This window comes from Schistocerca cancellata, chromosome 4, assembly GCF_023864275.1.
Source record: "Schistocerca cancellata isolate TAMUIC-IGC-003103 chromosome 4, iqSchCanc2.1, whole genome shotgun sequence".
Classification (NCBI taxonomy): Eukaryota; Metazoa; Arthropoda; class Insecta; order Orthoptera; family Acrididae; genus Schistocerca; species Schistocerca cancellata.
The window spans coordinates 24,352,295-24,424,383 of NC_064629.1; positions in this window are offsets into that span (position 1 = coordinate 24,352,295).

Below are 72,089 nucleotides of genomic sequence, written 5' to 3' on the forward strand. Positions count from 1 at the left end.
GAGTATTCATGACATCTTCACACCAACATTCACTGGCAGGTGGCAGATTGAATTAAAATTCCGGTGCAAGTTATATCTCATCAACAACTGGCACTTTTTGAGGTATGCCAAGCCAGGCACGTTGCAATATTGAGTACTCCAGACAACTGATTACTGCTATTATTTCTTAGGAAATCACAATTGTTGTCCGACTTCCGCTCCCAGGAGAGCAAAGAGATGTGTCGTAATTTCACCGCAATTGAGCATCGTACTCTGTCGTAGCATTCTCGTAGAAGAGCCTTCACAAGTATCACCATTGCCAATGAAATTGTTTCTGTTTACTTTCCTGGTTCCTTGTACACTGCCCAAGGGACGGATGTATGTCACTTTATGTTTTCCGTGGTATCAAGACGGTAAATCGTGCCATAGAGCATGTGTGTCTTGATTTTCGGATGTGTTTCGTATGGTGTTAGCGGCCCACACTTTGGGCGCGTGTCGACGCTTAGGCTCGGTGTGTTATGAGCCATCGCCTGTCGTGCAGTGTAGCCCGTCTTGTGGTAGAATTATGCCAGCGCCATGTGAGCGCCAGTAGTAGGGCAACGGGGCCGTCACCCCACTCTCCATTGTTGCCAAATTTATTCAAGATGGTGGCGATGACGTCATCCAAGATGGCGGCATGTAGACTTGGCAACAGTGCATGACATCATCCAAGACGGCGACTTTTGGCGGGAAAATAGGCCAATTTTGGGTGATGGACCACAACTTCTGGGGAAACTTTTTGAGAGGTTGCTAGCAGACAGACTGGCAGCACACTGCGTGCTGTGTGGAATGGGTGACAAGCAGTTCGGTTATCAGTCAGGAAGACTGGCATCTGACACCATCGCCCTGGCTGCGGAGGTCTATGACTCAGCCCCGCACTAATACGTTGTTGGCATCATGGTGGATATCAGTGGCACCTTTGACAGCCTGTGGTGGCCTTCGCTCTTCTCCTGGCTGCAGGAGGAGGAGTGTCCAGGGCCACTATATGGCTGTCTTAGGAGCTATTGTGTGGATAGGGAGGTCTGGCTATCGTCCCCCAGTGGGAGAATCAGTAAAAAGATCACAAAGGGGTGTCCACAGCACTCTGTCCTGGGGTCACTTTTTGGGACATTAACATGGAACCCCTCTTGGATAACCTGCAGAACAGCGATGATGTGCTAGAGTGCACAGCCTATGCAGACAATCTCCTCCTGCTGGCTGGCGGTCGTAGCTGCGAAGACTTGGAACCAAAAATTGCAAGGGCCATATCTATCCTGGGTACATGGTGCCATACGACCAAAATGAAAATTTCACCAAGCAAGTCCACGTATTTACTACTAAAGGGACAACTTGTCAGGAACCCAACAGTAAGAATAGATGGCTCACCAGTTCTTTGGCGCCATGAGACCTGCTACTTAGGTGTAGTCGTCGATGAGAGGTGGAACTATACATCACATTTTGACACCATGACGCAAAGATCTCCAGAAACGCTCAATAATGTGATTGGGATTGCTCACAAACGATTCCACCTGCCACCAGAGTTAATAAAACTCTACCACAATAGCATTCTGACATCAATTGTAGGATACGGGTCAGGAGTCTGGTCCCACAGGCTTACGAGGGTCATGCCTGCCATTGCCATAAGAAGAGTGCAGTGAAATATGCTCCTGCGCTCTGTAGGGGCATATAGGACAACTCCAGGGCGAGCATTATCAGTATTGATGGGGCTTTGTCCTCTTGATATAAAGATTAGGGAACAGGCGGCGTGGTATTGGGTAAGAAAGCAGGAGAGGGACAAAATAATCGAATTAATGGGGATTCACGTGGGGAACAAATCAGAAATTAAACGTAGAGGGTAGGAGCTATCGCAGGAACAGTGGGACGACGACGAAACGGATCGTAGAACATACAAATTGAGTGAATTGAGCGATTAGAGCTACAATACTTTAAACCATCAAGAAGACTGCTGCACTTCCTTACTGGACATGGACCCTAGCCGACATACTTATGCCGGTTTGGGAAGTGGGCTACACCAACGTGTGACTGTGGGGCAACACCAGGCACCCCAGACCATGTGGTGTATGAGTGCCACCTCTTCGACGATGTAGCCGCACATTTAAGACACCAGCTACGTAATTACGACACGTACCACCTGCTTAGGCAAGAGGACCACTTCCAGATCTTGAATAAACTTGTAAATGAAATATCAAGCAAAGTTATAAAGGATTTCCTAAGGAACAACGATTAATAGATCTAGGCTACGTACACATATCCTGTTCCGCCGAGGCGTGGACGTGGCCAGCCGCTTCACAGCTGGGATCCGCCACGTCTAGGATTAGGGGGGGGGAGGGTGCACATTCTAACCAATTCAGACACTCACCGAATATGACTGTAGATTTATTTTTAGGTTAGATGTAGGATAAGACAGGATAACTCTATTAGTATAGTACTGGAGCGATTCACTATTCTGGGCCAGCCTGGTGCCAGGGGCATGCCCACTGGGACTAACTAGGTGGGCACAGCCAAAAATGCGGGTTTATAAACGCTGGCACACCTGTAACGCTGCAGGTAGAGTAGATTAGCGATAAATAGTAGATAAGTAAAGCACTGGTAACCCAAAGACATAGCAAGTAATGCCCATAGTGGAAACAGGAACAACACCACATTCTAGAACTAGATAAGCTACAGTAAGTGTAATTGCAATAAGCATAAATTAGCACCCACCAATGTATTAGGTAGTGGGTTATTTTGTATCATGTATTTGAAGAATAAAGATTAAAAAAAAAAAACAGGGTAACGTTTGTGACGAGAAATGCATCCGCTTCCCTGGAGTGCGGGGTGTACTTGCCAAGGAGCGCTAAGTGAAATCAGTGATGACGGGAGCACTGAGGGGGTCCAGTACGTTTGCGACAGCATGCTGAACACGGCAGCTTGGAAGTGCCCTTGTCCTAGGGGTGACGCCAGTGGGCGAGCTGCATCTGTCCCCCTCCCGTGCCAGATGAGCTGGTCAAGTGCAAGTCAAGGGCTCCCACCTTTTCATCACTTGTTAATACATGACGGCTGACACAGAAACGAGCGATGTGAGTGTGCCTTCACAGGCATCTATGATGTCTGATCCCTCTCCACAGGACGAGCTGGGACAGGTGACAGACGAGAGTGTGTTAAATGGGCATGCTAGGATCACGCTGCTCTTGGAGCAGAACATCAGAAACTACAAAATTAGTGAAGTGGCTCTAACGACCATTAAAACGAGTTGGCAGCTTGGGCTATTGCCAATGCCAAACTCGAAGGCCGCGTTGAAGAACTCGAAAAAGAGAATGAGAGATTACGTAAACAACTGTCAAAGAACTGGGCGGGGCGCCACCTAAGCCGCAAACCACAAAGGACATGATTGAAAAAGTGACCAAACGACCAGACACGGCGGTCTTCCTTAGGCCCCTGCCTGGTCAGGACATTAAAGAAGTACAAGAAATATTCATAACAATCGTAAATCCAGTAAAAGATAAAATTAAATTTAATAAGGTCAAACCTGGAAAGAACGTTGTAATCGTAGATGTAGCAACTGAGTAGGACAAAGAAAAATTACCGAATAACCAAAAGTTATGCAAGGTGGTCAAATACGAACCACCCAAGAAACGAAATCCTATAGTTATTGTGTATGACATACCCACAGTAATGAAAGATGAGGAATTATATGAAACAATAAAAATACACAATTTTGAAGATATAGAGGACGTGAAGTTTGAAAGGAGCTTTAACCTGCGATTTAAGGTGGGGCCTCTGGAATGTAATGTCGTCCATCACGTTGCTGAGTTCACCGGAGCTATGTGGAAGAAAGTAATGTCAATGGGCAAACTCTACATTGGTTTTCACGCGGTCAACGTAAGGGACTATCTCGTGGAACCTCGTTGCCATACCTGTGGGGACCTGGACCACATTCTCAAGCAAGTGCAGTGAGGAAAATTACACACACAAAGACTGCAAGGCGGCCGGGGTATGCAGAATGAGACGAGATACTGGCAGAAGTAAGGCTGTGAGGACGGGGCGTGAGTCGTGCTTGGGTAGCTCAGTTGGTAGAGCACTTGCCCGTGAAAGGCAAAGGTCCCGAGTTCGAGGCTCGGTCCGGCACACAGTTTTAATCTGCGAGGAAGTTTCATAGCAGGGGTATGCATTCCACGTAAAAGGTGAGGTAAGAGATCATGTGGTGTTACTAGTCGAAATTGTCCTACATACAGGATGCTTGAACTGAGGGTCATTTCAAGGGTAGATTATGGCTCAAAACATAAATGGGAACAGGATGCCAAAGAGAAAATCCCCGAGCAAAAGGAGGAGGGACGCTATGAGGGCAAGCAAATTGAGAGAATTCTTGAGGTCGCTTTCAGGCACCCAAAAAATAGAAATGGATGGCATCGGGATACAGACGGAGCTTCCCCCGATGGTTGTAGCTCCCTCCTCCCAAAGTCGGGGATATAGGCCGATAAAAGACCTTGAGTGGCAGGTCATACTGTGGTAGTGGCCCGACCAGTGGCCATGCAGAAAAACGAACTGCACAGGTTGGAACAATATCCAATTCAAGAAAATACAATAACAAGCAACAGTGTGCTCCCAGCTACACAAGACTCCACTCCTGTCAGAATACCGTCTGCAGACTCTGTCAGAGTGCATCCTAACATAGAACACGCCATGCAATTGGCAAGGCTGGAGCAACCGACTACCCTGACCACTGCGTTGCGACATGTGGTCCGGGTTGGGAATACATATGGTAGGAAAGCCACCTTCTCGGTGATGGAGGCTGTTGACAGAACACAGCTCAAGTCGATGAATCTCCCCATCGACTTTGGAGCCCTGCGGGATCTGGTCAAGAAAGTGTTTGAAAGACGAGGCAAAACATTTGATCTTGATGATATCTACACACAATCAGTCTTGGCAAACGGACGGACGCATTGGCTAAAGAACTGGCCAGATGGTCACAGACACACATACTTCCCATAATGACAACAATAACTATTGGTCAACTAAACAGTCACAATAGCAGACTCGTGATGCAGGAGCTACGCAAGGTGGTGGAGGAAAAGAGACTAGATGTGCTCTGCCTGCAGAAGCCGTACTCCAAAGCTGGGCAGATAGCTTTCACAGCCGCAACATGACAACTAATCAGCAGCGGGGACGATCCGACAGCGGCAATAATAATTACAAACAAATCATTGTGGGTAACAATTCTCTCGCAGTTAACAGTCACTGTAACGTTTTGGAAATGCAATCTCCCGCGGGAGTATTAACTCTCGTAAGTATGTATTTCCAGTACGGAGATAATATTGAGCAACATCTGGACCACCACACTAGAGTAATCAGGGAATTGCGGGGACGCAAAGTGATTGTAAATGCTGATATAAATGCAAAATCTCCCCACCCCACCCAATGGTACAGTGGTACAAGAGACACAAATGGAGGACAGGTGGAAGAAACGATTATGGACTTGCAACTTGTGGTGGCCAACAAGCCCACTAACCCTCCCATCTGTACAGTGGGAGGGGGACAAGGCACAAACATTTACGTGGCACTAGCCACACCAAACGCCGTCAATATTGTAAAAAATTGGAAGGGTGAAGACAATGCCACCGCAAGTGACCACAATCTTATCACATTCACGATAGGCGACAGAGAGTGTCACTAGACCATGGGGTGGGAGGTCCAGCTGAACTATAATAGAGCAGATTGGGAACGCCTAGCGAGGGAGTACGACATTCCTGCATTACGAGGAGGTGACCAACGTCAAGACATAGACGTGAACAAGTATGCTGGAGAGCTGGTGAGCGCGATTACCAGACCGGTGAAAGCAGCCGTACCAACTAGGAGGGAGGCCATGGCGGCCTCTCCATCACCACGGTCAGCCGAACTAGAATATAAGAGCATATGCATCAGTCTGTTAGAAGACTAAGGTGGCACTGCCAGCGCAGTGTCATCTGGTGGGAAAGGCAACAATGGTTGCAACAGTACAGGGAAGCAAAGGAGATATTCCAAAAGGAAATTCGGGTGGTTAGGGGACAAAGTTGGGAAAGCTACGTGATAAACCAATTATCTATAGACCCATGGGGAGTACCCTACAAACTGGTCAGAGAGAAGATCCGCTCTCCAATGGTGATATCGACAGTCTGACATGGGGGCAAGATGATGGAATATTGGCAGGAAACTGCTGAGGTCTTCCTCCGGGCCCTGCTGCCTGACGACAGTGTGGATGGGGAAACCGAGGACCAGCGCCAAATGAGAAATGACGACCTGGTTAGCTACACCAATGACAGGAGGAGGTGGCTGCCCAAATAAAATTGCTAAAGAGAGAGAAAGCCCCAGGTCCAGACAGCGTTGTTGCGGAAGTAAAGCATTTCTTAGTTCCTCAGCTGGTAATACCCCTTACCCAGCTATACAATGATTGCCTCGGGCAGCAAAAATTTCCGAACACCTGCAAAGTTGCAAACGTGGTAATCGTAAAGAAAAGACCCGAAAAGAACCTGGTCGAAACCGAATCATACAGACCTATTTGTTTATTAGACCTTTTTGGAAAACTACTCGAGAAATTGTTGGCTGACAGTCTGGCTGCACATCAAGTGCTGTGTGGTATTAGTGACAGGCAGTTCGGCCTTCAGGCCAGGGCGATCGGCGGCTGACGCAATCGCCCTGGCGGCCGAGGTTTGTGACTCAGCCCTGTACAAGTACATAGTTGGCATCATCTTGGACATCAGTAGCGTCTTTGACCATCTGTGATGGCCTTCGCACTTCTCCTGTTTACAGGAGAAAGAGTATCCAGGGCCACAACATGGTTGTCTCAGGAGCTATTGCGAGGATCGGGAGGCTGACTATCATCCCCTAGTGGGAAAGTTGGAAAAACGATAACAAAGGGATGGTCCCAGGGTTCTGTGTTAGAACCCTTGTTGTGGGACATCCACATGGAACTATTATTGGATAGCCTACAACAGAGCGAAGAGGTGCTAGAGGTGATAGCCTACGCAGATGATCTCTTGTTGGTTGGCGTCCGTAGCCGCGAAGACATCTACATCTACATCTATATTTATACTCCGCAAGCCACCCAACGGTGTGTGGCGGAGGGCACTTTACGTGCCACTGTCATTATCTCCCTTTCCTGTTCCAGTCGCGTATGGTTCGCGGGAAGAACGACTGTCTGAAAGCCTCTGTGCGCGCTCTAATCTCTCTAATTTTACATTCGTGATCTCCTCGGGAGGTATAAGTAGGGGGAAGCAATATATTCGATACCTCATCCAGAAACGCACCCTCTCGAAACCTGGCGAGCAAGCTACACCGCGATGCAGAGCGCCTCTCTTGCAGAGTCTGCCACTTGAGTTTGTTAAACATCTCCGTAACGCTATCACGGTTACCAAATAACCCTGTGACGAAACGCGCCGCTCTTCTTTGGATCTTCTCTATCTCCTCCGTCAACCCGATCTGGTACGGATCCCACACTGATGAGCAATACTCAAGTATAGGTCGAACGAGTGTTTTGTAAGCCACCTCCTTTGTTGATGGACTACATTTTCTAAGGACTCTCCCAATGAATCTCAACCTGGTACCCGCCTTACCAACAATTAATTTTATATGATCATTCCACTTCAAATCGTTCCGCACGCATACTCCCAGATATTTTACAGAAGTAACTGCTACCAGTGTTTGTTCCGCTATCATATAATCATACAATAAAGGATCCTTCTTTCTATGTATTCGCAATACATTACATTTGTCTATGTTAAGGGTCAGTTGCCACTCCCTGCACCAAGTGCCTATCCGCTGCAGATCTTCCTGCATTTCGCTACAATTTTCTAATGCTGCAACTTCTCTGTATACTACAGCATCATCCGCGAAAAGCCGCATGGAACTTCCGACACTATCTACTAGGTCATTTATATATATTGTGAAAAGCAATGGTCCCATAACACTCCCCTGTGGCACGCCAGAGGTTACTTTAACGTCTGTAGATGTCTCTCCATTGAGAACAACATGCTGTGTTCTATCGAGACAAAGATAGAAAAGGCTATGGGAAAACTACAACTGTGGTGCCGAAATACAAAAATGACAATTTCACCAAATAAGTCAACATGTCTGTTACTAAAAGGACAACTTGTAAGGAACCCAACAGTGGGAACTGAGGATTCGCCAGTTTTTCGGCGACGAGAGGCATGCTACTTCGGAGTCGTCATTGACGAAAGGTGGAACTTTGCAAACCACATCGAAACCATAACCCAAAGAGCTCTAGAAGAACTCAATAACCTCATTTCCATGGTCACAAAAGATTCCATCTTCCCCCTCATTTAATAAAATTTTGTCATAACAGCAAATTAACATCAATAGTGGGTTATGGCTCGGGAGTCTGGGCACACATGCTCACAAGGGTGGTGCCCGCCATGACATTGAGAAGGGTGCAAAGGAACATGATATTAAGGTATGTGGGGGCCTACAGGACATCTCTAGGTAGTGCCCTATTGGTAATAATAGGGCTCTGTCCTCTTGACATTAAAATCAGAGATCAGGCAGCATGGTTCTGGGCCAAGAAGTGGGAAATCGAAAAAACAGAGGACGTTCTGGGCGTTTGGGATGGGGATAAGAGTGCGATCAGGAGAAGAGGCGAAGAGCTGTGGCAGGAGTCATGGGCAGCCGATGACACTGGCAGAAGAACATTCCAACTTCTACCAGATGTGAAAGAACGGTTAGGTACGAGATGTATGTATATATGTATTGAACTGGGGACCTAGAAACGACAGAGGGACTTCGTCTCCGCCGTAACCCTCAGTGTTACACAACCCCACAACACGCTACAGCAGTCCACTCACCCCACCCCTGTCCCACACCGAATCCAGTGTTATTGTGTGGTTCGGCCCCCAGTGGACCCCCCAGGGAACGTCTCATTCCAGACGAGTATAACCCCAATGTTTGCGTGGTAGAATAATGATGGTGTACGCATACGTGGAGAGAGTGTTTGCGCAACTATCGCCGACATAGTGTAACTGAGGCGGAATAAGGTGAACCAGCCCGCATTCGCCGAGGTAGATGGAAAGCCGCCTTAAAAACCATCCAGAGGCTGGCCGGCACACCGGACCTCGACACTAATCCGCCAGCTGGATTCGTGCCGGGGACCGGCATGCCTTCGTGTGACTGTGATGCACTGGAGAGTACTCCCGACCATGTGGTTTACGAGTGCCCCCTTTACAATGATGTAGCAGCTGCACTACGACTTCAGCTACCGAGCAACGACACGTACACACTGCTGAGAAGAGGATACATTTCGAACATTAAACAACCTAGCAAACGAGGTGTCACGAAAAGTTCTATCGGACTATCTGAAGGACAATCGAGAGTAGTAACAAATAACTATATGTGTCCCAGTAGCCCAATCCCATACTGCTTGTGCGTAGATAGGTGGACTACCATTACAGTTGGAAACCGCCACGTGCAGGACTAGGGGAAGTGGAGTACAACAATACTGACCCAAGACAAGCACCGGAATTGACGCAGGTTAGAATCTTAGTTAGTAGGACTTAGAATTAGGAAACAAAACAAAAAAAAACAAAAACAAAAAACAGGAACCTGCAGCGATATTCAAGTTATCCTTGGCCTGCCTAGTGTCAGGGTCCCGCTCATCGGGATTAGCTCGGTGGGCAAGGCCGTGCAATGTGTATAAACACTTCACTGACACACCTGTGACGCTGCAGGCAGTATAGAGGTTTAGTCATTAAGTACACCATTAGAATAAGTAGAGTAATGTTAATGGTAAATAAACTGCCATTGTAACACTACGGTAGCTCGCCTGTAAACTTTGTAAATTAGCTGCTAACAATATAGTAACAATTGAGGACTCACTAATTATATGAGGTGGTGAGATGAATATATAATACAAAGATCAAGAATAAAGAATTCTTTTGTTAAAAAAAAAAAAAGACAGGGTAACGTACTGCCGATCCGGCAATATCACGGCGTACAGATCTCAATCGCCATTTTCTCTCAGCTACACCTATGTGGAGAAACTCCAGTAGATTTGGTCAAAGTCTGCTCAATGTCAGATCAATGCACCTTGCGTTATCCACACTTTTAGGGGCAGAGTACTTGACTCACTTATCACCTAGTTAAACTGACTTTGCCAACCAGGATCCACCCAGTGGAATATTAAATCACCTGATAGTTGTTTAGGGTATTCAATCTATAACTCGTATAGTATAATTTATGTCTTTTTTGGGAAAATAAATGTTGTTGGTACACTAAATTTTGCCAAAATTCTCAATCAATGAAATACTCCAAACAAGTTACCTTTCAAGTTCCTCCTTTTCGTGACTTTCGCCCCTGTTATGGCCCAACCTAAATCGGCTCTGCCCCAGTTGGTAGCGTAGGGGTACTATATTTAATCGTGTTCTGAATTTCCAAGTGTGGCAGGCAGCTTGAACTAACTGGCGCCGAATCCTGATCGACTCACACGCACCACCACAAGCAATACTCGATAAAACCGGAAAATATTACGAAGTATTCGTGTTGTGTACAAGTTCCCAGGTATGGCATCGCACTGACATACAGCGGTCTCCCTTTCTTTATTCAGTGTTACATTCACTGTAGTTGATAGTTTCCTCTCTGTTTTCAAAGACGTTGAAGGTTGTTTAAGTACTATGCTTCAGAAACTATCCTGATCGACTCACACGCACCACCACAAGCAATACTCGATAAAACCGGAAAATATTACGAATTATTCGTGTTGTGTACAAGTTCCCAGGTATGGCATCGCACTGACATACAGCGGTCTCCCTTTCTTTATTCTGTGTTACATTCACTGTAGTTGATAGTTTCCTCTCTGTTTTCAAAGACGTTGAAGGTTGTTTAAGTACTATGCTTCAGAAACGTCGCGAAACTACAAAAGAAGAGAGAGAAATCTGAAGCAGGTTGTTTCGGAAAGGAAAATCTTTTCAAGAAATCGGAGATACCATCGGCACAACTACCAGTACAGTGAAGACTATTACATATAGCTTAATCAGAAGGAAAACGTACGAAAACCAGTCACGAAGTGGTCGTCCTTTATACGATATGGAAAAACGATCGGTACTTAGAGAAGTTGAGAAAAATTCGAAACTAAGCGCTCGAAAACTTGCTGCGGCAGTTCAAGTGCATAAAGGAAAATATGTTTCAGCACAGAGTGTAAGAAATGTGCTTTATGGAGCTTGATAAGGAAGGTCGAACAGCCAATCCAATACCATGTGTGAGTAAAATCAATGGAAGGAATGTAGTTGCCCTTGCAAGAGAACATGAACTCGATGGATTTGATTTCTAAAAGAAGGTTTTACTTACTAAAGAGAGTCGATTTGAGCTGTTTCAGTCGAATGGGGAATTAATAGTCTGGAGAAAAAGAACTGTGAACTTGAAGAGGGAAATATGACAGCTATAAAAATGGAGGAAGTTCAGTACTTGTCTGGGGCCGCATGAGTGCAAAGTGTGTACGGGATCTTTGTTTTGTAGATGGAATCGCGGACCACAAGATTTACATAAACATTCTAAAAACATATACATCCAGAAGTATGAATAATATGGGTCATTCTGAGAATTATATTTTCACACAAGATAGTGATCCAAAACATGCAGCTCTGGATGCAAGGCTATGACACTACCAGCTTGATGCCGATATCACTGCGTTAATGCGATACGGAATTTGTGGAATGTACTCCACAAAAATAAGAGAAACAATCTGAAGACGCTCTAGTAGAGGAATGGCGTAAAATAACATTGAAAACTACAGAATCTCTGGTGAAATCGATGCCTAGGAGAATGCAAGAGATCATAAAGAGGAAAGGAAGGCGTAGTAAGTACAAACCACAATATTGTATATTCATAGTATAATTTTCATTGTTGCACATGACTACTTATTCTGCATCCTAAATTGCATATCTTTACTATTCTCTTTTTAACTGATTAATAAATAAGTCCATGTCCTTGCTGTATTTCATTTTGACAATTTCCCACTACCTATATACGGTTAAACGTAAAATCATGTAGTAGATGAATACTTTTTAGAGTAATTGTACAGCTACGAGGTGGCACACCATTCGTCCACAGTCGGAAGTCTTCGCCAAGCCCCGGTTTTACAGAATCGTCTTCTCTCTCTCTCTCTATCCCGTCTCTAAACAGCGTTGAAAGCTACCGTCTCGACTGCGACTAAATTCGCGTGGGCGACCACACGGCAACACACCACACACGCACACAGACACACACACACACACACACACACACACACACACACACACACATACACACACACACACAAACACACCACAAACGATGTCTGCGTACACGTAAGGTTAAGTAGGGACTCATTGATACCGATTGCACGAACCTTCACTAAGATTACTTTTTTTTAAGTACTCAGAGTTCCACGTGGTATGGAGCACCATCCAACTTTTGCTGTTATAATGCCAATGTTTCGGTCTCTTTGTAACTACATACTTTTATCGAAAAGGTATCAGATAGTTGGGAAATGTGAAGAAAGACAAGGCCTCGCACTGGTACCTCTATTGGCACGTGAACATAACATAATGGAGATACAAAGGAATTAATAACATTGACTGCCAGTGGGCTCAGATTTAAATCAATGATGATTTGAACTGGGTCTCCTGATTACCAGCCAGTTACGCTGACTGCGGGGCCATCCAGACACAGTAGTCAGCCCAACTGCTCAGACTACCCTAGCACGCCACCTGCCAGACCCAAATTCTCAACTGATCCACACATTACTGACGTGCCCATTGCCCATTATACTCATTTTTCGAGGCATTTTGCTAATTCCCACAAGAGTTCGAACAGGGTGTGCATCCGCACTGAAGACATCAGTGTTCGCCCTCGCCTTATATGTGGTGGCTGTTCTTTAGGACGTGTCAAGATGCCGCAGTGGTTAGCACATTTGTCTAGTCCGGTTTGAATTTCAGTCCAGCACAAATTTTCAGTTTTACCCACTGATTTATTGTATAAGTGCCCTCTGGCAGCCAATGACATTGATATGTTTGTATCTTGATTCATAGTGACTGCAGGATCAAAGTGGTAACTGTTCTTTCGGACAAATGCAAAGGAACAGGCACCAGATATAGAAATAACATAATGGAGCTGAAACAGAGAAGGAAAGTTAAAGTACTAGAATTATTTATGTAATCTGGTTCAGAGCGACGTAGTTAGGTCGTAATCAATAAACCGACATAACTCTGCGGTTTTGAGAACATAAAGAGACACAACAAATTAGTTACAGGCGCATGTATGTAACAGCTAGCGTTATATAAAAAAGTTTTTAATCAAAAACGTCTTTAACGTTTCATAGTTAACTACATCCACAACGATATGAACTGGTCCATATCAGTAATTCTGGTATTTCACTCTGTCTTACGCTTCAGTTATATATATCCTTACAAAATATTTGATACAGATGGAACTGAGTGCGAGAAATACAACACGTACCATGTGATAAAGGAAATAATGAATTTCGACCTGTATCCAATACTCGTAAAACAAAATATTTCAGAACATATCATGATGAAAAAAACGTACCACATCTACAATACAATTAGTGAGTACTTTCTTGTAAAGTACGTATAGCCGAAACAGAGCAAAAATCGTAAATTATATAAGCGTTATGGTGAATGGAAGTGAGGTATTAGGTTCAAAAGCTCTTTACATAAAAGATAACGCTTCGTGTTCTTCTTTTCCGCGTGAATCATTCAACAGAACGTGTACAAGAGAATACTGTGACGAAGTTTCACATCTCTCGCAGCCTGTATGTTGTGGAACAGCCTCGATTAAATGTCCGGACTGCAGATGATGTTCCAAGAGCCATCCTCCCCCCCCCCCTCCCCTACCCAAACCTGTGGTCCCGTCAGCAGCAACGGAAAATTCCGCATTCCAGGGCGGCGTCGGGAGCTGAGACGAATGGGCGCAGCAGGAATGTGGCTGCACGTGCAGTGACACTGTCTACACAGGCTAGTATGGGCTGTTCTAAACACATTTTCATGAATGTCTGTTATCGAATTGAGGAAGTTCGACTGATGTAAATGAACCGAATTACATCACGTCTTCAGTGCACTGATACTTCTGAAATAATGCTCGCCAAATTGTCTTTATGGTATCAATAATTTACTAATATTAGTACTGTGTATGCGAGTTCTGAAATTTACATTTCCGTTACGATACATGTTTCGTTTTATTCACTTAAAACATGTGGATATGATATATAGTCTATCCACCTTGAGTTCAATTTTGCTCTTTGTCAGCGGAGGTGTAAAAAAGAAGAAGAAAAAAAAAAAGAAAGGACCTCTGAGGCCATAACAGGTGAACAATGACACACATCAGGGCTGATAATCAAGTCTACTGATAAGCCAGTATTTTTTTGGCAGCCAATCAGCCAATAACAATTCATAGGCTAATGCGGAAAGGATGGGGGGTGGGAAGAGAGAGGCTATTTGTACTCTCTTGGTCTCTGCCCTTGCCGGTGTTCTTCCCAGCTGCCTACAGTTTTTTGTATCTAAATAAAACAGAGCACTACTACAGAGTGCAGTCACAAAGGTCCTCAACAGAAATAATCTAAACTATGCAATTACGATGTTCGATACTACAGTTACGAAAGCATCAGAACTTAACAACAGTTTGCGAGATTTTTTTAAAAACGAAATCAGCACAACTACTGGAAATTAACGCTATGCGACAACTCTGACAAGTCTGTGTGCAGCTAGGTTGATTGACAATCAACCGCCTTTGAAAGGTGAATGTTTCTCTTATTCCTGGCTGACTGGCCCAAAGCTACTTCTTTCTTTTCCACTTTCTGCCAGACACATGGTCTGTACATAAAATGGCATTCTCTTTATCGTATGACAGTAGGAACAGTTATTCATTCGTGGGAAAAAATGCTGTTCTTGGCCAGCAGAAAGAAGTGATAATACTAAGTGCGCTTTTGAATGCAGGGTATCCTCACTACAGGTATTTCACCCATTCTGCCAACAGGTAATAAATTTCTCTGAGCCTTGTTTCTAAACATAAGAATGTCGCAACAGACTTTACAGTATATAGTATTGTAAATCTCTGCGAATCAGAAGTAGTTAATGAAGCAAAGATTTGAGCCAACGTATTGTTAGTTTAATAACTAAAGAAACTCTGTAGCATTATAAAATCTAAATGTTTTATATTCTATTGAACAGAAACTGCCCAGAAGATAAAATACGTGCTTATTTTTGAGTATACCAAAATGAGATATGGCTAAGTTAAAGACGTATTAACCTACATGTGACTGAAATATGCTGCGCACTACAGATTACAAAGATGTAATTACAGATATGTACTCGGCCCCCGATCTGAGATTCCCTATAGTGTGAAGTCCTCTCATGCTTTAATTAGCCTGTGAATGTCGCGCAATGAGCGCAGACAGCCACAATACGTACTTCGGAAACCCACCAGTCGGTGACTGACCAATGAATCAGGTACAAAAGTCGACCAGCGTCAGAGGCAGTGCACATTTTGCGAGCAGTATCTGTGAGAAAATTGCAAAAAATAAGATGGTCCTGCGCATACCAAGATCGAATCGATTTTGTCATTATTAACTTGAGTCACTTTACTCCTACGTAGTTCGTCGGTCCTGGTGGTCTTCCTATCAGTTTTGTGCTCTTAGAAATACACTCCTGGAAATGGAAAAAAGAACACATTGACACCGGTGTGTCAGACCCACCATACTTGCTCCGGACACTGCGAGAGGGCTGTACAAGCAATGATCACACGCACGGAACAGCGGACACACCAGGAACCGCGGTGTTGGCCGTCGAATGGCGCTAGCTGCGCAGCATTTGTGCACCGCCGCCGTCAGTGTCAGCCAGTTTGCCGTGGCATACGGAGCTCCATCGCAGTCTTTAACACTGGTAGCATGCCGCGACAGCGTGGACGTGAACCGTATGTGCAGTTGACGGACTTTGAGCGAGGGCGTATAGTGGGCATGCGGGAGGCCGGGTGGACGTACCGCCGAATTGCTCAACACGTGGGGCGTGAGGTCTCCACAGTACATCGATGTTGTCGCCAGTGGTCGGCGGAAGGTGCACGTGCCCGTCGACCTGGGACCGGACCGCAGCGACGCACGGATGCACGCCAAGACCGTAGGATCCTACGCAGTGCCGTAGGGGACCGCACCGCCACTTCCCAGCAAATTAGGGACACTGTTGCTCCTGGGGTATCGGCGAGGACCATTCGCAACCGTCTCCATGAAGCTGGGCTACGGTCCCGCACACCGTTAGGCCGTCTTCCGCTCACGCCCCAACATCGTGCAGCCCGCCTCCAGTGGTGTCGCGACAGGCGTGAATGGAGGGACGTGTCGTCTTCAGCGATGAGAGTCGCTTCTGCCTTGGTGCCAATGATGGTCGTATGCGTGTTTGGCGCCGTGCAGGTGAGCGCCACACTGAGGACTGCATACGACCGAGGCACACAGGGCCAACACCCGGCATCATGGTGTGGGGAGCGATCTCCTACACTGGCCGTACACCACTGGTGATCGTCGAGGGGACACTGAATAGTGCACGGTACATCCAAACCGTCATCGAACCCATCGTTCTACCATTCCTAGACCGGCTAGGGAACTTGCTGTTCCAACAGGACAATGCACGTCCGCATGTATCCCGTGCCACCCAACGTGCTCTAGAAGGTGTAAGTCAACTACCCTGGCCAGCAAGATCTCCGGATCTGTCCCCCATTGAGCATGTTTGGGACTGGATGAAGCGTCGTCTCACGCGGTCTGCATGTCCAGCACGAACGCTGGTTCAACTGAGGCGCCAGGTGGAAATGGCATGGCAAGCCGTTCCACAGGACTACATTCAGCATCTTTACGATCGTCTCCATGGGAGAATAGCAGCCTGCATTGCTGCGAAAGGTGGATATACACTGTACTAGTGCCGACATTGTGCGTGCTCTGTTGCCTCTGTCTATGTGCCTATGGTTCTGTCAGTGTGATCATGTGATGTATCTGACCCCAGGAATGTGTCAATAAAGTTTCCCCTTCCTGGGACAATGAATTCACGGTGTTCTTATTTCAATTTCCAGGAGTGTATGTTGGTATTGTCAGAGTTGGAAACAGTGTAAGATAGGAGGTATTCAAATAGCGTAACGACAAATTAATGGACGTTGAAACCAATGTGAATGTCAGGCTATACCATGAGTGCATGCGACAAAGTCGTACAGTCATGTAAAATGTACAGCAAATTTATCAAGCAGAATGCGAGATCCCGCGTGGGTGAAGTATGTCAAGGTGTCCTGAGTCAACCAGTGCCACACCAGGTAAATGGGGCATAACCTATGAAACGTGAATGTAACAACAAATAAGCACACAGTGCAAGTCAGTTGGTAGAGCACTTGCCCGCGAAAGGCAAAGGTCCCGAGTTCGAGTCTCGGTCCGGCACACAGTTTTAATCTGCTAGGAAGTTTCATATCAGCGCACACTCCGCTGCAGAGTGAAAATCTCATTCTGGAAACATCCCCCAGGCTGTGGCTAAGTCATGTCTCCGCAGTAGCCTTTCTTTCAGGAGTGCTGGTTCTGCAAGGTTCGCAGGAGAGCTTCTGTAAAGTTTGGAAGGTAGGAGACGAGGTACTGGCAGAAGTAAATCTGTGAGGACGGGGCGTGAGTCGTGTTTGGGTAGCTCAGTTGGTAGAGCGGAAGTTTCAACCCTCCAAGTAGCTTGCAGGGTAGCCCACTCCCTCGAACTCCGCTGTGTTATACAGGGTGGTCCATTGATAGTGACCGGGCCAAATATCTCACGAAATAAGCATCAAACGAAAAAACTACAAAGAATGAAATTCGTCTAGCTTGAAGGGGGAAACCAGATGACGCTGTGGTTGGCCCGCTAGATGGTGCTGCGATAGGTCAAACGGATATCAACTGCGTTTTTTAAATAGGAACCCCCATTTTTTATTACATATTCGTGTAGTACGTGGAGACATATAATTTTTTAGTTGGACCACTTTTTTCGCTTTGTGATAGATGGCGCTGTAATAGTCACAAACGTGTAAGTACGTGGTATCACGTAGAATTCCGCCAGTGCGGACGGTATTTGCTTCGTGATACATTACCCGTGTTAAAATTGACCGTTTACCAATTGCGGAAAAGGTCGATATCGTGTTGATGTATGGCTATTGTGATCAAAATGCCCAACGGGCGTGTGCTATGTATGCTGCTCGGTATCCTGGACGATATTATCCAAGTGTCTGGACCGTTCGTCGGATAGTTACGTTATTTAAGGTAGCAGGAAGTGTTCAGCCACATGTGAAACGTCATCCACGACCTGCAACAAATGATGATGCCCAAGTAGGTGTTTTAGCTGCTTTCGCGGCTAATCCGCACATCACTAGCAGACAAATTGCGCGAGAATTGGGAATCTCAAAAACGTCGGTGTTGAGAATGCTACATCAACATCGATTGCACCCGTACCATATTTCTATGCAACAGGAATTGCATGGCGACGACTTTGAACGTCGAGTACTGTTCTGCCACTAGGGAAATTACGGGACTATGACAGTTTTTTTGCACGTGTTCTAATTAACGACGAAGCGTCATTCACCAACAGCGGTAACATAAACCGGCATAATAAGCACTATTGGGCAACGGAAAATCCACTATGGCTGCGACAAGTGGAACATCAGCAACCTTGGCGGTTTAATGTATGATGCGGCATTATGGGAGGAAGGATAATTGGCCCCCATTTTATCGATGGCAATCTAAATGGTGCAATGTATGCTGATTTCCTACGTAATGTTCTACCGATGTTACTACAAGATGCTTCACTGCATGACAGAATGGCAATGTACTTCCAACATGATGGATGTCCGGCACATAGCTCGCGTGCGGTTGAAGCGGTATTGAATAGCATATTTCATGACAGGTGGATTGGTCGTCGAAGCATGGCCCGCACGTTCACCGGATCTGACGTCCCCGGATTTCTTTCTGTGTGGAAAGTTGAAGGATATTTACTATCGTAATCCACCGACAACGCTTGACAACATGCGTCAGCGCATTGTCAATGCATGTGCGAACATTACGGAAGGCGAACTACTCGCTTTTGAGAGGAATGTCGTTACACGTATTGCCAAATGCACTAAGGTTGACGGACATCATTTTGAGCATTTATTGCATTAATGTTGTATTTACAGGTAATGACGCTGTAACAGCATGCTTTCTCAGAAATGATAAGTTCACAAAGGTACATGTATCACATTGGAACAACCGAAATAAAATGTTCAAACGTACCTACGTTCTGCATTTTAATTTAAGAAACCTACCTGTTACCAACTGTTCGTCTAAAATTGTGAGCCATATGTTTGTGACTACTACATCGCCATCTATCACAAAGCGAAAAAAGTGGTCCAACTAAAATATTCATATTTCTTTACGTACTACACGAATATGTAATAAAAATGGGGATTCATATTTTAAAAAACGTAGTTGATATCCGTTTGACCTATGGCAGTGTCATCTAGCGGGCCAACCATAGCGCCATCTGGTTTCCCCCTTCAAGCTAGACAAGTTTCGTTCTTTGTAGTTTTTTTTGTTTGTCGCTTATTTCGTGAGATATTTGGCCCGGTCGCTGTCAATGGACCACCCTGTATACAGGGTGAAGCGAAAAGCACGCACTCGGGCTTCGCAGCGCAACTCCTCACATGCTAGCAATAAAAAAAAATGTCTCCCACAAAATTTCGTCCGGCGAGTACATCCGGCAGAAAAGGGACGTTAAAGAGTGACAATCTGGCAACACTGTAACCACTCATACTGTAACAACCTCTGTCAGGATGTATCTGTTGTGCTGTACAGTTAGTACAAGGATAGAGTTATGGGTTAGCATGCAGGAGGTCGAGGCTTTGCCCCTGGGTTGGTCGCATTTTCTTTTATTTACTAATTTCATTCTGACATTTCATACTGTAATATACACCGTTTCTTAGATCACATGCATCCTAGATTTACAACATTTTGTAACGGTGAACATAAAAAATACGTGGTTAGACAAATAAGAAATAGACAGTAGAAACAAATGACCTGTCATAGGGCAGAATAACTACAAAAACAATATCAATTTCGAGATGTTAATGACGATAGCACAGTACGTTAACACAAAATCTACTTGTCATTTACACTACATGTAATATGAGCACTCAGATGTCGCACATTAGCAACCAGTGACAATAACAATGTCCACATTAATGACTGCATGACCTTCACAACAGAATACATTGTCCTCAGAACAACAGATGCACAAAATAACCTCCCAGCACATCAAAACGTTGCATAATCCATCGGATCGTACAGCTCTGGATCCTTCGTAGCAAAGCTGCGTCCGCAGTAACAAGAACAGCATGAACACTGATGTGTTGGCAAATGTGTCAACACGTTGTAGATAGAGGAGGCCGAAATGCACGCTAAAATCTAACGCAGACGGGCGTGAGGTCTGAAACAGGATACGTATTGAATGCTATAAAGAAAAGTACGTAGCTCCAAAAATACTTAACTTTACTCCATCATTTGTATACAGCATTCTTGATGATACAAGTGAGACTCTCTCCAGAAATGGTTAATGGCGCCTTGCTAGGTCGTAGCCATGGACTTAGCTGAAGGCTATTCTAACTATCTCTCGGCAAATGAGAGAAAGGCTTCGTCAGTGTAGTCGCTAGCAAAGTCGTCGTACAACTGGGGCGATTGCTAGTACGTCTCTCTAGACCTGCCGTGTGGTGGCGCTCGGTCTGCAATTACTGACAGTGGCGACACGCAGGTCCGTCATGTACTAATGGACCGCGCCCGATTTAAAGCTACCACCTAGCAAGTGTGGTGTCTGGCGGTGACACCACAAACACGCGCTACCAATCCTGACACATTCGTCGGCCGAGTAGAATACATGTGTTCCTTCAAGTGCCCCACAGTAAGAAATCCAGAGGATTTAGGTCAGGTGAACACGGTGGCCATACAACTGGACCACCATGTCGCGGCCATTTCCCTGGAAATGTTCTGTCCAAATCGTGTCACACTTTAATTCCAGGGTGTGGAGGTGCACCATTATGTTGGAACCATATCCTCTGCCGAACATGTAATGGAATATCTTCCATGGTATCAGGAAGATACTGTAGTTTGAGAGTAAAACATGATACCTTTGTGCAGTTAACCGGTCAGGCAACATGTAGGGGGACCAAACACCTGTCGCCCAATATTCTGCCCCAGATGTTGATACCAAAGTGAACTTGATATCCACGGTCGCAGGTGATGTGCAGGTTAACCTCCCACCAATATTGGGCATTGTGCAGATTGAAGACACCCTCACGAGTGAATATTGCTTCATCCGACCATATTCTGGTGTTCACAAAGTCATCGCTGGCTTCCTGTTGTTGTTGCAACCATTCTCAGAATTACCTCCACTGACGGCGATCTGCAGGATGCAGGTGTTGCGTGAAAGCATAATGATAGGGGTACAGCCCATGCTCGTGCAGCACATTAACGACCGTGCGTTGCGAGACACGCACCTGCCTTGCTACGCTTCGTGTACTTCGCTGAGATTCTTGGTATATGACCCCCAAAATAGCTGCCTCAGTAGCTGGCGTACGGCGAGCCCGTGGATGACCTCTGCCACACGATGGTGGAAGGAGAGAACCTGACTCCTGAAGGCACAGCTCCAGACAATGAAACATATTTTTATCTGGATGGCGTCAACGAGGATATCTAGCAGCATATTCACGAGCAGCAACAGCAGCCCGGTTATCAGATGCACCAAGGAACAGAAGCATTCATCGTTTGTGTATGCCGTACGTCTGCCACACTGGTTTAGAGGTTTATGATGAGAAAATTCGATACGTGTAGGCATGTACCGTGTGATCAAAAAGTCAGCCGGCCGGAGTGGCCGAGCGGTTAAAGGCGCTACAGTCTGGAACCGCACGACCGCTACGGTCGCAGGTTCGAATCCTGCCTCGGGCATGGATGTGTGTGATGTCCTTAGGTTAGTTAGGTTTAAGTAGTTCTAAGTTCTAGGGGACTTATGACCACAGCAGTTGAGTCCCATAGTGCTCAGAGCCATTTGAACCATTTTCAAAAAGTCAGTATAAATTTGAAAACTTAATAAATCACGGAATAATGTAGATAGAAAGGTAAAAATTGGCTTGGAATGATATGGGGTTTTATTAGAACAAACAAAAAGTTCACAAAATGTCCGACAGATGGCGCTGGACAGCTAAACGTCAGTGACTGCACAACACAATCGTGTATAAATGGAGCTGTAATGAGAGAGAGAATCAGATGCGCTACCGGTCGCAGCATGTTGACGTTACCTGAAAAGGCGCTTTTAGTGAAGCTGTATTATCAGAATGGGGAATGTGCCAGTTCAGCGTTACGATCCTATCGTCATAGGAAGGGAATTCGAACGGGTAAAGGTCCGTTGACAAATGGAGCTGTGGCGAGAATGATTTCGAAGTTCGAAACAACGGGTTGTTTAGACGATAGACCCCCTTGTGGCCGATCGAGCACAAGGCGTAATGCTGCTGAGACAGTTCAGGAAGAAATGGAGACTGTAGCGGTTTTTTTTTTTTGTTTTGTTTTTGCATGTTGTTCGTTGTGTTTGGTCGTTGCGGACGTCACATGACATCCGTTCAAGTTCTTTTTGTTGATGCTTCCACTCAGTTTTTTATTACAGAGGCCAAGAATCTCTCTTACTGAACACGCTGAGCTACCGTTCCGGCTGCGGGTTCGTCTATGCACGGGGAAATCAGCGCTCGTGCAGTAGCACGTCGCACCAGCATTCCATCCACTACTGTTTGTTTGGCACTGAGGCGTACCCTCCGATGCTATACGTACAAAATCCATCGGCATCATGAAATGTTACCTGGCGATTCAGTGAAGCGGAGGGCATTTGCGGTGTGGGCGTTTCAAAAGATGGCGGAAGATGACGATTGGTTGAGTAACGTGTTGTGGACCGACGAAGCTCATTTCATGCTCCGAGGGTCTGTCAACGCCCACAACTACAGAATTTGGGCTACCAAAAATCCTAGAACTGTCGTGGAAACTCCATTGCACGACGAGAAAGTCACGGTATGGGTTGGATTTACCACATCTGCCGTTATCGGGCCTTTTTTCTTCGAGGAAATGCGTGATTCTGGTTTTGTAACTGCTACCGTGACGGGTGAGAGGTACGCCGATATGTTACAGAATCGCATCATCCCAAGCCTGGCTGATAAACACCTGCTGGAACGTACGATGTTTATGCAGGATGGCGCTCCACCCCATATTGCTAGACACGTGAAAGATCTCTTGTGAGCGTCGTTTGGTGATGATCGTGTGCTCAGTCGCCACTTTCGTCATGCTTGGCCTCCCAGGTCACCAGACCTCAGTCCGTGCGATTGTTGGCTTTGGGGTTACCTCAAGTTGCAAGTGTATCGTGATCGACCGACATCTCTAGGGATGCTGAAAGACAACATCCGACGCCAATGCCTCACCATAACTCCGGACATGCTTTACAGTGCTGTTCACAACATTATTCCTCGACTACAGCTATGGTTGAGGAATGATGGTGAACATATTGAGAATTTCCTGTAAAAAACATCATCTTTGCTTTGTCTTACTTTGTTATACTAATTATTGCTATTCTGATCAGATGAAGCGCCATCTGTAGGACATATTTTGAACTTTTGTATTTTTTTTTTTGTTCTAATAAAACCCCATGTCATTCCAAGCATGTGTGTTAATTTGTACCTCTCTATCTAAATTATTCCGGGGTTTATTAAATTTTCAAATTTATACTGACTTTTTGATCACCTGGTACATTAGAGTCTATCACAAGTGCATTACTCCACTCGCAACTAGTCCCCGTCTGGTGAACAGCACGTACAGCATAAACATACCGTCAGTCCTGCGCACTGTTCCACCTATTATGCATCACCCCTCTGACAGATATTGTTCTGCATGATTCATCCCGACACCGCTAATTGTATAATGTTCAGTTTTCAACCACGCTGTTTCCCTAACGGTAATGTAAATGATGTTTCCACAATCCCATCGATAGAATAATAGTAATAGTAATAATAATAATAAGGCCCGGGAAAAGAATAGGCCTCTGGTATGTTCTGTCAGTCGTAAAAGGCGACGAAAAGAACAAACCAGTAATAGGGCTAATCCCACTTTTAGTGTGATTAGTTGGTTCAGGACAGAACTAATGAAGCCTCGGACAGACACTGTCATGGTCGGGGACGACGCTTGAACCCTATGCCCGTCCACAATGGTAACGACACTGCGAGCCATACGGAAAATGATTTAAATCGAAATAGAGGTGTTTTGCAGGATATGCTTCCTGCAACCACCCTAGAAGGAAAACGAAAGACAGAGGATGAGATGGTCATATGAAGTTAACCGACACCTCACGTTCTGTTATTACCAAGCAACAAACTTACGAACCAACACAACTGGATACAGATCACAAGTATACACATCATTTATTACCAGATACCCAGAATTAAAATTTTTAACAGAACAACGACTAGCTGATCAGATCCGTGTAATAATCAAAAATAACAGGACACCCCAGTCAGAATTAGAAAACATCAAACAACAAGTACAACAAATACTGGAACAAAATAATGTGCAATCAGAAGAAGAAGAAAATACAGTAATGAACTCAAACATCCCAGAGCAAACAAACCAAGAACAACAAGCATCAATTAAACAATCAGAGGAAAACGAAATCTTAAGACAGCCACCGGAACAAGCACAAATGGAACATGAAGTGACACACATGTTAGATATAGAAGAAAAATTTCAGCTGACATATATAGAATACAAAGACAATAATACAGACATTAGACCATTCCTGCATAGACCCCCAAATAACCCACAAGTCGAAACAACAATAACAACTATCAACACAATCATACACATCAAAATAAATGAAAATACAACTACTGGAAGAGTTACAACTACTGGTTTATATAGGAGCACTCACAACACTAAATATACACACTAGGCAGAGATCAGAACCAACCAACACACAGGACAAACCCACAAAACCATCATGGCAACACAGGCTACAGATAAGAATAGAAAAACTGAGAAAAGACATCGGACAGCTAACACAACTTATGAGAAATGAAATATCAGACAAAAAACGAAAAAGGTTAGGTAAAATCTCACAACAAGAAGCGATAGAGCAATTAGATGAAAAGAAGCAGAAATTACAAGCATTGGCCAAACGACTTAGAAGATACAAAAAAAGTGAAAATAGAAGGAAACAAAACCAAACATTCAACACAAACCAAAAGAAATTTTATCAGACAATAGATAACACACACATTAAAATAGACAATCCACCAAACATAACAGACATGGAACACTTCTGGAGCAACATATGGTCAAACCCGGTACAACATAACAGACATGCACAGTGGATACAAACAGAAACAGACACATACAAGAAGATACCACAAATGCCTGAGGTGATAATTTTGCTACATGAAGTCACCCGAGCAATTAATTCTATGCACAATTGGAAAGCCCCCGGAAAAGATAAAACAGCAAATTTCTGGCTAAAGAAGTTCTCCTCAACACATTCACATCCAACTAAATTATTTAACAGTTACATTGCAGACCCATACACAGTCCCTGACACACTTACACAAGGAATAACTTATCTGAAACTTAAAGATCAAGCAGACACAGCAAACCCAGCAAAATATCGCCCCATAACATGCCTACCAACAATATACAAAATATTAACTTAAGTCATTACACAGAAGTTAATGGCACATGCAACACAGAACAAAATTATAAATGAAGAACAAAAATGCTGCTGCAAAGGAGCACGAGGATGTAAAGAGCGATTGATAATAGATACAGAGGTGACATATCAAGCTAAAACTAAACTAAGGTCGCTACACTACGCATACATTGATTACCAAAAAGCTTTTGATAGTGTACTCCACTCATGGTTACTACAGATAGTGGAAATATACAAAGTAGATCCTAAATTGATACAGTTCCTAAACATAGTATTAAAAAATTGGAAAACCACACTTAATATCCAAACAAATTCAAATAATATCACATCACAGCCAATACAGATTAAGCGTGGAATATACCAAGGAGACTCATTAAGTCCTTTCTGGTTCTGCCTTGCTCTGAACCCACTACCCAACATGCTAAATAATACAAATTATGTATATAATATTACTGGAACATACCAACACAAAATCACACATTTGCTATACATGGATGATCGAAAACTAGTGGCAGCAACAAATCAACAACTCAACCAATTACTAAAGATAACAGAAGTATTCAGCAATGATATAAATATGGCTTTCAGAACAGACAAATATAAGAAAAATAGCATAGTCAAGGGAAAACACACTAAACAAGAAGATTACTTATTGGATAACCTCAGCGACTGCATAGAAGCGATGGAAAAGACAGATGCCTATAAATATCTAGGATACAGACAAAAAATAGGAATAGATAATACAAATATTAAAGAAGAACTAAAAGAAAAATATAGACAAAGACTAACAAAAATACTGAAAACAGAATTGACAGCAAGAAACAAGACAAAAGCTATAAATACTTATGCTATACCAGTATTGACCTACTCATTTGGAGTAGTGAAATGGAGTGACACAGACCTAGAAGCAGTCAATACACTTACACGATCACAATGCCACAAATATAGAATGCATCACATACATTCAGCAACAGAAAGATTCACATAAAACAGAAAGGAAGGTGGAAGGGGATTTATAGATATAAAAACCTACGCTATGGACAGGTAGACAATTTAAGAAAATTCTTTCTAGAACGAGCAGAAACTAGCAAAATACACAAAGCAATCACTCATATAAATACATCAGCTACACCATTGCAATTTCATAACCACTTCTACAACCCTTTAGATCACATAACATCAACAGATACAAAGAAAGTAAATTGGAAAAAGAAAACACTACATGGCAAGCACCCATATCATCTAACACAGCCACACATAGATCAAGACGCATCCAACACATGGCTAAGAAAAGGCAATATATACAGTGAGACGGAAGGATTCATGATTGCAATACAGGATCAAACAATAAACACCAGGAATTACAGCAAGAATACTATTAAAGATCCCAATACTACAACAGATAAATGCAGACTTTGCAAACAACAAATAGAAACAATAGATCACATCACAAGCGGATGTACAATACTAGCAAATACAGAATACCCCAGAAGACATGACAATGTAGCAAAAATAATACATCAACAACTTGCCATAAAACATAAACTAATAAAACAACACGTTCCCACATACGAGTACACACCACAAAATGTACTGGAGAATGATGAATACAAATTATACTGGAACAGAACGATTATAACAGATAAAACAACACCACATAACAAACCTGACATCATACTCACCAATAAAAAGAAGAAATTAACACAACTAATCGAAATTTCCATACCCAATACAACAAATATACAGAAGAAAACAGGAGAAAAAATTGAAAAATACATCCAACTGGCTGAGGAAGTCAAGGACATGTGGCATCAGGATAAAGTTCATATTATACCAATTATACTATCAACTACAGGAGTCATACCACACAATATCCACCAGTAACGCAATACAGCTACATCCAGACGTATCTATACAACTACAGAAATCTGTAATTATTGATACATGTTCAATTACCGGAAAGTTCCTAAATGCAATGTAACATATACCGTACAGTTAAAAGGAAGTCACGCTTGATCAAGGTCCGCTTCACTTTCCATTTTTAACCAGACATAACGTCTGAGAAAGGAACGAAATAATAATAATAATAATAATAATAATGCATTGAGATATGTACTAAACAGCAGGCAGCTACCAGACGCAATGTTGAAAGGCATAATTAGTGGGAGCATGATGATAACACATACAAATAGCAACCGAGTTTGAACATCATTGGCAAAGAACGTTGCTAGTCCTACAAGTAACGTAAGACTCTAACGAAATGTAATGAACCTAAACGAGGCAAGAATAATAGTTGGTACTAATCTGTGGGACCATTGGGGGAGGGTAAAAAGAAAACAGGTTTCGCATCTAGTAGATGAACTAGTGCGAATACATTCCCGCCCACGTCTTGGACGGGGCTTCTTTCAAAGATGACCAGTCTTCCATTCCTACGATTGCAGTACGTAAGTGCAAATGTTTTTCAGAAGACCCGCTGCAACGCTGTTGACGATTAATATGCCAGATACCGTACCACCTAGACTACATTTACCAAATTAAAAAAAAAATCTGTCTCAATCAGGGATCGAACCTTCAGCCTTCTGCTTGGTAACCCAACATTCTATCCACTGCCCTAACTGTGCAGCGAGACAAATACGTCCTGACAGAGGTAGTTACCCTACATGTGGTTACAGTGTTGCCAGATTGCCACTCTTTAACGTCCTTTTTCTGCGGGATGTACTGGCCAGATGAAATTTTATGACACATTTTTTTATCGCTGCCATGTGAGGAGTCGCGCTGCGAAGCCCGAGTGCGCGAATTTCGCTTCACCATGTATAGCCGCGAACACGGCGCTAGCAATGGCCGCGAAGGCACATAATTCTTCTCTGGCCTCGTGGCTGACACACAAAGTGCAGATGCTACATCAGTTCTGGCCGAAGAACCTCCAGCCCGCGGTAATAACGGCAAACAGTTCCCATCACGCGAGTCGAAATATCGAAGACTGCTACAAATATACACCTAGATTACGAGGAACTCAACAGGCAACCCACTTTTCAGATGCACAAATAGACCCTCTTCACATCTGGTAACGCCGACCAAACAATGTAGGGTTATACCTTGGTTCCGAATCCACATTAAACATTATACTCCTTCGCTTCTTATTTTAGGAGGGTTGGGCCATGATAGAGGCCGAAGTAACATCAGGTAGAAACTCTATCACCAGTTTGCTTCCTTACACGATATTTCTTTTATTGTTAATGAGTCAGTCGCCATGTAAGGTCGCAGGACACTTAATTCTTACAATTTTTGAACTTGAGATGTGGGTTTTGGACTAGGAGTCGAACTCAGATCCCTGCTTTCGCTGGGTTTGACCCTTTGAGACGATTCAGTTCCATCGTTTCATTGTTTCATCAAGATTCGGAACTCCTCAAGGCACTCTCAGTTACGGGGGAAAAAGAATTCGATAGTTAACGTCTCTTCGTGTGTAGTTAACAACGGTAATATGTGCAGAGTTCGTCTCCCAGTTATAACAGAAATTTACGTTACGTTATTTGCAGTTCCCATGTGAACATCTCACTACTGGTGAAATAAACCGATTTTTAACGTCTATTCGTCTCGAAATGTCAACATCCATAGGTGCTGAGTTCGAATCCCGTAAAGAAAACACGTTTTTCGTCTGATCAATTTATTTTAGAACATCCCGATACTGGTGAAAAATTACGATTTCTAAAATTTGATTGTGCTTCGTTAAGAACACGTTTAGGTGCTGGATTCGAATCCCCATCACACATAAAACTTTATGCAAATTCATTTCAAGTTTTAACCTGTTCACACTTCTTTACTTACGATTGAAATCATATTTAATATTTTCCGTAGTTAGTTGACGGGGGCAATAAATGCTGGAATGGTCTCCCGGGTCGCAGTCCAGTAAAAAAAATCTTCGTAATGTAATTACAAGTTGAAATTTGCTGCTTGAAATGGGATTTGCTGTAATAAATTTGAGTCTACAAGCGCAATGGCTTTGTCACATCTAATAACATGTTTCCTGATATTTGCATTATTGTGCTTTTATTTTGCATCTGGGCTCCTAGCCATGCAGAGAAGTTTTGTGACCTCTTGCAGTAATCATTTTGTATAGTCAAATGACTTACCGAAAAGAAATCGGAGGACCTACAAGCTAGTTACGTTATGTGGGACGAATACAAATCCAGCGAAAGTCATTTGAAATCGTTCGGATCCTTTTGAGAATGATAGTACATAATACAAGACGCTCTGCACCGTGACTCTGTGCGTCACTACTGAGACACTGTCTACTACAGTCACTAAACTTACGCACAGCGAATTGACGAAATGAAAAATATTATATTAAGGGTAACTGACTGCAAGCATTGTAGCAGAGTCAATACCCCCTAATATCATGTCAGACCTCCTTTTGTGCAGTGTAGTGCAGCAACTCGACGTGGAATGGACTCAACAAGTCGTTGGAAGTCTCCTGCAGAAATATTGAGCCATGCTGCACATATAGCCCTCCATAGCTGCAGTTATACATCACTCTATTTCCATCTTAATAAGTTTCATGGCAGCCTCATTACACCACAGAACAGATCCAGTCAGTGATGTCTCTACAGCCGTCTTGAAATTTTATTGGCTAAGCGCCGCTTGCCTAAAAGACCATAGTGAAGACAAACTAGTGTAGCAGAACGGTAGTGATTGCACAGATAATCGATTACTAGAAGCAGATATTGCAGAAGACGACCGTTCACGAGTAACAGACACGTGAAACATAAATCATGGAAGCCGGCCGGGGTGGCCGAGCGGTTCTAGGCGCTACAGTCTGGAACCGCGCGACCGCTACGGTCGCAAGTTCGAATCCTGCCTCGGGTATGGATGTGTGTGCTGTCCTTAGGTTAGTTAGGTTTAAGTAGTTCTAAGTTCTAGGGGACTGATGACCTCAGAAGTTAAGTCCCATAGTGCTCAGAGCCATTTGAACCATAAATCATGGAAATTAGCAATAATAATAGATCACTTTCAAATGATTATGACACAATCTGCGGTATATTTCCCCAACGTTGGGAAATCATATGAAAGCACGTTACAAGTTATAACATTTTGCGCAGTGTTCAAAGTCAGTTACATAGTTCGTATGTAAAACGTTCTCTAACTCATCGCAGTATTAAATCGTGTTAATGTGGTATACATCTCAATTTAATAAGCACTGAAAAGTGAACTGATAAAAACGAGAGGACTTCAAAACGTAATTACATATTATTATGGCAGGCGAAGTAACATTTATTGAAAAAATGTTCAAATGTGTGAGAAATCTTGTGGGACTTAACTGCTAAGGTCATCAGTCCCTAAGCTTACACACTACTTAACCTAAATTATCCTAAGGACACACACAGACACCCATGCCCGAGGGAGGACTCGAACCTCCGCCGAGACCAGCCGCACAGTCCATGACTGCAGTGCCTTAGCATTTATTGATTGCTACACTACACTTCAGAGTGACACAGGCACATGACACGTTTTTCCAACATAGTCACTGATGTTCTGTGAGTATCAGTCGGAACGTCCTACGTATCGTTCAACTCCTCGTAAAAGAAATTCGATCCTTGGTCCCAGGGCTATTCGAGAATTGCTATGTGAACGTCCTCGTCTTTGAAAAATCTCTTTCCCCCAGAGGTTGTTCCAGCTTGCCGAAAAGACGAAATTCGAACGGTGCAAGATCCAGACTTCCCGATAAACATCATCCACGTTCGTGATGCCGTGGTCAAATTGTTGGCACCAGTTCACTACAGATGGACGTAACATTTCATTTGTACCATGTACCGCCAGAACTTCACGGTGCATCTGTGTGCTAGTCAGACGTTTTACCCACAAGAATCGTACCATTCGGAGTTTACAGCTTTAGGTTACGTTTTAAGTTGCCGCGACATCTTGCTCCCTCACTATGACGCACTTGTTACCTGTACCGCAGCTCAAAAATGGCTCAAATGGCTCTAAGCACTATGGGACTTAACATCTGAGGTCATCAGTCCCTAGAACTTAGAACTACTTGAACCTAACTAACCTACGGACATCACACACATCCATGCCCGAGGGAGAATTCGAACCGGCGACCGTAGCGGTCGCGCGGTTCCAGACGGAAGCGCCTAGAACCGCTCGGCCACACCTGTACCACAGCGGAACTGTCTCTAGGGGAAACTCGTAGTATGTACTTTCTTACGACAATGCGCCACTCTTCTTGCGCCATGGTATGAGTGTGGGGCAGCAAGTCTAACTTATTTTCCGAAGTCCCTACATACACTCCTGGAAATTGAAATAAGAACACCGTGAATTCATTGTCCCAGGAAGGGGAAACTTTATTGACACATTCCTGGGGTCAGATACATCACATGATCACACTGACAGAAACACAGGCACATAGACACAGGCAACAGAGCATGCACAATGTCGGCACTAGTACAGTGTATATCCACCTTTCGCAGCAATGCAGGCTGCTATTCGCCCATGGAGACGATCGTAAAGATGCTGGATGTAGTCCTGTGGAACGGCTTGCCATGCCATTTCCACCTGGCGCCTCAGTTGGACCAGCGTTCGTGCTGGACGTGCAGACCGCGTGAGACGACGCTTCATCCAGTCCCAGACATGCTCAATGGGGGACAGATCCGGAGATCTTGCTGGCCAGGGTAGTTGACTTACACCTTCTAGAGCACGTTGGGTGGCACGGGATACATGCGGACGTGCATTGTCCTGTTGGAACAGCAAGTTCCCTTGCCGGTCTAGGAATGGTAGAACGATGGGTTCGATGACGGTTTGGATGTACCGTGCACTATTCAGTGTCCCCTCGACGATCACCAGTGGTGTACGGCCAGTGTAGGAGATCGCTCCCCACACCATGATGCCGGTTGTTGGCCCTGTGTGCCTCGGTCGTATGCAGTCCTGATTGTGGCGCTCACCTGCACGGCGCCAAACACGCATACGACCATTATTGGCACCAAGGCAGAAGCGACTCTCATCGCTGAAGACGACACGTCTCCATTCGTCCCTCCATTCACGCCTGTCGCGACACCACTGGAGGCGGGCTGCACGATGTTGGGGCGTGAGCGGAGGACGGCCTAACGGTGTGCGGGACCGTAGCCCAGCTTCATGGAGACGGTTGCGAATGGTCCTCGCCGATACCCCAGGTGCAACAGTGTCCCTAATTTGCTGGGAAGTGGCGGTGCGGTCCTCTACGGCACTGCGTAGGATCCTACGGTCTTGGCGTGCATCCGTGCGTCGCTGCGGTCCGGTCCCAGGTCGACGGGCATGTGCACCTTCCGCCGACCACTAGTGACAACATCGATGTACTGTGGAGACCTCACGCCCCACGTGTTGAGCAATTCGGTGGTACGTCCACCCGGCCTCCCGCATGCCCACTATACGCCCTCGCTCAAAGTCCGTCAACTGCACATACGGTTCGCGTCCACGCTGTCGCGGCATGCTACCAGTGTTAAAGAGTGCGATGGAGCTCCGTATGCCACGGCAAACTGGCTGACACTGACGGCGGCGGTGCACAAATGCTGCGCAGCTAGCGCCATTCGACAGCCAACACCGCTGTTCCTGGTGTGTCCGCTGTGCCGTGCGTGTGATCATTGCTTGTACAGCCCTCTCGCAGTGTCCGGAGCAAGTATGGTGGGTCTGACACACCGGTGTCAATGTGTTCTTTTTCCATTTCCAGGAGTGTATATGCAACAGGAACGTTGATAGATTTACTGATTTTACGATGCACGTTGTATGTGTCGTGTGTGATACACAAACAGGGACCAGATCGAGGCGTGAAGGTTTCAATGAATGAAGTATCCTGGAACAGTTTCCATGTCGCTTTTTGTCACACTGGTAGTGCGAACGAAAAAGGATGACGCAGTGGTAAAGTAGCTAATGGTGGAATGGAAGCAGGATTCAAGTGCAAAAGTTGCGGGAAACCGGGAAGAAGTACAGGTCACCATCACTAATCCTTGCAGGCGTCAACAACGAACTACCCTTTCTGTGACACTGTGCATTGAAGCCAACGTACTGGAATACCATCTAAAATGGGTAATGACAGTGACTTAAAACGACACTGACGGAAAAGAATTGCATCACCAGAGAATTGCATAATTAATGCAGAGTAATGAAATTTCTGAAATACATTTGTCTAGGTAACATATTTAAGTGATTAACACTGCAAGATCACAAGTTAATGTAAGCGCGAGATAAGACACTGCAAGTGTGAAATTCTGGTATATTAATAATCTGTGTAACGGCCAGAATGTTGAAACCAATCATGCAGGCGTGAATGAATTGTGTTATACAGGTGAAAGATGTCATTTTGTGGAATGGAGTTCCGTGCCAGCTGCATTTGGTCGGTCAATACAGGGACTGTTGACGCTGTTTGTGGATGTCGCTGTAGTTCTCGTCCGATGACCTCCCATATGTGCCCGATTCGAGACTGATTTGATGATCGAGAGGCAAAGGCAACATGTAGACACTCTTTAGAGCATGTTGCATTAAATTGCGGTATGTGTGCGAGCGTTATCCTGTTGAAAAACACACCCAGGAATGCTGTTCATGGATGGCAGCACAACACATCAGATCGCCAGGCCGACGTAGAATTTTGCAGTCAGGGTGCATATGGTAACCCCGAGAGTGCTCCTGCTGTTATACAAAATTGCACCCTAGGCTTTAACTTTAGGTGTAGGTCCAACGTGTCTAGAATGCAAACAGGTGTGTTGCAGGCCCTTAACTGGCCTTCTTCCAACAAAAACACGGCCATCACTAAAGCACCGAGGCAAATCCAGCTTTCATCAGAAAAAACAACAGACCTCCACCTGCTCTCCAATGCGGCCCTAGCTCACGCCATTAAAGTCGCAAACGGCGGTGGTTTGGGATCAGTGGAATGCACGTCACAGGACGTCTGGCTCAGAGCTGTCATTGACGTAAGCGATTTGTAACAGTTCGTAGTGTCACTGTGGTGCCAACTGCTGTTAAAATTACTGCTGCAGATACAGTACGATGCGTCAGGTCCTTACGACAAAAACGATGGTCTTCCCTCTCGGTAGTGCCACTTGGTCGTCCAGAGCCCGTTCTCCTTGCGACCGTACATTCTCGTGAACACCGCAATCATGTACAGTGGCTGCATTTCTGCCAAGTCTTTATGCATTATTGCAGAAGGAACATCCAGCTCCTCGTAGCCCTGTTAGATGACCTCGTTCAAACTCAGCGAGGTGTTGACAATGACGTTTTTGTCGCATTAAAGGCATCAAATCACCGCGTCCAGTCTCAAAACACTCACGACCGTTACAGCGTGCATTTGCTTCCTCACAGTGGCGCTACTAGCGCCAGTCTTGTGCGATTGGAGTGAAATTTGCATAGACGCCATCTTTCAGGTTTAAAAACATGCCACCAAACTTTCGTTTATGTCGTCAAGTGCTTCTTAGTGTTGTGGTTCTTTATCCGTTAGTGTATAAGAACTATTATCGATGACTCGTAACACAAATAGACGGAAATCGTAATAAGGGCAGAGTCCCTTATCTTTTAAACAAAATATAATTACGAAGCTTATCCGTTATGGATGTTCTAGAACCTGTGACTGTGTTGTGAATACACTACTGGCCATTAGAATTGCTACACCAAGAAGAAATGCAGATGATAAACGGGTATTCATTGGACAAATATATCATACTAGAACTGATATGTGATTACATTTTCAAGCAATTTGGGTGCACAGACCCTGAGAAATCAGTACCCAGAACAACCACCTCTGGCCGTAATAACGGCCTTGATACGCCTGGGCATCGAGTCAAACAGAGTTTGGATGACGTGTACAGGTACGCCTATGCAGCGTCAGCACAATACCACGGTTCATCAAGAGTCGTCGAACTGTTCGTGCCGATGGTTGTTGTCTTTCAAACGTCCTCATCTGTTGACTCAGGGATCGAGACGTGGCTGCACGATCCGTTACACCCATGTGGATAAGATGCCTGTCATCTCGACTGCTCGTGGTACGAGGCCATTGGGATCCAGCACGGCGTTCCGTATTACCCTCCTGAACCCACCGATTCCATATTCTGCTAACAGTCATTGTATCTCGGCCAACGCGAACAGCAATGTCGCGATACGATAAACCGCAATCGCGATAGGCTACAATCCGACCTTTAGCAAAGTCGGAAGCGTGATGATACGCATTTCTCCTCCTTACATGAGGCCTCACAATAACGTTTCACCAGACAACGCCGGTCAACTGCTCTTTGTGTATGAGAAATCTGTTGGAAACTTTCCTCATGTCAGCACGTTGTAGGTGTCGCCACCGGCGCCAACCTTGTGTGAATGCTCTGAAAAGCTAATCATTTGCATATCACAGCATCTTTTTCCTGTCGGTTAAATTTCGCGTCTGTAGCACGTCATCTTCGTGGTGTAGCAATTTTAATGGCCACTAGTGTATAAATACAGACAACTGCGAGCAGTCACTTTTTGAAATTTGTGATCATTGCCGTAAACTGGTTTTCGAGCCTTTTCAGGGTCATCTTCAGATGGGAAACATTGAACTTGTGGCTATAAAATGGGAAAAACTTACGTATCATCATGATTGATTGTTATTTGGGGAGTTGTGCTGAAAGACGATTTCTTATACTTGCAGCGGCACTGTACCTTCCATTTTAGTTGGCCATTGGCCACAAAGTGACCATCTTGCACTACAAATATAAATACTGGGGATTACCGTTCAATCCCATGTCCGGCCACCCTGATTTAGATTTTCTGTGATTTTCCTAAATCGCTTCAGTCAAATGCTGGATAGTTCCTTTGAAAGGGCACGGCCGACTTCCTTCTCCATTTTTCCCTAATCCAATGAGAGCGATGACTTTGCTGTTTCGTCCCCTTCCCCAAATTAACCAATCATTGTCAGCATAAATCTGCTACCACTTAGCATACACTGTACAACTGATGTACGAGTACATTACTAAGGCCTTCACTTAAACATATCACATATTTTGCTAGGAAACAGTTCTTTTATTTGAGTGCGTATAATGCAATCGATGTGTAGCCAAGCATAAGGTGTGCCCAAAGAAAAAGGAGACTACTTCTTATTCTTCTTCTTTTCGTTTCGGCCATTTGAGTATCACGTTAATGTGCGCCACTTCGTATCATCTGGCCTTTCTCCATGCTCAGTATTTTTTCATTCGCATACTTCGCAAACTTCTTCGCTCTTCTGCCAATGATGATTTTGTTTCCGGTCTAAACCTGTGAAACCCTCATGATGTCCGAGATTCTCTCCATCTTGATGTATGGTTCTTGGTTCGCTCGTCTTCTAAACTGATCATCTTCTGTTCTTCGAGGTACTTCTGAGAATATTTCTTTCCACCATTTCTACTTTCTTAAGTACTCCTGTTCTTACCGGGTTTGTCTGGTAATTTCTCAATTTTGCATTGATCGAAGTATTCTGGTCACTTTAGATGTCCACATTTAATTTGTATACTAAATTAATTTTGTCTATTCGTTCTCTCGTTCCTTCCTTTTCTGTTAGCCCATTTTGTATCCATTCTAACAAGTACTTAAATCTCTCCATCTTCTGAATTATCCCTTCTTCTGTTAGCATTCATTTAGGAGCTGCCTTGATGTTGTTCATATAGTACCTCTTCTCGACAAAGGTCTGTAGACCTGCTTTAATCGCTTGTCTCTGTAGTTGCGTGGTTTGGTCAAACGCCCCTTCTACTGGTTACAACAATATCACAATATCGTATGCGAATGGTAGGCAGTCTACTCCTATTCGTTTCCTCTTGCACCACAGCCGTATTCCACGCACACCTTCCATTTCTCGTTGCCATTTCCTGGTCACCATATCAAATGTTCAGATGTGCGTAAAATCTTATCGGACTTAACTGCTAAGGTCATCAGTCCCTAAGCTTACACACTACTTAACCTAAATTATCCTACGGACAAACACACTCACCCATGCCCGAGGGAGGACTCGAACCTCCGCCGGGACCAGCAGCACAGTCCATGACTGCAGCGGCCCCGACCGCTCGGCTAATCCTGCGCGGCGTCACCTAATCAAGTACAAATTTAAAGAACAACTGTGAGAGTTAATCTTCCTACTTCACTCCGTTTGTAACCTTGAAGGCCTCTGAAAACTTTTCTATGAATTTGACGTTGTGTGCTTAAGATCCGTTTATTCAATTCCATGGATTTTCTACCCAAAAACTCATCTCCTCTAATGGTGTTCGGCGGAGGGTACTTTTGGTATCAGTAACTGATCCCTGTTCCACTTGCGAATGACGTACGGGAAGAATTATTGTCGGTAAGCCACTCTAATGGTTCCAATTTGTCTAATTTTTCGTCGTGGTCATTGCGCGATATTGATGCTGGAGAAAGTAATATGTTGTTCGATGCTCCCCAGAAAGTGCTCACTCGAAATATCAATAGTAAAACTGTGTATGATGCACAATGCCTCTCTTGTACGCATCGATTAAATGATCCAGTGACGAAACTCGCAGCTATCCGTTGGATCTTCTGTATCTCTTAGATCTGGTTGCATGATACGTGCTTTCCGCACCCTCGGCAGGCATCCTCGATTTTATAAATGGGACCTGTACTATAGAAGACGCCGGCGGCCATTTGCAGCAACAAGCATCCATACTCAAACTAAGGTTTTATTCGGTGGTTTTGAGCAAGTTAGAATTAGAATATTATTATTATGAAGTTTTAATACCACCTTACAGAGTTTATTAAATGAAATATGCCCATGGGTGGGACATAGACAGGTGATTAACTGAAATACACATACCAAATATTCTGTGAAATGATAAGGGAATATGGTGTGGCTGGGAGAAGTCACTGTAACATATTTATATAATAACACAATCACATTTATTCAATAAACATTACCATCTCAAATATTCCCTCTCACTTATCACGGAATGCTGGCGTGATACAAATAGTATCATATCTAATTAAACTTACTTTAAATGCGAACATTTTTAGGTTAGGCTTTACCGTGACTGTTACTGACATTAAATGAAACAACAAGTTCACTGTTACCAGTCACCGTTTTATTTATATTTCCTTTATATTTCCTTCGAAACGCGTCGTGCAAATATAAATAAAACGGTGACTGGTAACAGTGAACTTGTTGTTTCATTTAATTAAACTTAGTTAAACATCCGGCTAACATGTGCCGTGAATCGACAATGACTACCGCCTGCACATTTCTATCACCATTTAGCCACACACACACACACTAACATTACCTCTATTCATTTTATCTAACAGATAAGTGGGGCAACATTGGGAGAGAGCACATGGTTCCAACTGTAACTTTAATTCGGGCAAGTCCCGTCTTCACGTTTAACTAACTCCGCGAGTTTTACTGGATATTATGAAGGAATAATCAAATCACACGCGTGAATTTACGCAGAAGATCCAGCTCGATCACGAAATGTGATTACGTCGAGCTGAAGCTTCTCACCAAGAAATGCACGGGGTCTGCGGACCACGTGTTACCAATCTCCCTACAATCAGTAGTCAATAAACACATTTAAATAAAATACACTTTGCATATATACTTCACACTCACACTGAAATGCAAATTGAGCAATTCTGAGTATTACTCGGCAATGAGCGCCTGTTCACTCCCAAGTGCAGTGAACACAAATTTCCATGAAATTACTTGGCAAAAGAAATCATCTCCCTATCTCTCCTAACCGAGATGATTCTAGGAAATACCATAGTGGCTTTCCTCAGCAGGGAAGCTGCTTCCAAGTTCAAAGTGAACATGGAATTCTAAATCTTCACTAACTATCGGAGCGATAGAGCAGAGCGTGCTTACTCACCCAGGTCTTCCCAGCAACCACCCCGATACGGTCTCCCTCGTCTGGGTCCACACATCGTGGCCGCAAGGACTCAGAGATACCGCACACGGTTATTTGCCAACCTAACGAGCGCTAATGACGCGCGTGGAGCTTGTGCCTCTCTGGTCCAGTGCAGTCGCGCTCTACTAGATTCGAGGTTGGCTACACTTCCACTATGCCTATAGCACACCCACAGCCGACATCTCACGCATACCTCATCACACGTTCGCATTCACACTTTGCAGACAATTACCATATCTAATATTAAAATGATCGTCTATATTTAAATATCCCTATCTTACTAATTATCATCAGGCTCTTCCCTGAGTGTCGGAAGGGCACTCAGGTGTCTTTAGTTGTGGGGTCGAGCCATGTAGCGGCTTACATGGAGCCGTTACATAACCCTCCCCTTCTGACGAAAAAATGGGCAGCAAGTGTCCTTGCTTTTGGAAGGCCACTTTCAAGCATTTTTTTTTAAACCTAGTGGTCGGAGGTGTGTCATTTATCTATCTGATTCTTTACTGAGTTTATTACACATCCTCCTCATCTGTTCCGTAGAACATAGTATTCAAATTCAAAACTCAGTCTACAAAATTTAACATTCAAAACCCTCACACATGGTTATCTCCTTCTGAGAGCATTATGCAGTTATTAACACATAAACATATGGGCCTATGCCCCTCTTAAACATCATCATTGAAACATATACAATTTACCATTAATATTTCAATTTAACACAAATTTTACCTATCATCTAGGCCAAGCATCCGTTTTTCAAATGTAACATGAGTGAAAACTTTAAATTTTTTGACAAACATAATCAGTTCTTATATACTAGACATTTAAATCTTTGTGGGCACTTAAATTATTAAAGTCCTGTTGACAGTGTGTCCCACTTTGAAATATTTCACAAGATCTATCAAAACACATAAATTCTTGATATTGCACAATTTAAACAAATTATATAATGAATTGAATTTCATACAACATATAGATAAGTTGGTATTAAGCTTGTGGGCATTTAAATTCTTAGCGTCTTTTCGCATTTGTATCCCACTTTGAAACATTTGCGAAGCATAGAAAACATAGAAAATCTATTAGTTAGAGAAATTTTCAGTAAATCACATTACATCTCTAAGCAATCTCGTTCGTTCACTTCTGGATTGACGTGTTAAAGTTTTTTCTTTATCTCTTTCCCTATTTACTTTAGTAACTAGCCATAATATATGCAAAATCAGTTCTGCTGAAAAGTAAACACATGCGCTACATATTGAATGTATGTGGCACTTTCAAACACCTTGCACTTCACTATGGGATCGGGGTACTTGGAGGGCCGGCCGCGGTGGTCTAGCGGTTCTAGCGCTGCAGTCCGGAACCGTGGGACTGCTACGGTCGCAGGTTCGAATCCTGCCTCGGGCAAGGGTTTGTGTGATGTCCTTAGGTTAGTTAGGTTTAAGTAGTTCTAAGTTCTAGGGGACTTATGACCTAAGATGTTGAGTCCCATAGTGCTCAGAGCCATTTGAACCATTTTTTTGGTACTTGGAGGACCACAGTTTTGGGCTACTTGGAGGACAGGGGAGGAAGTTATTCTGCAGGTGTCAGCGACTGCAGGCTCTCCATCGATCATGCCGGCCGCCTCCTTGCATCAGGCCGCTCCCTCACCTTTGTCAGCTCCCCAGGACCCATGTTGCCTCGCGTTGATGGCTGCCTCAGGACGTGGTGGCACGCGTTTCCGCGTCAGGTGGGCGTCGACCTCCAGGGCAGAACAGCATCCCCCTAGCAGTCGTCGCCGCGTGCCGCATCGTGAGCGCCCGGACCCGTCTGGCTACCTCTCGTCGATATGTGAGCATATCCGCAATTATTGCCGACAGCCACACTCCTGGCGTCACCCCCTCGGTAACGTCACTCGCCTCTCTCTTCCGTCTGCAGTCCCGGCATGTCCGACTCAAGTGGTGAGTTTGACATGCCTCTCGAATCGGTACTGCGAACATTGTAGGTGTGGTGGTGTCGTTGTTGACACGCCGCCACTGGTGCCACGCCCCTGGCGCGCACCGGTTCTCCTTCCTCGATCTGCTGCACCGCGACGCCTGACCTGGATACGTCAAGCTCGTCTCTTGCGGGTGCTGCAGTTTCCATCCCGGGTTTGTTTGTGACGATGTCTACCGGGCGTGGCAGCGCGTCACCTCACTGGTTGTCCATACGGACTGCCCGTTACCATCTGCTGCTGTGCGGCGCCCTCAGAGTTGGGGGCGTGTCACCTGCCGGCGCGGGCGCTCGGCATATGTAGGTCACCGCCGCTCGCTGTTCGTCTGTTTCGTGATTGCGGCCGGCTACCTGGGTAGCCACCGCTTTGTTACTGCATGTGGGAGGCCCGGTAATCGCCTCCGGCGCGTGTTGACACAGTCGCGGACAATGGCCGTCACTTAGGGAATCCCAAGTGCCGTGCTCTCGCCCGACGTCTAGCCGCTAATTGCTTGCATCGGCGACCCGGTCTCCTCGGCTGCATTCTCCCCTGGTTGCTAATCTAAACTCAGGGAAGCTTGGCTATACCGATACATTTCAGACAAATTTTCCATCACAGTCCCCGACTGTTCTCAGCAATCCATAAGGTTTCCCTACATTACTCAGATTCTATTTCTCTCTCTCCTTCTCCTACTGTGCCTTATGGGCATTATCCTTCCAATGATATTTTAACATGGCTTTTAATTTAGCCGCCTTTTCATACACGAATCATTATCCTATCAATTTACAACAATTTTTTATTCCTTGTTTGATCCCTTCAGTGGCTTTATAATAGGGATATTTTAATCAACATTAATCTACGATATTTTCTTTACTGATGGACAAGAAATGGATGGAACTAGAATTCCATTTGTTTTAGATTATGATCTATAGTATTCTTAAGACTAACTTATCACACTTCCACGTCATTCAGTCATTCATTTCTCACTCTTCTCACATAAATGCAACATACACACATAGGCACTCTTTACTAGTTACATAGTAAGCATTCCTTGTGACGTCACACATTTCGCATCCACACTTTCTCGTTTAGGGCAACCTTCCCCAAAAGTTTACAGTACATGCGCTAGTGTAACAGGTATAGCAGAGAATTAACTACAAAACATGCACTGTTGTAACAACTACGACACATATAATTAACATCCAAAACATGCCTTATAGTAACAAAATCCTACACACACAATTACCGCTACTCCCACTACAACCGGTTTCTACGATAACTTACACCCTTTTTCCTTTGTACACCTCATTTGAGGTGTTTGCATCGTTCCTCTTCATTCTGGTTACCGCTCCTTCCTGTAACACAACTTCTGGATACGGATTAATCTTTCTCCTTACATATTTATCTCCTTCTGGAGTAATTTCGTCCTTACTCTCCTTTCTTTCATGTGCGACTTGTCTGCTCATTGATCACATGGTACATCTTATTGCTCGGAATACAATTTATCCTAATACATTTTACACACAACATATACAGTATACTCTAAATCTATTTTACCTATATTTTATTGTTCCACAGTTTTTATTCAATGAGGGGTTTCACGTTTGATACGTGATGAAGCCCTCTCGATTTTCTCGCCCTCAGTGTCTGTACTTCTATTGCGTTCGGATGAGGGATACGGCACACACGGTACGGACCATTGTACAGGCTTAGGAACTTCTTGTAGATTCCCTTACCTCTGTTTGACAGTTTGTGTGACCGAACCCACACCTTCTGTCCAATGAAGAATTTTATTTTTCTCGTTTTCTTTTGGTACGCCTTTTGCCTCCGGTCTACTGCACTCTTGATATTTTCCAGCGCGAGATCAACGACCTCCTTGTGTCTTGGTTGTCTTTCCTTTGGCCAAGGTATGACTTCCCTGATTCGATTAGGGGGCTCCTTATTCTTTAGCACTAACACTGGTTTCAACATCGTGGAGGCATTTGGCAATTCATTTAAGATCTCCTGAAACGCCTTTAGGTGTATGTCCCACGTGTTATGCTTCCTATAACAGTACATCCTGCACAGCCGCCCTAATTCCTTCATTATTCTCTCGGCGGGGTTAGACGACGGGTGGAACAAGGATATAAAATTCGGCTTTATTTTCCTCCGCAGCCAATGTTTAGATCGGAATTGCGGTCCGTTATCCGATATCACTCGTTTCACCGGCCGGACCTCGCGCACGAAATCGTTCGCGAATGCCGCCGCCACCGTTTTCCCCGTTGCTTTCCTCAGCGGAGTAAAGCAAACGAACTTCGATGTCAATTCCACGGCTACAAGAATGAACGCGTAGCCACATTTCGTTCGAGTTATTGGCCCGAACAAGTCCACCGCGGCGACCTCTCGCAACCTGCTTGGAATGATCGGGTACATCGGTGCAGCAAAAGATGTGGTGGGCGGTTTCGTCCTTTGGCATGGTTTACACACTCTAATTACCCGCTGTATCCTCTTTAGATGTTATTGAAGTAACAGGCCTCTCGTAACTTCTGGAAGCACTTCCGTGCTCCGAAGTGTCCGTAACTTAGGTGTATATACCACACTAGCTTATTTATTAGCTCTTCAGGTATTACCACCAGCCATCGCGGATCTTCTATGCTCCGTTTCCGGAAGAGGATTCCGTTTTCTATTCGGTAGTACTGCCGAATAGCAGCTTGGGACCTGTCCTTCCACTTCTCTTTCACCTCCTTTAGTATCGGGTCCTTCTCTTGTTCGCGCCCGACATTCTTTAGTGACATCGTCACAAAGTTTTCGAACGTGACGCTTTTCTGGTAGAGAATACTGAAATTATTCTCGCCCGGGTCACCGTCTATGCCGTGTTTTAGGCCTATCGGAGCCCGAGACAACCCATCTGCTATCAGTTTTTTTTTCTCCTGGAATGTATTTAATTGTAAAATCGAACTCCTGTAGATACAGCGCCCAGCGAGCTAACCTGCCGTGGGCCAACTTTGCCGACATAAGAAATTGTAATGCCCGATGGTCGGTGAACACTTTAGTATTTCTCCCGTACAGGAAGTACCGAAATTTGCTAAACGCAAAGACGACAGCGAGTCCCTCGAGTTCCGTCACCGAGTAATTTCTCTCTGCCCTCGACAGCACTCTACTCGCGAAAGATACGGGCTTCCATGTCAACATATCCTTCTCGTCTTCCCCTTGGAAGAGAACCGCGCCGAGGCCGTTTAACGAGCTATCCGTCATCAGATAAAATTCCCTACTCAAATCTGGATGCGCGAGAATCGGTGCATTCACCAATGCTTTCTTTAACCTCACGAACTCATTCTGTGCTTGCTCGTCCCAGTACCAGATCGTGTTCTTGCCAATAAGCGCGCAAAGACGTGGCGTGGACAGCACACTTAGGTTTACAAATTTCTTAAAGAAATTCGCGACTCCTAAGAATCCTCTTAGTTGTCGCTTAGTCGTGGGTCTTGGGAACTCCACAATTGCCTTGATTTTGTCCGGGTCCGTTTGTATCCCGTCCACCGAAACTATATGTCCCAGGAACTTTATCTTCTGGCGCCCGAACTGCGACTTTTACAGGTTTACGGTTACTCCTGCTCTTTCGAAGGCGTCTAATAATCGATTTAATACTTCATTATGTTCCTCCCAGGAACTTTCCGAGATTAATACGTCGTCGACGTAGACCGTCATTCTTTCACGCAGGTCTTCCGGAAGGATGCTGTTCAAGCCTCGTATGAACGCCGCCACCGAAACATTCAACCCGAACGGAAGCCGTTTGAATTGGTAGCGGTATACTGCCTACACTCTTGATGCAACACGATTTGCCAGTAACTAGCTCGCAGGTCTATGGAGGATAACACCTTCACTCCATGAAACCGTTGCAATAATTGCTCCAGGCTTTCCGGTCTGTCTGTTTCTTCCTTTATTACCGTATTTATTTGCCGAGAATCCAGCACCAACCTCACCGATCCGTCCCTTTTCGGTACTACTAGGAGTGGTGAGTTGTATGTACTCACGGCGCGTTCTATAACGTCTTGTTCTAACATCTTCCCAATCTCCCTCTTGACCTTTTCTTTATGCGCTAGTGGAATCGGGTATGGCCTGACGCAGAACCTTTTATATTCTCGTATTTGGAATTTGTACTCGAAGTTCCTTATCGCACCCGGTGCGTCTGAGAATATTTTCTCATGGTTCCTCAGAACTTCTAATAATCGTACACGGGCATCCTCTGGCATGTCTCCTACATTGCGTATGCTTTCCTCAGTTATTCGCTCGAAGACCTCATCCTTTCCATGCGTGGAGGACGGTAAACTCACGCCATTTACACAGTTTATGAGGATCTCCGGCTCAGGGCACAATTCCGGGTAAGTGAGAATTCGTAGGCAGCTAGTTTCCGCTCCGTCCCGTAGGACCCAATTATTGAACTTTAATTCTACGGTGTTTCCATCTCTGTTCAGAGACATGATGCCTCCACCCAGATCTACAATTGCCTGGTGAGCGCTCATAAAATCCATCCCGAGAATCATTTCGGGTTCTGGCGCTGCAGTCCGGAACCGCGGGACTGCTACGGTCGCAGGTTCGAATCCTGCCTCGGGCATGGGTGTGTGTGATGTCCTTAGGTTAGTTAGGTTTAAGTAGTTCTAAGTTCTAGGGGACTTATGACCTCAGATGTTGAGTCCCATAGTGCTCAGAGTCATTTGAACCAATCATTTCGGTGTTCATTAGGGGCACAATAAAGAAGTTTGCCTCGAACTCTTCGCCCTGGCATTGGATCGTAATCCTAGTCTGCCACTTGACTTCTACACTTTTCCCGTATATCGCTCCCTTCACCTTTGTACCTCGCAACGGCAAAGTCGGCAAAGTTCCCGTCTCCTCGCATTTCTGGAATGCGGCCTCTCTAACGATCGAAACCGGGCTTCCCGTGTCGACTATGCAGTCCAGTGAAATTCCTTTCACCGAGATCGCAATTACTGGGCTGACGGCCGAAATGCGGTTATCCGTCTGCTCCTCCAGTAATGTTTCCCTAATGTCGTCCTGACCAATGTAACTTATCTCGCGGTTATTCGTTATCGGGGGTCGACTAACGTTGTCTCCCTCGATTGGCACAGGTCATAATGTTTGATTTCCTCCTGGTTCTGGAGCATTCCTCCGTGGATCGGCCGATCTGATTTCTACGTCGTCGGTGATATTTTCCCTTCTCTTTCTCCCTGTGGCCTGTTCGCTTCCTTCACCCCTATTTTGTGGTGAATTCGCACGATTCCCGTGGTTGTTCCTACCTTTATCCCGGTTATCATGCCCGTCGTGCCGGCCATTGTGTCCCTGGGCTTTGTAGTAGCCATGCTTGTTACCATTTTTCCAATTCGCCTTGTATGGCTGGAAACTGGTATTCGCATGCTCCGCTACATGTGAGCTTGTACGCTTCCGCGTTTTACTGCGGCCGCGACTCACTCTCCTATTTCTTCCTACGCCCTCTCCTCCTGCGGTCTGTACCCTTTCCGGTATACATTGTCCTATATCATGCTCCAGTTCTTGTAGGAGTAATTTAAACGACTCTAAATCGTCCTTACAACGCCCGGCTAATATGATATGGCGAAGCTGCGCTGGAAGCTTCATTATACACAGCCTTATCAATTCGCCCGGACTGTAAGGGTTGTACAAGAATTGGTTATTCTGCAACATGTTTTCAAACAGTCTTGCAGGACTCGCGAAACCGGAATGACTAAGACTCGGCAGCATCATTATCTGATGTTTCACCCGATCTTGCGCAGCTTCGGACCAATATGCCGAGAGAAATTCACGCTGAAATTCCTTCACCGTTTTACAATTTCTCGCTATGGATCTCATCCGTACTGCGGGTTCAGCCTCAAGATGCCCGCACATGAACTCGATTTTATACTCATCCGCCCAACTGGGCGGAAGACAGAATTGGTACTGTTCCAAGAAAGCCCGTGGGTGGATTCCGTTCACAGAATTTCTAAAGACTTACAACTTGCGTGCGGAGAGAAAGTGCTTATAGTCGAAACCTTCCACTTCCCTCCGGTATGGATCTGCGCACGGTTTTAGGTGTCGTTCCCGACACCTCCCTACATTTCTGCGTTCGCTAGCCTCCTCGTAATCATCCTCGTGTCCGGAATCGCGTCCCTCGCTTTCGCACGCGCCCTTGCGCACATGGTCCTCTCTCTCGTCACCGCGAGTGAGGAGATTTTCCACGTGGGCCATGCGTTCACATGTCATTGGTAACTATCTGTTGCCTCCTATTGACTTCGCATTGGCCTTCTTGAAATTTCCGCAATGCCTGTATCTCCTCGTTATCCCTCGAGTTCAGAATTGCAGCACTCTCGCTTCCCTCTGATATTGTTAAGTCCGCAACCTTCTCCGCGAGTTTTACTAACTCCTCCTTTACTTTCTTTGTCTCCTCGCTATTTAATGTCTTAACCGTATCTGTCTTTTCCTCAAGATCTACAGTTGCCCTACTGTTTTCGTGAACCTTTTCTTGCGTTGCTTCTACTGTTTTTACTCGCGCTATTACCTTTTTCTTTTCGGTAATGCATCGTTCCCTTAAAGTTTGGAGCCCCTTTTCTAATTTGTCTCCGCGGGTTTTCATTTCGATCCTAACTTTTTTTTGTTCCTTTTCGAGGGCGTTTAGTTTACTGCCAACCCCTTCGATTTCGGACATCATGCCCTCGAATTTCGCTTCCTGCCTTTTATTATATTCTTCCCGCCTTTTATTATATTCTTCCTGCCTTTTATTATTTTCTTCTAAACTGGAATTTACTCCGCTTAAGATCGTTCTCCCGTTCTTTTCCATCATTTTGACCAATTCATCCACATGTTACTATTTGTGTCTGCATTGGTCGGCGCATTTTGGTTACTCGTTGCATTCTCTAATTCATCTGCGCTCGCGCTCGTGTCCGAAGTCCCGCTATTTGGTGTGGAATTGGCCTGCTCATTTTCCAAGTTCAACATTGCCGTAGCGCCGCTGAAATCTTGGTAATTCCCGTTGCCTGCCTCGTCTCTCTCCGCGGCTACCTGATTGAGGATAACTTCCTCCTCACTCGGCCGGTTTTCCCTAGCACCGCTCCTAGAGCGAGCACGTGTCTCCATTCTGGACACTAGGCTTACGTTTCGGGCAAAGTGACTAAATTACGGCTTCGCTCGCGGAAAACAGACTTCCTACTTTCGCTGCACGAATCGCGACAAATTCTCGTAGCTTGACGTAAGTTAATTTCACACGCAACCTAGTACATTTATTTGGTCACCCGCAACCTAACATGTTTATTTAGTCACACGCAGCCAAACACGTTTGAAATTCCCCCAAAATTCATGGATAAATACACACAAGAAAATTGCCCCCAAAATCACACAAATAAAATCACAAGCAACGCAGTATATTCAACGCCGTATTCTCAACGCTGGTTCTATTCACAAATAGGAATTGTGAATCCTGTGGAAATTTAATTTTGTTAGCACATCCTAGCAATCTCCCAGCATCACAAAGGGTTCCTAAACTGAACGAGATCCTAGGCTAAAGGGTCGCCATTATGCATGATACGTGCTTTCCGCACTCTCGGCAGGCATCCTCGATTTTATAAATGGGACCTGTACTATAGAAGACGCCGGCGGCCATTTGCAGCAACAAGCATCAATACTCAAACTAAGGTTTTATTCGGTGGTTTTGAGCAAGTTAGAATTAGAATATTATTATAATGAAGTTTTAATACCACCTTACAGAGTTTATTAAATGAAATATGGCCATGGGTGGGACATAGACAGGTGATTAACTGAAATACGCATACCAAATATTCTGTGAAATGATAAGGGAATATGGTGTGGCTGGGAGAAGTCACTGTAACATATTTATATAATAACACAATCACATTTATTCAATAAACATTACCATCTCAAATATTCCCTCTCACTTATCACGGAAAGCTGGCGTGATACAAGTAGTATCATATCTAAGTAAACTTAGTTAAACATCCGGCTAACATGTGCCGTGAATCGACAATGACTACCGCCTGCACATTTCTATCACCATTTAGCCACACACACACACACACACTAACATTCACTCTATTCATTTTATCTAACAGATAAAAGAGGAAGGTTGCCATACACCAAGTGGGACAACATTGGGAGAGAGCACATGGTTCCAACTGTAACTTTAATTCGGGCAAGTCCCGTCTTCACGTTTAACTAACTCCGCGAGTTTTACTGGATATTATGAAGGAATAATCAAATCACACGCGTGAATTTACGCAGAAGATCCAGCTCGATCACGAAATGTGATTACGTCGAGCTGAAGCTTCTCACCAAGAAATGCACGGGGTCTGCGGACCACGTGTTACCAATCTCCCTACAATCAGTAGTCAATAAACACATTTAAATAAAATACACTTTGCATATATACTTCACACTCACACTGAAATGCAAATTGAGCAATTCTGAGTATTACTCGGCAATGAGCGCCTGTTCACTCCCAAGTGCAGTGAACACAAATTTCCATGAAATTACTTGGCAAAAGAAATCATCTCCCTATCTCTCCTAACCGAGATGATTCTAGGAAATACCATAGTGGCTTTCCTCAGCAGGGAAGCTGCTTCCAAGTTCAAAGTGAACATGGAATTCTAAATCTTCACTAACTATCGGAGCGATAGAGCAGAGCGTGCTTACTCACCCAGGTCTTCCCAGCAACCACCCCGATACGGCCTCCCTCGTCCGGGTCCACACATCGTGGCCGCAAGGACTCAGAGATACCGCACACGGTTATTTGCCAACCTAACGAGCGCTAATGACGCGCGTGGAGCTTGTGCCTCTCTGGTCCAGTGCAGTCGCGCTCTACTAGATTCGAGGTTGGCTACACTTCCACTATGCCTATAGCACACCCACAGCCGACATCTCACGCATACCTCATCATACGTTCGCATTCACACTTTGCAGACAATTACCATATCTAATATTAAAATGATTGTCTATATTTAAATAACCCTATCTTACTAATTATCATCAGGCTCTTCCCTGAGTGTCGGAAGGGCACTCAGGTGTCTTAAATTGTGGGGTCGAGCCATGTAGCGGCTTACATGGAGCCGTTACAAGGTAAGTATCCCAAATTGATGAACAATATGCAAGGATCGATGGAACAAGCAGCTTATAAGCCACTTCCTTCGTGGATGAGTTATATTTCCTTAAGATTCTTCAAATGAAACTCAGTTTGGGATCTGCTTTTACTACTATTTTTTCATGTGGTTGCTCCACTTAAGTTCGCTCTTGTTAGTTGCTCCTAGACATTCTACGGCAGATACTGTATTCAGCAGTTTCTCATCAACAGTGTAGTTATACAGTAGTGGCTTTCTTTTCCCTGTTAAACAACTGTCATTCGTGGCGGTACATTGAAGTTTTTGCTATCTTCTTGTGATAAAGCCATTATCCAGTTCAAGCTACGAAAATAAAGATATAATTTCTGTGTGCCTCGTCTGAAGATGAGGCGGAAAAGACTCGAAAACTAGTTGAAGGGGAAAAAAAATACAAAACGTGAATGGTTGCAATATTCTGTATTTTTATAAAATAATTGTTATTTCGGATATCCGCAGACACCCCGCTGGGCAGAGCTCCGCAACTGGTTTCCCCGCGTCTAGAGGCAGCTGACACGTCGGCGTGGCTGAGGCCAGAAAAGATTTGCACTGCTATTGTGCGCGGTTCGCCTGGCGCCGTCAGCGGGCGCTGCCTACCACTCACGCTGATGGCAGTCCGTTCTAAAGCCCGTGTTACATGAACGAACTTCTGCTCAAAATCGACAACTGGAAGTGCCTGCGTGTAAATCACCATCCAACCACGACGCGAGTGTGTCTGTGGGGTCAATTATCTATAGATTGTGCCGAGTGTGGAGTTCTAAATTTCTGAGCATGCTGCACGCTACGCATGTGCACAGACAAAGGACTACAGCGGCGCCTGCTAACATCGGAAGGTACAACCTATTCTAGCCGAGCTCTTCCTATTATAGAAATCGATTTCGTGTCCCTTAATCTCTCTTACGTTGCTTGCTTTGTTTTGGTGGCAGATTGAAATGTTACTCAAGGTGCTGGTATTCTTACCTTCCTTTGTTATCCTACAAGAGAAACGAAACAACTCAAAGCAAAAAGTGTTTACATTTTACTGAGAAAAAATCTACACTGTACATAAATAAGAACGTGTTTTAACGAAAATTATTTCAACAGTTGTAACACAGAAAATGCAGATAAAATACACTACCGGCCATTAAAATTGCTACACCAAGAAGAAATGCAGATGATAAACGGGTATTCACTGGACAAATATATTACACTAGAACTGACATGTTATTACATTTTCACGCAATTTGGGTGCATAGATCCTGAGAAATCAATACCCAGAACAACCACCTCTGGCCGTAATAAAGGCCTTGATACGTCTGGGCATTGGTCAAACAGAGCTTGGATGGAGTGTACAGGTACATCTGCCCATGCAGCTTCAACACGATAGCACAATTCATCAAGAGTAGTGACTGGCGTATTGTGACGAGCCAGTTGCTCGGCCACCATTGACCAGACGTTTTCAGTTGGTAAGAGATCTGGAGAATGTGCTGGCCAGGGCAGCAGTCGAACATTTTCTCTATCCAGAAAGGACAGTACAAAACCTGCAACATGCGGTCGTGCACTATCCTGCTGAAATGTATGGTTTCGCAGGGATCGAATGAAGGGTAGAGTCACGGGTCGTAACACATCTGAAACGTAACGTCCACTGTTCAAAGTGCCGTCAATGCGAACAAGAGGTGACCGAGATGTGTAACCAATGGCAACCATACCATCACGCCGGGTTATACGCCAGCATAGCGATGACGAATACACACTTCCAATGTGCGTTCACCGCGATGTCGTCAAACACGGATGCGACCATCATGATGCTGTAAAAAGAGCCTGGATTCACCTGAAAAAATGACGTTTTGCCATTCGTGCACCCAAGTTCGTCGTTCAGTACACCATCGCAGGAGTTTCTGTGTGTGATGCAGCGTCAAGGGTAACCGCAGCCGTGGTCTCCGAACTGATAGTCCATGCTACTGCAAACGTCGTCGAACTGTTCGTGCAGATAGTTGTTGTCTTGCAAACGTCGCCATCTGTTGACTCAGGGATCGAGACGTGGCTGCACGATCCGTTACAGCCATGCGGATAAGATGCCTGTCATCTCGACTGCAAGTGATACGAGGACATTGGGATCCAGCACGGCGTTCCGTATTACCCGCCTGAACCCACCGATTCCAGATTCTGGTAACAGTCATTGGATCTTGACCAACGCGAGCAGCAATGTCGCGACACGATAAACCGCAATCGCGATAGGCTACAATTCGACCTGTATCGAAGTCGGAATCGTGATGGTACGCATTGCTCCTCCTTACACGAGGCCTCACAACAACGTTTCACCAGGCAACGCCGGTCAACTGCTGTTTGTGTATGAGAAATCGGTTGGCAACTTTCCTCATGTCAGCACGTTGTAGTTGTCGCCACCGGCGCCAACCTTGTGTGAATGCTTGAAAAGCTAATCATTTGCATATCACAGCATCTTCTTCCTGTCGGTTAAATTTCGCGTCTGTAGCACGTAGTCTCCGTGGTGTAGCAATTTTATTGGCAGTGTATCTTCTGCAAAATTTTTCAGCGTTTAACATTTGTTGATAACTTGTGCCGTACTTCCAATTTTGAATCTGTAAGCTTCATCACAGGAATTGTATTTAATATGTAATAGATGTAATAGTGTATTTCTTTCTTAATGTATATAATTGATTGTAGTTATAATATTTCTGGGTAATAGCAAAGGGAACTTTTTTTAAACAACGACCACATGGTTTTAGTTGTGCAGTTGTTTATCTTTTCGTATGGAGAGTCTCTGTCGCGGTGCGAGCAGAGAGAATACAGACCCGGTTGAGTCATGAAAGAGCGCGGGAGTGTTTATTGGGCGCTCCCACAGACGCGATGTGCAGCTATGATCGCGCCAATATAGGCACACCTATTTTGTTAACACTCGAGTGTGGATGGCACGGTAGTAGTGAGCAGGTGGAGGAATCTGCAATTCTAGCTATTGCTTGTCCCATAATTATCCGTGCTCTGGAGACGACTCGTGGTTCTCAACCTGCAGCTGCAATACCTGCAGCTCAGCATTGTGGTAAGTTTCATTCTTCGTCATCTGCACGGGTACAACGTCGGAAGACGGTTAACTGACAGAGTGTATTTAATATTGTACAGGCACTTCTTTCACAAAGTTTGACTACCGTTCATGAATAATAGTTGAAACTTGTAGGGCACCTGTGTTGTCATTGTCCCAGACTTCATTACCTAGAAGGGTCCTTTCCCTATCCATGCAATCATCGATGTCGTAAAAATATGAAAGCTTGTTGTCTATTGACTGCCAGTTTTGTACGTTTGCTAATGACCAGTTTTACTCTACATTTTGCTGCCTCAGTAACAGTTCATTCTCGTATTGCAAAGCAGTGGCTCAACTAGTTTGCAATTCTGAGTGTTAACTTCATTCACTTAAAGCAACGTAAAACTTTACTGGCAAAACTAGTAACTAAATATACAGCAGAGATTAAGTGTGCACAATTTCATTTATTCTGTATTTAGCTTAGAGAGTGACTCCTCCTGGCTTGGTACGTATCTCGTTGTTCTTATGTTAAAAGTAAATCAGTTGCTCATTTGCTTAAAGTAAATTCAATTGAGTCTTTCAATAATTAAAAGTTAAATGCTTGCCTTTTTATAAATTTTGCATTATGTTACGCTGACGATACTGAAAAATTATCTCTTTTTTGCTAATCAGAATTTTTTGTGGTATCAGTATTTTTTTTGTATTCAAATGTTATGTGGTACACTTTTCCCCTCTGTGCAGATCATGAGCGATTGCACTATATTCCACACGTTTAAAAATTATTATCAATATTTAGATTAGGTTTAGAATAGATTTTTCCTTCAGAAGGATCTGTTGTACACTTTTCTCCTATTAACCAGTATTATTTTCTTTCGGTAACTAAAATCTTACCCACTGTAAAATTTCATTAGACATACGCGATCACGGTTAATTATATCGTAATCCATATAGGGCGATTAGGAAGGGGGCGGTTACACGTGGCGACGCTAGTGACAGGACAATTTCCATTTGGTATTGATCTTGGCACGAATTTTGCATTTTGCAGATACGTAGCGAATTAAACTCTTTCGCATCGAATAAAAGTCGCTCACGAACGGTAATATTAAGGGTTGGAAATGTGCTACAAAATTTCTAAATTAATCAGTAAAACAGGCTACATGATGAACATAAATGAAACCAATAATTTGATGGTACTTAACGCACAACAATCGACAGAACCAAGCGGAACGCTGGCAGCGGAACCCTACCACTGAAACACAGGAACTGAGGAAAGTGGAATTCATGATAATGGTAAATGCTACTGAATTCGGAATAAAAATCAGAACTGAATCCATTGACGGTGGATACGAGGAAATCATTAACAAAGAACGAGAGTTAGAGTCAAAACCAGTGACATCTGGAAACATAAGCGATTTGTTGAGCATATTGATCAGTAAAATTGGTGCTCAATCCGAATCAATTAATGCTCAATCCAAATTTATTAGCAGTAAAATTGATGCACAATTAAGTGAAATAGATGACCACGACAAAGTACTGAAGATTGTTAACAATAATATTGGAGATGCTAACACAAAAGTAGATGAAATCAAGAAAGAAATAATTGTAATTAATACCTAAGTGGGTACTCTTAAGCAGGACATGACAGAGGTATAGTCAAATATAGAAAGCATAAACAGTCATTTTGAGACGGCTGTAGAGTGGATCGAACAGAAAATGGAACAGAATGTTGATCCCATCATTAAAATAAAGTGACTAAAAGACAGAATTAAGGTGAAAAGACGATAGGGATATGGTTAAGAATTTGCAAACTTTAGTATCAGACGTAGATACTAGAGTGATGAAACGTTGGCTACGTCTGATGGTAAAAAGAGGGAAGTGGAAACGTTAGCGACGACCACTTGCCAAATAGTTGCAAAAGTAATCCAACTATAAAATAGATTACCCATACAGCTGCACTGTGTGTCATGCCATGCACATAATACTGAAATCTTATGGAAGGAGGAGTGTTTCGTTCCCCTCAAAATATGGAGTGGATTCGACGCTACCGACTTCTTTAAAAATTGCGACAGGCCATTGCCTGAATCGTCGACGGATAAGAGAGAAATTAACGCTCTAGTCGACGTGCTAGCTGGCGAGGCCAAGCGATGGAGCTTAAACTTCGATCTTTAAAGAATTTAACAATGCGTTCTTGAAAGAATATTGGTCAGAGCAGAAGCAGGAGAGTGAATTTCGTGATTTCGTTGTTTCAAAATCCTATGACGTAAGCTCGCGCTGCTCGATAAAAGAAGTTTGCAAAAATTGAATTCGCAAATTGGAATATTTACGTGATCAAGGGACTGATTCGGAGATTGTCTGGCAGTGGTGGAAGAAGCTTCCAGATGATTCCTAGAGGTATCTAGGCATTCTTAGAAAAGGTCTAAGAAGAGGACAAATGACGGAATAATCGCGAAGATTTTAAGAGTCTTGGTAATAGCTGCGATTACCACAACAGTAACAATAACAGTAACCATGGCAAAAATGGTAACCACCACCATGGTAATAATAACTCACACCATTGTAACAATAATAGTCATAGTGGGAACAACGATAGTAGAAATGACAGAGGCCAGTATCATGTGAATGTGATACGTGGTTCTCAGCAGAATGATTGTAGGCAAGAGCAAAATCATCAATTGCCACAGCGGGACAGAAACGGGCCTGTCGTACTTAATCAGGGAAACCATTAACCGCGCCGGTTTGGGGCCCATCGGGCGTGGGCAGATCTTGGCGGCCCAGAAGGACGCGTAGGCAGTGTCGATATGATATACCCGGATGGATAAATCGGCAATGGGAGGATACGCAAGAAGACAGAGCGAGTAACGCACCAACAGTAACAATAATTGGAGATGAAAAGGCAGTCGACAAAGCGATCACTGTTTGTAATAATGATGAAAATTGAGTACCGGTCAATGATGAAGAGGCGGCCGCTGTTCAGACAGCAATGGTGCCACAGGCTCCAGTAAAATGTGATTCGCCGGCGGAATTGAAGCAGCCGATATTGATAAAACTTCCGTTATAGCGCAGTGCAGCGCGTAACGCGAGGAGGTGTGGCTATGTCAGATCGGCCGGAGATACGATGAACTGAAGAATTACACAGGATTGTATGGGAGGTGTGCTAACGGGGGCAGTGGACAATATTTGACGGTTCTCAACCCGCATGAAATTAGCGTTTATAAAGAAACGTAAAGCTCTGTACTTAAGAGGCAGGGTTGTCCAAATGTTATAGTGATTGAAACAGACCATCCCAACGACGTTGGTCCTAAGGCAAACCGATATGAAATTTCTGAAGAGGGGCAAGACGAGTTTGACGATGACGACCGCATACAACTAATCAGAAGCCACGTAGATCACAACATCTACGACGTTAAAGCTGACATTATAGACTCAGATAGGAGTGATATGGGTTGCTTCAGCTCGGGAAGAGAGTTAGCAGCAAAACAGAGCACATTTGTCCAAGCAGTTTGGAAGATGATAGCCATCTTTCCAAGGAAAATTTACCTCACGTGACAGCGAATTGTTAGTAATACAAGTTTCGTTAATGGAAGAAACTGATAGCAAGGTTAAGGTGTTGAGGTCCAAGCTGCTTCAACAACATCAGAACAGACGGTTAGAAATTATGAATGTCCAAGAAAAGAAAATTATAAAACCGCCAGATAAACCGCTATCGGTGTCAGCGCCGGACCAGATAAACCGCTATCGGTGTCAGAGGCGGACGGATTTTTTTGGAATAACCTTGATATGGATGAGGAGTTGTTATGGGAAAACCAAGAACTAGACACAGATAAGCGTACACAAAATAATTGTTCTCGTCGATATGCACGGCCTACAAGTGTATGTTTTAATAGATACCGGGGCAGAGCTAAGTGCTGTGACTGGAAGCATTTCGATTTGTCAAAAGAAAGACCAGGAGCAGTAGTAACGCCTGTAATGAGAGCTAAAATAGTCGGTGCTACCGGAAAGAGTAGGGAACCTATACCCCCATCAAATATCTGTCTGTTTCGAAATTCAAGGGGAACAATTTGAATATGAATTTATCGTCATGCCAGATTTGAGCACCGAGATAAAATTAGCTGAGACTGGTTATTGAAATACTGCGTAATAATTGACTGCAACAATAACACAATGAGGTGCATTTCAAAAGATCAGACCGAAATTAGTGTGAGTTTTAATGAAACATATGATGATGTGAGTAGTTAATTCCAACCTATTCACGTTGTTACTTAGGCCGATGAGATTGGTTTCGGCAGAAATATGGAGTACTACAAAAAAATGGCTCTGAGCACTATGGCACTTAACGTCTGAGGTCATCAGTCCCCTGGAACTGAGAATTACTTAAACCTAAGGACATCACACACATCCATGCCCGAGGCAGGATTCGAACCTACGAGCGCAGCGGTCGCGCGGTTCCATACTGGAGCGTCTAGAACTACTCGGCCACTTCGGCCGGCTGGAGTACTACAGTATGTGGAATATAAACGTTGACAATAGTTCTGAAAACGAGTTAGACAGTATTCTGGATGGTGTACCAAATGCTACGCTTGAATAGAAAAAGACCTGTGTACCGGAATTATGTGAAATAAGAACGTGATTTCGAATAAACCGGGCTTTTTACTGGATATGAGAGCAAATTATATGTAATGCCCCAAGAACCGCTCTTTCTACGACCTTACGCGGTACCACTGTTCAAAAAGGAGGCCATACAACAAGAAATAGATCGAATGCTGGAATGAAGTGTTATGAACAGGAGTACCAGTTCCCATAACAAGACCTTGATCGTAGTAGGAAAAAGACATGGTAGTGTCAGAATGGTGAAAGATGCACGTACGCTGAACAAAGCTGTTCAACATGAAACGGATAGACCAGAAAGTATGAAAGAGATATTGAAAAGATTTCATAATGTACAATTTATGACCAACCTCGACCTCACGGCTGGCTACTGGCAGATCGATCTTTAGGAAGAGCCTAGGATATATACTACTGGACATTAAAATTGCTACACCACGAAGATGACGTGCTATAAACGCGAAATTTAATCGAGAGGAAGAAAATGCTGTGATATGCAAATGATTAGCTTTTCAGAGCATTCACACAAAGTTGGAGCCGGTGGCGACACCTACAACGCGCTGACATGAGGAAAGTTTCCAACCGATTTCTCATACACAAATAGCAGTTGACCGGCGTTGCCTGGTGAAACGTTGTTGTGATGCCTCATGTAAGGAGGAGATATACGTACCATCACGTTTCCGACTTTGATAAAGGTCCGATTGTAGCCTATCGCGATTACGGTTTATCGTATCGCGACATTGCTGCGCGCGTTGGTCGAGATCCAATGACTGTTAGCAGAATATGAAATCGGTGAGTTAAGGAGGGTAATACGGAACGCCGTGCTGGATCCCAAAGGCCTCGTATCACTAGCAGTCGAGATGACAGGCATCTTATCCTCATGGCTGTAACGGATCGTGCAGCCGAGTCTCGATCCCTGAGTCAACAGATGGCTGCGGTTACCCTTGACGCTGTATCACAGACAGGAGCGCCTGCGATTGTGTTCTCAACGACGAATCTTGGTGCACGAATGGCAAAACGTCATTTTTTTCAGATGAATCCAGATTCTGTTTACAGCATCATGATGGTCGCATCCGTGTTTGGCGACATCGCGGTGAAAGCACATTGGAAGCATGTATTCGTCCTCGCCATGCTGGCGTATCACCCGGCGTGATGGTATGGGGTGCCATTGGTTACACGTCTCTGAGCTGATAGTCCATGCTGCTGCAAACGTCGTCGAACTGTTCGTGCAGATGGTTGTTGTCTTGTAAACGTCCAAATCTGTTGACTCAGGGATTCATTAAGCTTGTTCGCATTGACGGCACTTTGAACAGTGGACGTTACATTTCAGATGTGTTACTGCCCGTGGCTTTACCCTTCATTCGATCCCTAAGAAACCCTATATTTCAGCAGGATAATGCAGGACCGCATGTTGCAGGTCCTGTACGGGCCTTTCTGGATATAGAAAATGTTCGACTGTTGCCCTGGCCAGCACATTCTCCAGATCTCTCACCAATTGAAAACGTCTGGTCAATGGTGTCCGAGCAACTGGCTCGTCACAATACGCCAGTCCCTACTCTTGATGAACTGTAGTATCGTGTTGAAGATTCATGGGCAGCTGTACCTGTACACGCCATCCAAGCTCTGTCTGACTCAATGCGCCGGCCAGTGTGGCCGAGCGGTTCTAGACGCTTCAGTCTGGAACCGCGCGACCGCTACGTTCGCAGGTTCGAATCCTGCCTCGGCCATGGATGTGTGTGATGTCCTTAGGTTAGTTAGGTTTAAGTAGGTCTAAGTTCTAGGGGACTGATGACCTCAGATGTTAAGTCCCATAGTGCTCAGAGCCATTTTTTTGACTCAATGCCCAGGCGTATCAAGGCCGTTATTATGGCCAAAATATGTTTCAAATTGGTTTTAGCACTATGGGACTTAACTTCTGAGATCATCAGTCCCCTAGAACTTGGAACTACTTAAACCTAACTAACCTAAGGATATCACAAACATCCATGCCCGAGGCAGGATTCGAACCTGCGACCGTAGCGCTCCCGCGGTTCCAGACTGTAGCACCTAGAACCGCTCGGCCACCACTCTTATGGCCAGAGGCGGTTGTTCTGAGTACTGATTTCTCAGGATCTATGCCTCCAAATTGTGTGAAATTGTAATCACATGTCAGTTCTAGTACAATAAATTTGTCCAATGAATACCCGTTTGTCATCTGTATTTCTTCTTGGTGTAGCAATTTTAATGGCCAGTAGTGTACATTTGCAATCAGGTAGCAAGTGGAACATCTTCCAACAAGCGGGGCATTTCTTTTCGAAGGAATTGTAAGTACCTCTCGCCAATTAGAAGTCCTGGGAAAACGAGTGGTCCAATAAAATGTGTGTTGATTATACCACACCGCACATTTATGCTAAATCATTGCTGGAAATTGCGTTGTACTGTTGCATGTGGGTTCGCTTCAGACCATACTTGTTCGTTATGTAAACTGTTTTGGCTCTGAGCACTATGGGACTTAACATCTGAGGTCATCAGTTCCCTAGAACTTAGAACTACTTAAACCTAACTAACCTATGGACATCACACACATCCATGCCCAAGGCAGGATTCGAACTTGCGGCCGTAGCAGTCGCGCGGTTCCGGACTGAAGCGGCTAGAACCGCTCGGCCACCGCAGGCGGCTATGTGAACTGTTTATACCATATCGAGTAAACTGTGCCTCATCAGTAAATAAAATGTATTTGTGTAACTGCCGATTAGTATTTAACCAGTTGCACAACTCCAACCGAAGCGCAGGATCTCACGGATGTAAATGATGCACTTTTTGTTAATGGTAAGGATACAGATTATTGTACGTCATATCTTATATTGTGAAATGCGTAATCTTTGAGAGATACGTCGTGCACTGGCTTCCGGACTGCGTTGAACAGCATCCATAATATCATCTTCATCGTCTTCATGTATCGAGCGCTCATACTGATTTTGAACGCTAGGTAGAAAACCTGTCTCCCGTAAGATTCGAAATACTCCTCTAGTGGTTCCTGCATTCGGAATCCTACGAGCTGGATAACGTACGAGATATTCGTTTACTGCCATAAATAAACACCATATCGGCGTATTCCTCAGTCGTAAATTTGAAAGGCATCCATATTTCATAAGTAATCTACGAAAAGTAACAGCTTGTATGTCGTTTCACTTAAATAAACTGTTGTTATTATGTTCTTTCACTGAAAAATACAGAAAACGAACTCGTTTCAAGGTTAGGAAACGACCGAAATAACTCACTAATGGTTGCTAACAATGACATAAACGTTTCTACATTCTTAATGGAAAGCAAACAAATGTACCTGTATAATAATCATTGCTTCTCTGGATGTTCTGGAAAACTACTCCAGATACACGTCTGGGACATTTTATTAGATTCACCAGACTAATTAAAACAAAAGAAATGGATTATTAGCCGTAACTCCGTAACTAAACATTTGAGGACCTATGTTTATATGAACTTTTTTCTTTAGTTTTACTTGTAGAATAACATATTAAAATATTTGCGTATCTTCGTGAATCACCCTGTATATACGCAAAGATGAGGATAGCGACCTTTGGCGGGTGTATTGGCCCACCAAGTACACCAGCGAAATAGTAGACCTTTATCCCTTAGCCTATAATCATAGCGGACCAAAGAAATGTACAGATAAAATGGCTAAAGTTTTGAATTTTAACAACATGTTAATAGAATAAAAGATACGATAAAGAACTTCCATAAGTTCAAAACTGTGTGAAATCTTATGGGACTTAACTGCTAAGGTCATCAGTCCCTAAGCTTACACACTACTTAACCTAAATTATCCTACGGACAAACACACACACCCATGTCCGAGGGAGGATCGTTGTGTTTGGTCGTTGCGGACGCCACATGACATCCGTTCAAGTTCGTTTGTTGATCCGTCTACTCAGTTTTTCATTACAGAGGCAAACCGGCTCTCTGACCGAACACGCTGAGGTACCGTACAGGCGTGAAAGTGACCAACTGAACAAATCGTGGTCTTTTGCAGAGCATAAGACCTGACAGTGTACTAGATTTAGTGTTTACGGACCTCTATTGCCCCTTACCAATGACCTCAAGTAATTTCACCTACATGTTAGTAGTGGTTGAAGCTTTTTTGAATTTCATTAAGCTATATCCGATAAGAAAGGCAACAACTGAAGTGGTTTATAACAAACTCACAAACGATTAATTTGTGCATCTTAGTAAACCAAAAGCGATTTGGTTCGATAATTAATTATTATAATAAATGCGCACAAGTTGCGCATAAGTTACATAAATTTCATAGCTTTGTGATATCACACGTTGTTCATCACATTTCAGTGTTCACATTGTTTATTATTTACCGAGTTCTAACAATGATTTTACTGGTTTTTTACAGCTGGTCACATGGTAACGGTCACGGGGTTGGTCGCACAATTCACACACACAGTTTCTGCCGGGGTCGTGGAAAGTCTTGTTCTTGTATATTTTGTGGTTGTATCCATGCACTGCTGTTGAGTTCAGCAGGTGTTGGAGTTCTTAATTTGTGTTTCTCCAGGATTATGTTTGTCATGACATCTGTTGTATGAAAGTCCAGCCCAAATTTCCTTCTCTTCTTCTCTCTTTCATGTAGGAATTTATTAGAGTTGTAAGTGGATAGAAGTCTCATACGCGGTTTCTCTACGAAAAATGGTCCCTGGCGAGTTCGTAGACTGGCGTCGACTTTGTGTGTTTTGAAACACCTAGGGCGGCTTTCAAGACGCGTGATTTAACTGCTTCCAGAGTCGTTAGGTCTTTTAGACTCAACTTTTCCCAAATGAGATATGTTCCATAGGTCGCGATGGGAACTATTTTTGCGGCGAACAAGGCCATGGCTGATTTCAGTGACAGTCTGAATACTGCCTCGATGTCAAACATGGCTTTTGTGGCAGTTGCTGCACGAGATTTTACATGTGTTCGGAATGATCTGGCAGTGGTTTGCAGAGTCAGTCCCAGATATTTGCGTGGCATTTAGTGTTTTCCTCATCGTTGCCAGTACTCGAGGTGATGTTGAGAGATCGTCCGCCAAGCGCTGCCCACATCGGTATAGAATAGGACCGAAGGGTAGAGAGCCTGTACAGGCTAGAGAGTGGCCAACCGGACGATACGGCCGCCATTTTTCTGCCAAACTGCGGGCGGGACTTTTGAATGGCCGTAGTGGAGTACACACACACCGAATCAAAAGCACAAGACAATATGCCGAAATCATTCGTTAAATGCCTTTGTTTATAAGAATAATGCGTTATAATAATTTTCACACAGACAATTTACAGGTCTCCAGAATGTTTACAGGTCTGTTTTCAAATTTAACTATGTGTATTGCAAGTTGTTTTATATGTAGTAAAAAGCAAAAACGACTTACTTCGCATAGATAAGAGTACTTGGTTGGTTTCCACAAGGCTCCTGTTCGGTTTATGTCAGCCCTGTTGACTGCGACTGCCCACTGCTTTCGTCTTTCTTTATTGCGTGGAAATGCTAACATGCGAAATCCACCTTCGCCTCTTTTGGAACAACCAAATGCAGGACAACCTGGCATCGTTTACGAACGTCTGCAGAACGAATTACAGATGTCAAAAACAAGCCTGTACAATTACTAACGTGTTTACTTCAAACATGTAGGCCTACCGACTTCATCACAAAACGATTCATTATTTCAACTCGTATTTAAGATCGCAAACGCTAATTACGTACTAAAAACGATATACAACTAAATCGAATATGCATGCACAACGCATAACAATTCTCTCAATAATTAAAATACCTTTTAATCGTTTCCAAAAGTCCTCTGAACTTCAATTCAACTCAAAAGCACGGCGAACATAGGAAGCGCGAGAGACGTTTGGCGCCATTTTTCTGCCAAAGCTAATCAACCAATCACGGGCAACTTCAACTATGGCCACTCTCTCTGTATACGAGGTGTGGCTAGAAAAAAACCGGACTAGTACTGGTGAAACAATAAAACGAATGCAATAAGGCTGAAAGTCGCGTGGCCTGTCACGTGACTCTCGCTCCGCCTACTGCTCGAGTTTCATCTGCCTCCTGCACTCAGTCTGCCCGTGGCGTCTGTTTTAAGTAGTTGACGTTTTGTCTGTGCGTTGGAAAATGTTGAGTGTACAGAAAGAAGAGCGTGTTAACATCAAATTTTGTTTCAAACTAGGAAAATCTGCAAGTGAAACGTTTGTAATGTTACAACAAGTGTACGGCGATGATTGTTTATCGCGAACACAAGTGTTTGAGTGGTTTAAACGATTTAAAGATGGCCGCGAAGACACCAGTGATGACACTCGCACTGGCAGACCATTGTCAGCAAAAACTGATGCAAACATTGAAAAAATCGGTAAACTTGTTCGACAAGATCGCCGTTTAACAATCAGAGCAGTGTCTGAGTTAACAGGAGTTGACAAGGAAAGTGTTAGGCAGATTCTTCATGAAAGTTTCAACATGAACAAAGTGTGTTCAAAAATGGTTCCAAAGTGTCTCACAATTGAACAGAAGGAACGCCGAAGAATGATTTGTTCTGACATCCTGGAAAACATTGAAAGTGATCCCACCTTCTTACAAAATGTTATTACTTGCGATGAATCGTGATTTTTTACTTACGATCCCGAAACTAAACGCCAATCGATGCATTGGAAAACTCCTGGTTCTCCACGACAAAAAAAAGCACGAATGTCAAAATCAAAATTCAAGGCAATGATGATTGTTTTTTTTTTTTTTTTTTTTGACATCAAAGGGATTGTGCACATTGATTGGGTACCAGAGGGACAAACAGGGAATCAGCATTACTACATTAGCGTCCTGGCTACCCTACGTGAGCGAGTACTGAGAAAACGGAACGATTTGTGGAGAAAAAAGTCATGGATCCTTCACCAAGACAATGCCCCAGCTCACAGTGCGTTGTCAGTGAAGACGTTTTTGGCAAAACACAACATTCCCATCTTAGATCATCCACCCTACTCACCTGATTTGGCCCCCTGTGACTTTTTTCTTTTCCCTAAAGTCAAGTCAGCTTTGAAAGGAACTACATTTGAGACTGTTGAAGCAGTAAAAGAAAAAGCGACGGAAGTAATGTATGGACTTACCGAAAATGATCTGCAGCATTGCTATGCACACTGGAAAATTCGTATGGAGCGGTGTAGAGACCGGGGAGGAGAGTACATTGAAGGAGATAACATGAAATTGTAAATACACTCCTGGAAATTGAAATAAGAACACCGTGAATTCATTGTCCCAGGAAGGGGAAACTTTATTGACACATTCCTGGGGTCAGATACATCACATGATCACACTGACAGAACCACAGGCACATAGACACAGGCAACAGAGCAAGCACAATGTCGGCACTAGTACAGTGTATATCCACCTTTCGCAGCAATGCAGGCTGCTATTCTCCCATGGAGACGATCGTAGAGATGCTGGATGTAGTCCTGTGGAACGGCTTGCCATGCCATTTCCACCTGGCGCCTCAGTTGGACCAGCGTTCGTGCTGGGCGTGCAGACCGCGTGAGACGACGCTTCATCCAGTCCCAAACATGCTCAATGGGGGACAGATCCGGAGATCTTGCTGGCCAGGGTAGTTGACTTACACCTTCTAGAGCACGTTGGGTGGCACTGGATACATGCGGACGTGCATTGTCCTGTTGGAACAGCAAGTTCCCTTGCCGGTCTAGGAATGGTAGAACGATGGGTTCGATGACGGTTTGGATGTACCGTGCACTATTCAGTGTCCCCTCGACGATCACCAGTGGTGTACGGCCAGTGTAGGAGATCGCTCCCCACACCATGATGCCGGGTGTTGGCCCTGTGTGCCTCGGTCGTATGCAATCCTGATTGTGGCGCTCACCTGCATGGCGCCAAACACGCATACGACCATCATTGGCACCAAGGCAGAAGCGACTCTCATCGCTGAAGACGACACGTCTCGATTCGTCCCTCCATTCACGCCTGTCGCGACACCACTGGAGGCGGGCTGCACGATGTTGGGGCGTGAGCGGAAGACGGCCTAACGGTGTGCGGGACCGTAGCCCAGCTTCATGGAGACGGTTGCGAATGGTCCTCGCCGATACCCCAGGAGCAACAGTGTCCCTAATTTGCTGGGAAGTGGCGGTGCGGTCCCCTACGGCACTGCGTAGGATCCTACGGTCTTGGCGTGCATCCGTGCGTCGCTGCGGTCCGGTCCCAGGTCGACGGGCACGTGCACCTTCCGCCGACCACTGGCGACAACATCGATGTACTGTGGAGACCTCACGCCCCACGTGTTGAGCAATTCGGCGGTACGTCCACCCGGCCTCCCGCATGCCCACTATACGCCCTCGCTCAAAGTCCGTCAACTGCACATACGGTTCACGTCCACGCTGTCGCGGCATGCTACCAGTGTTAAAGACTGCGATGGAGCTCCGTATGCCACGGCAAACTGGCTGACACTGACGGCGGCGGTGCACAAATGCTGCGCAGCTAGCGCCATTCGACGGCCAACACCGCGGTTCCTGGTGTGTCCGCTGTGCCGTGCGTGTGATCATTGCTTGTACAGCCCTCTCGCAGTGTCCGGAGCAAGTATGGTGGGTCTGACACACCGGTGTCAATGTGTTCTTTTTTCCATTTCCAGGAGTGTAATTGTAAATAAATGTTTTTTCCAGCATCAGTCCGGTTTTTTTCTAGCCGTACCTCGTACACCGAAGGGGCCCCGCAGCGCCGTCCACGGCTGCCAACTGCTCCTGCTGCCAGTCCGCTATGGCTCGCCACTGCAAGCTGCCTCCGTCGCTCCAGTCTCAGTGCGGCTCTCGCAGCCGAGCCAAGCAGACGTGCGGTGTTTGCTCTCCGCTGTCAGAGAGGGCCCGCGCGCCTTGTTTACTTTCTTCGGCCGACACTAACGTGACGCCGTAGCGCTACAAGACCATGGCAAACCATTACAGAAGATCAACCTTGAAATTCACATTTCGGAACGACTTTACCCGACCAAAGGCGCTCGAAGTCGAACGCTTTTTAAAAGAGGAAGCCAAGATCCCGGCTGCCGACATTGTCGGCATTCACTTTTCGATCGTCAGTAGCACGGTCTATGTAAAGCTCATAAACGAAACTACATGCGACAAGGTGCTTCGTGAGATGAAACAAGAACTCCGCTTCTGCCACGCAGATGGCAATGTTGGCAACGTCGAGGTCGGCCATGCCCCAATGGGACTGCGGACTACACGCATATTCGAACTTCCATTTGAACTCCCGGCGGCAGAAGTTGTAGCGGCGCTCCGTCCCTACGGCACGGTACACGAACACGTGGCTGAAAAATGGACCCAGTTTAAGACGTATCCAGTACTCAATGGAGTACGCCAAGTGCGCATAGATCTCCAACGACACGTGCCATCCTATCTGCAGATAGGAGGATGCCGGGCCATAGTTATTTATGACGGCCAGCCGAAGACGTGTTTCGGATGCGGAAAGGAAGGTCACCTTCGTTCCGAGTGCCTCCAACGTCGGATCACACAACTCCCACCGAAGGACGTTGCACCACCAGCGGCGAAGACTATTCTACCCGTGACTTACGTGGCGGTGCTCACGACGTTCTCCACACAACAGACACAGCCGACCGCTTCAGCGGTACAAGAATCACTTTCCACGGACAAAAACCTGGATGATCCGCCGACCTGGCCAGTGGTGGAAAATAGTACTACGACTCTGGAGCTACCGAACGCGACAGACATTGACGTCAGCAAGATGGCAATTGATTCCATTATTGTACCGACCGAAGCGTTTCTTCCGGCGGAGCGTGAGTCAGTGCCGTCTTCTAATGAAGGCCATTTACGGAAACAGTGATCACCGAAACGCCGAAAGCGCCGTCGTCGGACCGTGTCGGAACACAGCGGTTCGCATTCGGCCGGGGAAGAACAACTGACCACTCAAGAAGCCAGCCGCGAAGCTGAGACTGTTTCCACTGACTCCAACCTTGCAGAACAGACAGAGAAACGTGCAGCTTTCGACCATCAGCCCATTGACAGAAACAGTGAGCAGCGGGAAGGTACCAATGCAGGCAGCAAAGTCGCCCGGTCCCTTACTATCAAACATTCCGAGGCTATGGAACATGAACAAACATCCGCGCCCGCTTCGTGGGCCGAGGACGTCGAGACACAAGATCCCGATCCGTGGCCAGCTGAGGCGCAGCCGGATCATGCAGCATAAACAGCACAAGGTGGACCGCATTCGCTGGGGGGGGTGGCATCACTTCCGATGTTCGCTTCTCTCCAACTTCAACATGGATAACCTCGCCCAAACAACGCGTTGCCAGGCTTACCGCCTGGCGACAATGAATATCAACATGATCAGTTCTCCTGTCAAGATCCAACTTTTGAAAGAAACCATACGAGCCATGGGAGTTGACTTTGCTTTCCTACAAGAAGTGAAAACGACTGCACTCCCGCACTTTTACGGTTACGCCACACATGTGACGCCCGGTAGCCCTGCAGACACCGGAGTGGCAATATTAGTGCGTGAAGGAATAGAAGTTACCGACGTCACGTTTCTTCTCTCCGCGCGAGAAATAGCATTTACGGCACTCAACACCCGATTCATTAATGTTTACGCGCCGTCGGGTACCACAAGACGTCACGACCGCGCCAGATTCTACTTCACAGATGTCGCTCCCCTTTTCCTTGGACGATACGACCACAGCGTCTTCGCCGGCGATTTTAATTGCGTACTTCACCCCAAGGACCAAATCCCACATTACATGCCTTGTCCGGAACTGGGTGCGATGATCCAAGAACTTCACTTGTGCGACACGTGGGAAAAAGTCCACGGTAACCGCTCTGGCCACACTCATCTTACCAGTCATTCGGCCAGCCGACTTGACCGCATATATGTGTCACAAGATCTCACACATGGTGTGGTGGACGCCGAACTATGGCCTCAAGCCTATTCCGATCACAGTGCCTATATCTGCACTATACACCTACGCCCCCAACAAGTCTGGCGCAGCAATGGCTTTTGGAAGCTCAACATAACTCATCTCCAGGACCTGGATTGCCGTCGGCAAGTTGCAGCAACGTGGACTGACTGTGAACGCCGCCACCCACGATGCACCTCGACCCACGAGTGGTGGCTCCTCTGTGCCAAACCAGCAATCCGTAGGACACTTATGCAATATGGCAAGGACGTGACTGCGTGGCATCGACAGACCCTCGATTTTTACTACGCGGCACTCAGGGACCTCGACGCCTTACCCCCTTCCCCGGAGAGACAACATGACCAAAGCAGAATCAAGGCTCACATACTATCATTGACGAAGCGCCGACTAGAAGATGCAGTAGTCCGCTCGCGACAGCACGACCGAACGGTTGCAGAGGAACCCACTATGCACCACGTTGTGGCGGATAAGCGCCGACAACGCCAACATTTAATCACACAACTCAGGACACACGACGGTCGCTTATGTACGACCCAAGCAACCATAGTAAAGGTGGTGGAGGATCATTTTGTCATCTTTACAAGGAAAGAACCATCGATGACGAGGCCACTACTGAAGTGAAGTGTTACAGCAGGTAACACGTACTATCGACGAGGCTACCGTGAATGCACTAACAGAGGAAATCTCACTCGAAGAAGTCGAAGACGCCGTGGACAAAGGTGCGGGCAATAAGTCTCCTGGACCTGATGGATTGCCCATCGAATTCTACCGGACTTTCCGTGACATCATGATGCCTCGCTGGGTTATAATGTTCCGCGAACTTATGTCTCCAGACTGTGTTGTGCCGCCAGCGTTTGTAGAAGGTCTTCTCATACCGATACACAAGCCAGGTGGAGGGCTATCGATTAACGACTATCGGTCGCTTACAATGCTGAACGCCGATTACAAGATTTTCACCAGGATTATGGCGAGCCGTATTAAGACGACTTTGCCGATGATCCTCGCTCCAGAACAGACGTCGCAGGGGGGAGAAGCCAACATACACATGGCCACCGGTGACTGCAGGGACTTAATAGCGATCGCTTCTGCGTGCCGTCTGAGAGCGGCGATCGTCTCCGTCGATTTCAACCGCTCCTTTGATAGAGTGCACCACAACTTCCTCCGACGAGTGATGGACTGTATGGGATTCCCCCCGTGCCTCATCGACACCCTACGGCGTCTTTGGACCGCAGCCAGCTCACACGTCCAGGTCAATGGAAGGACGGTAGGACCAGTACCCATTAAGAGGTCTCTACGACAGGGTTGTCCCCTTTCTACCTACCTTTATGCAATCGCACTCGAGCCATTCCTAGGGGGCATTAACCACCGCCTATCTGGCATCACGCTGCGGGACGTCACCTTTCGCTATAGGACATACGCTGACGACCTGCTACTGCTGGTTCGTTCCAATGACGAAGTTCAAAGCGTACTAACCTGGATTGAGCGATACGGACAGGCCGCAGGCAGTCTTCTGAACATCAATAAGTCGGCGGCGTTGGATATTGGGCGTGGTCTCGGACCGGAAGCCCTCACTCCCCTCCCACCAGTTTCTGATCTGCGATATTTGGGAATCACGTTCAAGAAATATGTACGTAAAACAGCTGCAGCAAACTACCGACGGTTATTACAGATCATACGCGCAATGGTGCGACAGAACCTGCTCCGGGACTTCAATCAGCTACAACGTGTTGAATATCTGAACCTCTACGTAGCATCAAAACTCAACCACGTGGCACAGGTCCTCCCACTACCGCTGCAGATAGGTCGCCGGCTTCAGGCGGCCTTCAGTTACTACGTTTCCGCAGGTCATATCTTTAAAGTACGATACGACACTCTTACCCTCCCAGTGCACAAAGGAGGGCTGGGATTGGTCAACGTCAGGGCGAGAGCAGCTGCCCTTTACACGAGCAACATGAGGAAACGATGGAAAAATCAATATACCTCTCTCACGGGTCGTTTACTACAGGTTCTGATGCCAGCCTCTAACGTCCCGCCGGTGTCGGTTGCGCACGTCGCACCACAGCTCTCCCATGTGTCGACCTTCATTCTTGATTACAGCTATGTCAGCTCGAACCTCTCCGCCACACGTCCACCAAAGGCGAAAGATTTTTATACCAACCTTCTGCGGGCTGTTCCCCATAACCTGGTGGAAAACAAGTACCCTACGGTTCACTGGCCAAGAGTGTGGAAAACGATACACCACAACTTTCTGTCATCCACGGTGCGTTCGAAGTGGTATCAGATCGCCAACAAAAAATATGCCACACGACAGCGACTTCACACGATTGGACTGGCAGACTCCCCTTATTGCCCAGATTGTCACCTTTTGGATACCGATGAACATCGTTTTACTTGCGCATCATCGTCCGGAGTTTGGCGACTAACACAGAAGATATTGGTTTGTTACCTCCGGGTCACACCTGATATGATTGACCCTCAGACCCTACTCTGTCCCGATGAACCTTACTTGCCGGCTGCAACGTATCATGCGCTTACATGGTTCAAAGGACTTACCGTCGCCTACATCTTTAGCGACGGAGAGAAAGAGCAGCTTGATTACTGGTGGTTCCTACAAAATGCTCACAATGCCCTCGAACGCACACCGAAATACCGTACGCTCTTCGCAAATTATTTACGCAGCGTTTTCGTTAACCCCACACTCAGCTGGGGAGTGCCAAGCTGCGGTTAATGTTCTGTGCCGCATCACACTAACGGCTGCACGTTCTGCTTTGTCAGCCATGAGCGAAGGAAGAGACAAGCTGCTGCATGGATGCTGTTTTCCTTGAGGCACTAGCGAAGCA